At 40.2% G+C, this 72,089-nt stretch overlaps 1 protein-coding gene across 1 annotated transcript; it reads right to left on the bottom strand.

The window, feature by feature from the left end:
• Nucleotides 1–34,043: 34,043 nt before the first annotated feature.
• On the bottom strand, nt 34,044–47,008 carry Spf30 (survival of motor neuron-related-splicing factor 30). Its single transcript, XM_020945892.2, has 3 exons — nt 46,826–47,008; nt 34,433–34,851; nt 34,044–34,377 (listed from the first exon to the last, which is right to left on the bottom strand). The coding sequence occupies exons 1-3, from the start codon at nt 46,865–46,867 to the stop codon at nt 34,107–34,109; spliced, it is 732 nt and encodes a 243-aa protein (XP_020801551.1). The 5' UTR covers nt 46,868–47,008; the 3' UTR covers nt 34,044–34,106.
• Nucleotides 47,009–72,089: the final 25,081 nt, after the last annotated feature.

The following is a 72,089-nucleotide window of genomic DNA, read 5'->3' as shown; positions in this document are numbered from 1 at the left end:
TGATTACCACAGCGAAAGAATACCCAAATGCGTTAATTGGGTACATCAACAAAAAATGTGTGTTTTGCTTCAGCAACGTATGAACGTATAATGCTATCACTGAAGCTCCACGGTACGTCATTACATATCGAGGGTATTGTATGCAATCCAAAAAGGTAAAGAATTTGCCACCCTTGAGAAATAATTACTAATGCACGAATAGGTTGATTATATGCTGTATATATTTTCGTTTTCTGTTTTCTGGTCGGAGCTGCAACTCCCGATCGAACGCTTGGCTTCAATGTATATGATATGCTAAAAATGTAGCTTAGCTCAAAAAATAAGACGACAGAAGAAGAAGAGAGAGAGACTTAGGTAAGAAAAGAGAACAGTTAAGAGCGCAGCAGGAGCAGCCATACACCCATGCGCGCATAATTAGGTGCTAGCGGTCTGCTCCGAACAATAACTTTACTTAACAAGTAGAAGCCTTTGTGCTACCACACATGAAAGCTAATCAACCGGCTCATCAGTTGAATTTCTTAAGTCCCAAAAAACATTGCGTGCAGATCCTAACTTTGACAAGCCGGGAAAAATGTACATGCTTATCGGAGCAGAAAATTATTATTCATTGCTTCTACCAGATGCAACTACAGCCTGGAGACCCAAGTCTCCAAAATACAAACCTCGGATGGATTGTTGCCGGGAAATTTCGTCGGAGCTTAACAGAGGAAAACATTGATACGCTGTTAGAAAGACTTCGGACTCTAGAAAACCTACACAACAAAGACAAATTTCGATCACTGGCAGAAGCACATTGCGAAAATCATTTCTTAATTTCCAAGCTGCAATATATAGTAAGTAATTTAGTTCATTGTAAAACTTCCATTTTCTGAACAATCTTCAGCTCTAAGGGCATTTCAGACAATCCTGAGATTGGAGCAAAAGACCTCACCAGAAATCTGGAAAGGCTATGTAGACTTCATGGAGGAATATGAACATGAAACTTGTGGATCCTACAAACATACACCCTGATAACTATTTCATCCCACTCCACTGTGTGCTGAAACCTAAAAGCAGCACTACATAACTACGTGTAGTCTTTGACGCTTCCTGTAAAACAACAAGCAATAAATCATTAAATTATAAATTGTACGCTGGATCCACTGAGTAGAACGAATTGTTTGCAATCTTGATGCGCTTCCTTACTCACACTAAATAAAATACTGCTACCATCCGGATTTAAGCTTCGAAAGTGGTGCTCCAACAATGAGCAAGTGCTAACCCAAATTCCACAAGAAGACATTGTCACCAATGTCAACCTAGACGAAACGTTAAAACAATACACTGTTACAACGTTGGGTTTACTATGGATACCACTGAAGGATCAGTTATGTGGACGATCCCAAAAAAGCGAAGCCTCAACTATTACCAAAGGAGCGGTAATTCCAAATCTTTCCAAATATTCGATCCACTAGGAATATTTGCCCCCGTTGTGTTAATAGTAAAATATTTATGCAAGCCCTGTGCGAGTAAAAGATGGGGTGGGACGACGAGCTTGACTGAAAAAATTATAACGCTGATCTGCACGCATTAAATAATATGCATATTCCGAGGCACTTCTTTTATGGTAAGGTGCCAGTTTCTGAATAACTACATAGTTTTATCGACGCTTCAGAGCGAGCATACGGACAATCATTTTGAACACCAATTAAAAAATTGATTTCGGTGTTGAATATAAATAACTTATCACCCACAAAATGGTGGACAAAAGTAGTTCCATCGTTTCCTTGTCTCCTAAAATGGAAAAGGACGGACTGATCAGTTGGGTCAGCTGACCGAATGACACAGGCTCGGCTATTCTTCAACTCAAGTCGACTACGTGCCTGTTTGGATTCATCATAAAATCCGAGGGAAATGACCAAACAAGGCCTTTATTGCAGTGACCCACTGCGACAACGCAACAAACTTCACCGGTGCCAACAATCAGTTAAAGTCTTTAGAAAAAGCATTCTTCACGGAAAAGACCCAGGCCAAAATTATAAATCAATGCAACAAAAGGCAGGTGGAATTAAAGTTCATACCGATCCGAGCGCTATTTTTGGGAGTTCTATGGGAAGCTGCAGTAAAATCTGCAAGCGTCTATTGGTATCAGTTCACCATCATTGACATTTAAGAGATCCATAATTCATGGTCCCGTACACCGGTGTCATCTTTTCCGACGGATTCATCAGCCATCACCCCAGCACAAGAACTTCAAATGCGCACTACGTGGAAGACCATATTGCAGAATTTCAAAGGACTTCTTTTAATAGTAGAATAAGAAAATTTGGCTATGATGAGCCGTCCAATGGGAAGGATAGTGAAGGCATATTCCGGCAAGGACAAACATGTCTGAGTAGTAGTTGTCAAAACTGCTTCTGGGATCTTTAAACGGCCAGTTACTCGACTTGCGACGCTGTTAAAAGAAGAAGTATCTACAATGCATCCTCGCAACTCCATCGAAGATATCACGGCAGAAGAAATCCTTGAGCTGAAAAGAAAGTTGTCGATTCCAATGACACATTTCCCAGATAAACCCGAAAGATTATATTAATGACTTGGAAACTCAAGAAAGAATTTCAGAAAGCACCATCATCGTATATTACGACGTGAAGCTATATTGGAGTGATATAAGAATATCACGGCATGGATAACTGAAGTCAAGCACAAGTCTTCAAAGCTACGAAACATTAAAGCTTGTAGCTCAATATATGAACATTTTTGACATTTACACGGCGAGCTACAGTAAATACGCCAAAGACATTTCTAAACTTATGTCGTCCTAACGGAGACTTATTAACGAGGCTATTGAAGAATAAAAAATCGATTCTGGATTCCACTATAAACGTCGTGAGAAAGAGCTGTTCAGCCACCAAAGAAATCAACCAATGAAAGAGGCAAATATGTTATCAGGTAACTGCTTTCAGCAAACGTTTATGGTCCTAACAGCCCAGTTATTTTGCTATTGGCAACTGGGATGCAACGGATGCAAAATGATATAGCTTGTGTGGATACCGACATTCCCCATCGAACCATAAGTTCCATGCTAGTATTTCCCAAGCCATAAAGCGACCAACTTCATCAGTTTCGGGAACATATCCCACCAGGTCAACTACTGCCGGTATCATTGGATAATGATATCCAAATTTACAGGATCTTGCTTGCCTAAGGCATAACAACTACCTTCCACGTCATCTTCAAAATAGAATTGCCGTTGGTGTCCACCACCACCAGCATGAAGTCTTCAGCATCATCCCCATTCTAACATGGAAGACAAGGAGCTGGAAACAGTTTAGCCTTAAAACAGAAATCATAGCCGTTAATGCCCATAGAGTTCAGTTTATGGGATTCACCAATGATAAGAAACACTCACACCCACTCACAGTCCCATAGAGTTTCAAGCTGTGTGCAACGGAATTCCTTCCACAGTGCACCTTGAAAGAACTGGCTTATTATCACTTTTCCCAGGTTGGGACAGGCACTATGATCAGTGAAACGTTCGTTTTGGCAATATCACAAAAGATTGGCATAAATGAGATCTCCCAGCCAGTTAAAGAAAATACAGCCAATATATTCTACTAAGACGAATTACAATTACGGATGCTCGGCAAATGCAGCCCGCTGAACAATCAACACCAGAACAGGTTGAAGACCTAATCAACGGCAGAGATAATCTAAAGTAGCGGCAGTAGTTATAAGCAATAATATTCATACACAAAAATATTTTATGTAATAATAATTTAGTCGCAGCAATATGTATTTGTCATAAAAATAAAGTATTCAATTACCAGATCCTATCCCAACCCAAATCTAGGCCATTTGGCCAAATGTTCTGCCTGTCCCCGCAAACAAGAAATGTATCTCTGGAGGACCCTGGTCCGGCTTTGTATTAAACCTGGCCCGTGATTAGCATTCTTACAGATTGGCGCCAAAGCAGGGACTATTCATGATTTTTAGGACATCGATATTATGGCGAGGTCACAAAATAATATGTACATAGGTAAACGTAATAATAATATATAATAATAATAAGTAAAAACATGTAAATGGTGATTTTTTAAGAGATTTCGTACTTTAAAAAGAAAAAAAACATAAAATTCAGAAAAATTAATGAAATCTTTATTTGAATCTATAGTATGGTTAATATAATTTAATGTTTAAGGATAATTTCATTTAAATGTTGGCCGTGACTTCGCCTTAAATGCTCCATCCGCTTAGTCCAATTTTGGCATACTCTTTCCAACATTTCTGCCGGTATCTCGCTCATGAAAGCTTGGATCTTGGCTTCCAATGCTCCAATTTTTGCGGGCTTGCCCACATAGACGTGAGCCTTGACAAGGTCTCACAAAAAATAATCTAAGGGTAAATTTGATGCGAAATTTCATCATAACACCCCAAATTGCTGACAGAGAAGGTCGACAAAACTGAACTTTCCTAACCGAGCACTCATTTTGATAGTTAAATTAAATAATTTGGAACCTTTCTTTGTTTATTAAACGATTCATGGTTAAATTATAAGCCAAGCTGAAAATACGAACCAGGGTTGCAAAGCGAAATACAAGCGTTAATTGTAAAAACTAGGGCTGCCAAAAAGAAAGTTGCTAAAAAATCACCCAACACTAGCAGTGACAACACCGACAGAGGCAACACCAGCAGAGAAACAGCAAAGCCATACATCGGCAGAGCCAACATTGGCAGGGCCAACACACGGCAGAGCCATCGTCGTGGCAGAGCCAACATCCCAATCGAAACGACCCGGGCAGGGCCAACACGAAGCAGGCGAAACAGCCACTCGGGATCGGGCCAAAGTTTCCGTTTCTGGAGACGACTAGGAATAGGAACGGAAAGCCTTATGGTTTGGGGCAGCGCTGCCGTCGCTGCCAACGTCGACGCTGGCTGAAAAATTCCTTTAGCGGTCACGCTACCCTTACACACTCTGACGGCCTCTGCCAGCGATCACGTGGCCTGCTGGGTGTGGGTAAAAATAAAACTGGAAGTTGCCACCTATAAAAGGAGATGTTTACCAGAGAAGACGACTGTTAAATGATTCTGTACCTCAAAACGAGAATGAGCCCGAGCCAAAAATTTTACAATAGGTTTCTCAGAGTCAACCACGCAAACAGAAAAATACCGATTAATTTCAAATTCAAAACAATTAAAAATTAAATTATAAGACACTTCAACTCTTTTTACTGCATATGAACAATTTAACCCCCGTGGACCATCTAAGGGTTAAACTAAAAGCTCTTTTGTCATTTCACTTGCACTTACTACGCAGACTCCTCTCACTCGCACTTGTTGTGAGTAATGAATAGGGGAGTGATTTTGCCGAAGAGACTACTTTGTATAATTGTATCATAGGGAGGACTTTCAATATTCAAAGACACATCATCCTTTCGGAATAGTCTCGCGATGAATCCCTGACCACCAGTAAATATTCCACGGATCCAGCCTGATCCTAACCAAACAAAGAACCAAGGGATCCTGCGTGATCCAGAACTTGCTGTGAAATTAATAAAATCGAACAAAATAAAATTACAGCGAGGAACTAAATAAGACCAGCCGAGACTCGAAATAAATACGGGAAAATAAATAGGGATCCTGCAAGACACCATGACGTCGCGAACATCGTTATACTGCCGAAGTTTTAGGTGTCTTTAGGTATCTCATGTAGCATCGTCGCATAATCTCCGAACGTTCTGTTGCGTACAGAATTAATTATGGGTGTAACCTGGATTGGCTACCGAAAGAAGCTCGAGTTTGAAGCCCTCCTCAAAGAGTTTGGCCTCGGACGAGGCGGTACTGTGGACGAGCAGGGCACTCGACTTATAGCGTTGGAGCGCCAACCCGATAAAACCGAGGCCGTACTGTCGCGCCTCGAAGAGCTTGAGGAAGTACCCACCGGGCATACTTCCCAATTGCTATCCCCGGTGCAATTGGACCTTGATCTCAGCTCGCCAGGACTCGCCGAGGGTCCAAATATTATCATCTGTCGGAACTTCCTATTATGTGTAATTTGACCATCGCATAACAAAGGCGAAAACCCCTCGAGCTTTACTAATAATTAGACCAATGTGGTCATTAAAATTAAGGGTGTGGTTAAATAGGACTCCGAGATCTGTTACCGTATAGATGCGTTCAAGATCGCACACACCTATAGAGTAATTGGCGAGCAGGCAATTCTTCCGGTAAAATGACATAAATTTGCATTTGGAGTTGTTGAAAAAGAGGAGATTGTTAATGCAGCAGGATTGCATGTTATTGAGGTCAGTTTGCAAAACGTTGTGTGAATGAGAGTTCGTCAATGGCAAACATAGTTTGACATCATCTGCGTGCATCATCACACTTGAGTGTAGAACCACTTCAGGCAAGTCATTGATGAAGAGGCCGAACAGAAGTGGCCCAAGGTGGCTCCCTTGAGGAACGCCAAAAGTAACAAATACCCGGTTTGAGAGAGAACGCTTACAGGCAACACGTTGACTACGGTTGGATAAATATATTGCAACCCAGTTAGTCAATTAAGCAGGGAAACCCAAAAGCGTAAGTTTTCTTAGTAATAGTAGGTGATTTACCGAGTCAAAAGCTTTGCTGAAATCGGTGAAGATAACATCCGTTTGAAAATTTAATTTGAAACCGTTTCTAATGAGAGCACAAAATTCTAGAAGGTTTGTAGACGTTGATCTGTTTTTCATAAAGCCGTGCTGAGAGGGGGACATAATTGACCAACATTGGTGCTGCAGCTGCGCAGTAATCAGAAGTTCGAATAACTTCGGTATAGCACTAAGCTTTGCAATTCCTCTGTAGTTTTCTATATTTGATTTACTGCCATTTTTATGGAGGGGAATGATGAAAGATTCCTTTCAACTTTCTGGGAAATATGAAAGACGAAGCGACATCTGAAATAGAATTGACAGAGGTCGGCATAAAGCACCAGCACAGTGTCTCAAAACACAGCTAGGAAGGCGATCAGGACCGTAAGAAAAGGAAGGTTATAGTGTCTTGAGGTTCTGAAAAATATCGTCTTCGCAAATAGCGGGCTTGAAACGGAATTAGAAAGTGGAAGAGAATAAGGATACGAAGAGGTTGTATTGCAGCCAATGGATGATTACGTACACTGGAAAAATTTTGCGAATAGGTTCGCTATATCAGGCTCGTTAGAGGCGGACTCAGTATTGAGATGAAGACAAGAAGGAAAATTTTGGGATCTTCGTTTTGAATTAACAAACGCGTAAAATTGCTTAGGATTAGCCTGGAACTCATTTCTACACCGATTTAGGTGGTTTCTGTAGCATTCAGAATTGTGGGCTAAGAATTTTATGCGAGCTGTCAAATATTTAGAAAGGTCCACCTGTGACCCAGTCCTAGTGACTTTCTTGTGAAGCCTAGACTTCAAGTTTTTAAGGTAAGAAATCGGCGAGAAAACCATGGGGGCTTGTAAGACGTATCAGGTGAAGGAAAGGATGGGACATAAATGTCAAAGGCAGAATATAAAATATCGTAAAAGCGCATAACCATGTTATTGGGGTCGTCTAGAGAATCCAAAAAAGTCCAATCAGGAGTTAATGCCATTGAAATTAGCTCTGCGGAAGCACGAAAAGTTGTCTAGGAAGTAAAGGAAACGACGCATCAAGAATTATCTCCAGAGTGGGATGATAAGCATCTTCAGGATAGGAGATAGGGTCAATTCTTAAGACAAGGGCGTTGGCGAACTCGGACGCAAAGATAAGGTCCAAGATTTTATCACTACAGCTCTTGACGTAGTTCAATTGGCCCAAAGAAAGGTCAATAAGACCTTGGACTAAGTTATGAGCTGCAGTGGGAACCAGAAAATTGGTGTCTGATGATGGCATACAAGATATAGAAGGAAGGTTAAAATCGCCTATAGCTATTAAATGGTCATTAACACCCAGAGTTGAGTGAATTCCCTGGATTAAGGACAGGTGCTGTAGATAAATAGTAGCGTCAGACCGGGGTGGGATGTAAGAGCATGATACATTGAGAGAATAGTCGTGAACTTGAACACGAACCGCAACAAACTCCAAAATATTATCTGAGTAGGTTATGGGAACCAGTTCTGAAATAAGGTCAGATTTAACGGCAATAAGAACGCCGCCGCCAGTCACGCCTATTGACAATATAGTTGCCAGCGAATAATTCGCAATCAGAAACGGAGGAGTTAAGCCACGTTTCGGTGAAATAAATAACGTTGGCATCGAAAGGAGGCACTATTAGCGTGCAGCTTGCTAAGTTTCCCCAACAAACTACGAGCATTCTGATAGTGCAAAGAAAGCGAGTTAATTAGTTTTTTGGAGGCCTGGTTGAGGGAATCAGAGGCACTCCAGCTCGAGGGTTGCTCTTGTAAAAAAATTCGTGAACAATAGCATGTACGGGCCATACGGAAGCATCAAGAACCTTACTATATAACGTGTCGGAAAGTGCAATTTTAAATGAGGAAATATCTCGTTTCTGCTTAAAATTGAATTTTGAGACAGAGTATTCAGTTAAAGGAACATTCAATTTGTTGCTCAAGTGAATAGCGACAAAATTAGCCTTTTTGGGGCAACGCCAGCAAGAGGCGCCGGACTCCTTGGGGCGGCACCAGAGATAGTTGAATGGTGTAGTCTGGGACTAGAAGTCGGAGGATGCGGTGATGACCGCCGGGCCAATCGCAGAGTGAGCATCCTTCAGTTGGTTTGAGGCCGCCGGGCCGATCGCAGAGTGAGCATCCTTCACTTCGTTTGAGGCCAGCAGGGCTTTGCTTGCTGCAGCAGCATGCGACGTAGATGCCAGATCCATGTTGACTGGCTGCAATGTCGGAGATGGGACGATATCAACTAGTCCAGGGCAAGGGGAAGCATTCACTGCTTGACCCGACGCAGCGACATCGGCAGCTGAGTCATCAGCAACACCCGTGGTATGACCATTGGGTGGGTTGCGTTGGCTAAACAGCAAAAGGGGGCTCGAAGGGTCTGCAACTGGCAAAGCATTATTAGGAATAGGTCCCGTGTTGTTATTTGGCGTGACACTTATTAGTTTCATAGATTTATAAAAAGAGTCCGTTTTCTGGAAACGGCTTGCCAAATCCTTGAACCCAGCCGCCAAGGATTGAAACTCCAAATGAGTTTGTCTCATAAAAATCCGCATTTCGGATTTAATATGAAGGCAGCTCGGGCACGTCCATTCCAAGCCAGCGTGATCCCGTATGCTGTTGGCGATGCGCGGGCAAAACATGCCCAAGATCGGCGCAGCCAGGGTGTGCGACATTAGTGCACAGCCAACAATAAACAGTGGCCTGCCGCGAAGTAATTTTGCGGCCATGTGGCCAATCCGTGGCAAAGCAAGTTGACATTTATGATTGAAGAATAAATTTTTTTGTTTTGTTTTATATTTGAAAAGCCAGTATAACTTTTCCACTTGCGCAGCACAATCCCGCCGTTTCTCTTTTGAACTTTAAAGCATTGCAATATCGGCATATAGTCATTTGTCCAATGCCTGAATTTTTATTATCACTGTAGTTCTCCGTTGGATCATATTGGAATGCCAATCGATTGTATGATGCCAATGATCTTTGTGTCCTCACGCGTTGTCTCAATAGGGCATTTTCTCTTATTATATTATGTACTAGCTGTACCCTGCCAAGTTTCTCTGTGGCATATTGTGGCTAAGAGGGCACTTCTGAATACGTCAATGTTCCGGCAAAATCATCTTCCTGGCATAAGGTGGAGAAGGCAGTCAGAGTTGTCGCTGGCGGATTCAGGACTCTTTCTTGCACATTTAGTTCTGTGAAATAGACACGTTGACCATTCTCCAAATTGACTGCCAAGTGAACTATAGCTGGATAGCGGTCATGAATTGGGAACGAAAAAATTCGACATGCAGCCTCGTTGCTGCTTATGTATCTTCCAGCCTGGTATTGAGAGATTTCATCGACAACTCGTACTGCATTGCTGTCACCATTTTCTGCCTGAAGACCAAAAACTGCCGTATCGCTGCCTTTATTCACGTACTTGCAGATATATTGAATCGATTTCACGGAATTGCAATATTCTACGTTAATGTGCGCTTTGTATGATTTTGACAAAAGTGGTGAGTATGGAACCACCCAACGATTGTCTACCTCAATATCACCAATTCTCATGTTTAAAGTTGCCGAAGTCCCGCCATCTTCAATTGACCGTCTCCTATACAGAGGATATCCATCGTCCCCTGTTACGGTGTTGGCTGTAAATGCTCGAGGATATCGCTTGGAACACTTCCCGTCTACCATGCATGGTGAACTTCGGTTGAGGGCACCACATGGGCCATGGATCATGTTCTTGATGACAACTGCATGCAAATCCCTTTCAACCTCTGCCCGTGGAATCTCAGCGCATATCACATCGTCTATTTCGTCTGGAGTAATTTTATCATACAGCCAAATCAGTATGTGCGCATGCGCCAATCCTCTCTTCTGCCATTCTACTGAATACATCCAGCACCGCACAGATCCAAAAACTCCATGTTTCACAATGAAATCCATCAGTGACTTGAGCTTTTTTCTAAAAACACGGGCTGTGATGTCATGCCTATCCCTATATGATTGTCCAGGAAATAACAGCTGTACTATCTCGTCCCAAGCTGGATTGCATGTGAAGGTGATAAATAAGTCTGAACGGGCGTAGCAACGAACATATGCCATGACATCTTGAGCATATTCCTGAATGTGGCGTGGACTACCTATGTATGAGGATGGCAAAATCGTGAGCTTTCCAACGTTGGTTGTATTACGGTCATTCATCACAGCATCCCGCAAATGGATATATTCCTCGGACCAAAGTTTCTTCTGATTCAATCGGAGGAACAGCAAACGTTCTGTTTCAATTTTTGCATACATATCGACAATGTACTAATGAAACAACTGACGACATTTCAATATATGATTGCAATCGGTCCTCCTAACCATTAACCTGTATGAGTAAAAGTTCATCGCGCAGCCGCTCAGTCTCTCGGGTGGAGGCCCGTTCTTCGTCAGTCATATTCGTAATCTTACGTCTTTTTGCTTCTGTATTGCGAATACGACGACCCAATCTCGACTTCTTTGGTGGCATGACTTCGTTTCTTACTGAACCTGAACAAAAAACTAAAATTTGTATCTCCAATTTCTTCTTTCAATATGTTGTTAATGTTTGACAGGAAATGCTTTGATTCAGCTGGCTGCCTGTAGAGGGCGCAGCAGTAGGGGCACGGGGAAACGCGAAAAAAGTTATATATTCCCAAATGCAGATAAGCTATCAACATCAAAAGTAGACAATAACCGAGCTGGAACCTCAACGCATGTTCTCTAAAAATTTGGGCTTAAACGGTTCAGAACTTTTCAAGTTTCTTCTTTCAATATGTTTTGAATGTTTGACAGGAAATGCTTTGATTCAGCTGGCTGCCTGTAGAGGGCGCAGCAGTAGGGGCACGGGGAAACGCTAAAAAAATTGATATATTCGCAACCGCAGATAAGCTATCAACATCAAAAGTAGACAATAACCGAGCTGGAACCTCAACGCATGTTGTGTAAAAATTTGGGCTTAAACGGTTCTGAACTTTTCAAGTCTATGAAGGATGTAGACACGAACAGAGCATTTATATATATATAGATTTCTTCGTTTAAGTTCTGTGAATACACTTGTTGATGATGATGTTCGTTCTCACGTCGTCCTTTTCGACTATAACCTCAAATGCACGATCCACATAATTAACACATTTCAACTTACCACCGTAAAGACAAATTTCTATACTTTATTTATTTTATTGTTTCCAATTGAAATGCTAGGAAACGACTACTTGATATTAGTTTGCTAATGAAATTGTAATATTATGTAGTCGCCAAAAGTTACCAAAAATCGAAATGAAGTGAAACTAACTCATCGTAATTAACGAACACTTATTAGTAAACAAAAAACTTTTTAGTCTTTGAAATAAAGCGAATTTTATCAGAAACTTAATAAAATTAGTTAGCGCGGCGGATGTGTTGTCACAGATTACCACAGATTTTTTTGTTTTCGATATGATGTCACAAGTTACCTATTACAGATGACGTTGACATTCGTTACGCGCGTTTTTTTAAATATGCAAAATTAAATGTATATTTTTCAATCTTTCTGAGAGATTTTCAGAATATTTGTTTCCGTACAGAGTATTAGAAAACTACAAATAAAAATCATGCAAATCGGTCAAGCCGTTTTCATGTAATGTGGCGACGGGTTTAACTTTTACATATATAGATGAATGTTATGTGCTCCGTATTGACGGTGATATCTGTCCCAAATAATGGCCCCGTAACTACAAATGTATCCGCCCAGGGTGTTAATAGGGCAGATAACCAATATGCCTTGCCAAAAGGCCTAATAACTGTTCCAACTACGAGACATACTTATGCTGAGCTTCGAAGTTTTTCCAGATGTGTTCACAGTTTATCGTCTAGATCGCCCTATTAGCCGTGGAGTCTTTATACTGGTTGACTCCTCACTCACATCAGAATTATTAACTTTCGAAGAATGCAATTATGTCCAATTTCTCTGTGTGAACCTATCTATCAATGGTAGCTCCATTCTTATTATCTGGTCCAACATACCATTCCTCCATTGTCCGAACTTCTTATTTATTGGAACCACTTTTCCGCTATTCAGATGGTTTCCAATAGACTTTTGGATACGGACCATTGGTAATCCTAAATGATTTTGATATCCCTGGGGCTATATTTTCACCAGTACCATCCTTACTTCTACACAAAAGGACTTTATCGCTGACATGTTTGACATTTCGGAGTCTCAAGTTAACCATGTACGAAATTCCTCAGATTGCTTGCTTACCAGGGTGGCGCCTGACGCAACCCGAAGATTCCTTACAGTCAGATATATTGACCGTCCAGCCAAAAAAGTACTCTGATTCCGCAAGACGGACTTTGGACGGCTGAATAATTTAATATATGAATTCAATTGGTCCGATCTATACATGACCACTGACATGGCAGTTGCCGTGGATATTTTTTACAGTGCCACAAACTCATTTTTTTATGTGTTCCGTTATACTATCCGCCATTATCCGCCGACTTAAGAACAAAAAATCAAGACTGTATGCTAAATATAAATTCACCGGTTCTCGATCGGCCCTTTTCTCTTATTTATCAGTTCAAACTAATAGTTAAAGCAAAAGCTTCCTTCTTTTAGATCTCCATCGTATCAAGTCAGTTTATTCGCCAGGTCCCGACGGAATTCCTAACTATATGCTCGCCCTGTGCTATCCCCTTCTGAAATTGTTCGCCTTATCCTTAGAAACCTCCCACTTTACCCTACCACCAAAAAGGTAGCAAATTGGATGCTAATAATTATAGAGGAGTCTCTAAGTGGTCGGCTATCACTAAACTTTTAGAAAAACATAATATCAAGACGCAAAATGTGCTCTTTAAGAATAAATTATCTAATGTTCTATGGGTTACTTCTGACGTCCTGCAAGGAAGCCATTTGGGACCCTTATTGTTAACATTATTTATAAATGACCTGCCCAAAGTCTTGACTAACTCCAGAGTGCATATGTACTCTGATGACGTCAAGCTTTGCGTGTAATACAAGGACGTCGCCTGACAGTCGGATTTACGAACAGATCCTTATAATTTTTAAACATGTTGTCGCGTAAACTTATTAAACTTGAACGGCTCTAAATGCAAGCTAATGACATTCTCTCGTGTTGTTACCAAGCTTGAAACTTACACGCTGAACTGCTGCTGTTTGAAAGAATGAAAGAATTAATTAGGTGTCCGCTTGGACCCTAAACTTGACTTTATCGATTATATTTCGTCTATGATTAACAAAACCAGGGGTGTGCTTGGACTTATTAAACGGTGGTCAAAGGAACTCAATGACTCTAAATCGGTACATACTTCTTTAGTTTATCCTATCTTAGAATATGGATCATGCGTTTAGAGCCCACAGGATGGCGTTATAGTAAACGCATCGATTCGGTTTAAATCGGCAAACCAAAGATTACCTTCCTATTGTAATAGACTCCCCCTAATTAATTTATCTTTCTTAGCAAACCGTAGAATCAAAGACATTACAGTGTTGAAGATCTGTATCGTCATATAATATTTTCGACCATCACTTTTTCGTGCTGGCTTTTGAACTGGCTTCAGGTCCTCTCACATTTCGTTCAAAAGCCAGCTATAGAGCTCTCTAGAGCCAGCCGCTCTCTCTCACGCATACATCGATGTTTTCGATGTTTTCCGATTTCCCGATTGAACCTATTACATATTTTTATTTTTTTTGTAATGTATTATTTCTTTGTCAATTGAATTAAATAATTGTAAATAAATTTATAATAATGATCTTTATACCCTTGCAGGGTATTATAATTTCAGTCAGAAGTTTGCAAAGCAGTGAAGGAAGCACCTCCGACCATATAAAACCCGCCAGAAAGTCTATCTATGATGGTATGGATTTAAACCAATATTTATTATGGGCTCTACATTTTGTTATTATTTGTAATATTATTATTGTGACATAAATATATAGTTTAAATTAAATATTGGAATTAAACACTAAGTGTATATATTTTTATACCCTAGCAGGGTTATATAATTTTAGTCAGAAGTTAGCAACGCAGTGAAGGAGGCACTTCCGACCATATGAAGTATATATATTCTTGTTCAGTATCAACAGCCAAGTAGATCGATGCACTTTTGAAGGTATCTGAATGAAACTTTTTAGTAAATCTTCTATATACTCTCACTCATATATATGTCGGAACGGGATGGATCGGACGACTATATCATATAGCTCCCATAGAAATGATAGGAAAATTAAAAAAAAAATACATAACATATACATAACAATTTCAGTTTTCAACAGAACTTAATCAAATTTGAGAGATAGCCATTTTATATTACATTACAATTTTTGTGTTAAAATTTATAAAAAATCAGATTACTATATCATATAGCACCCATCGGAACGATCGAGAAAATTATACAATTCACAAGAAAAGAAGCAAACTTCGGCACGCCGAAGCTTATTTACCCTTGCAGATAGAGCTTCGATCATTAGGATTAATACAATATAAATTAAAAAACAATTAAGACATGCCTGCTTTCATTTCATTCACCTATGTATATATATGTTATACTGTTGAACTAGCAAACCCGGCGAACTCCGTTTTATGTAACATTTGGTTTGGTGATTAAAAGATAAAGGCAATTTTTATTTTTCTTTATATTTATCACACAAACAATAAGCATTGGCCTTGCGACTTGTTAATTATCTTTCCGAACGCAAGGCTAACTGGAAATTGCAATCTTTTGAAGTCAAACGGAAGATAAGTCGGTATCATTGCTATTCGAGGGATTCATACATTTTCACCGTTAATAATGGTTCCCTCAATCAAATTCGGCAAAAGTCTTTTTACCGAAAGTCAGGTACCGTTGCAAGGTCGTGGTGGATTCAAATTACGCAATATAAAAAAAAAGCTTTAAAAAATTTGAGTTTTAACTTATGTAGTGGAAACCCTGGTAACTCCAGAGAGTTCAAAAACTCCGTTGGATAATAAGCTACATCATAGGAATTTGTTATGGAATAAACCAACGGTTTGTATGTCCTCAAATCGCCAGTAACTTTTGATTTAATGGCGAAATTCACTGCGTGTACATCAGTATTCTTTGTGGAAGAATTGCTTGGTAAGAATAATTAATCCATCGCATCAACTGGGACTTTTCCTTTTCCAACAGCTAACAATTGTTTGGAAAATTGTGCAGGACTTTGATCATTTTGAAGTTTAACTCTCATATTAGTGGTCAGCGATAATGTTTTTACGTTATTCTATAAAGGTGATTCCTTCAAGCTTTAATTCATATGCAGGCATTCCACGGGGAATTACTGGGAACGTGTACTTGAAGTCGCCTGTCAACAATACCATCAAGCAGCCAAAGAGGTTTTTATTTTGCCGAAGATCCTTCAGTGTAAAGTTAAGTGTCATTGTGCACTCATCTTAAACAAGGAGCTTGCAGTGCATGAAAAAATTTTCCATTGCACTGGATCGGGAAGTATTCGATGTTTGGAGTGTTACGGAACTCCATCTTTTTCTTTGGCAACGCCGGGCTAGCTCATGAGGCCCAGGGCTGGGTTCGACCCAATGCCCGCAGTCCGCACAATTAAACAACGGACTAATCGGACGTCTCAGACAACCCTCATCTCTAACAACAACCACCATAACTAATTACAAAAAGAAGGTAAATAAAAAAACAAATATAGACAAATTGGGATAAATTGGTGGCATCGGTGTTTCCGGCACGACGCACCCACCCATCCTGTGATACCTCCTGGTCATCTATGGGCATCACCCATCTCCGGCGGGCCGGAGCCTATTCCAAGCGGTCTGGCGACCGGCTTATCTCCCCCAGGTAAACGATTCTTCTTTATGCTCATATTATTTTTTTTATTCGATTGCTATTTACAAAATTACAGCTCTTTTTACAACGCGGCATCACCTCACTCCCGGCGAGAGCGTGGCCTCAGCCAGGGATGCGCTCGCGCCAAAGCTGTCTCTTTGGGGACCCAAAATTCCCAGAGGAGAAGCGCCTCAATGATTTGGCCTCAATCAGCTACCAAAAACAAAATCCCCTCTTTGGTCCCTAATCCCTGCTGGAGCTCCAAAGAAATATAGGAGTACGGGTGTTTGCAAAAAGATTAAAGAGAACAACCGGGCTTGTGCTCCATTCCCCTTCGATCACAGCTCTTGTGTTGCACTAATCCCGGACCCAGAATACGGCCAAGCGGAGGACAAGGATAACGACACTCACATAACAATAAATAATTTATACCAAACTAATTCAATTTTTGTTTTTCCTTCAGAACAAATGGGGCCTGCGGCGCGTATGGCCGAGGCAATAAAATCAACATATATGGCCAACACCCCTTCTGATGGCCTTTTATCCGGAACGGACTCACCGGATTAGCCCCTGGCGGCTTCGGGCGTCGGAGCTGGCGGCGCTCTGGCTTCTGCGGCGGCTCTGGCTACGGCTTCGGCGACTGCAAGGCGGCGCTACGGCGGCTCTGGGCGGCGGTTCCAGCTACGGCTACTGCAAGGCGGCTCTGGGCGGCGGCTTCGGCTACGGCTCTACGGCGGCTCTCTGTTACGGCTCCGGGCGGCTCTGGTGATGGCTCTGGCGGCGCTGAGGCGCGGAAAGCGACGGCACTGGGCTATGCTAAGGTTGCGGAAAGCGGTGGCAAGGCGGCACTACGGCGGCTATGGGCTACGGCTCAGGTGGCGCTACGGAGAGGCGGCAATGAAGCAATAGTTGACATGCTTCTTGATATGTTTGGCATTGGTTTTACTTTTACCAACAGCAGTCGCAAATAGAAACATTCATTATTTCCAGCATGACCAGTATAAATAAATGCGACCTAGTGCATCATAAACTTCAACGTGCCAAAGTTAGCTTCATTTCATGTTTTGTATTACTTTTAAAATTAAGGGAAAAAACCAACAAAAATCAAAACAAACAAACACTTTGATATAGACATGTAAACAAAAACAGTGCTCAGCAACCCAGTGGGACTTATTAGCCAAATTCATGCTGACTTTCATGCGAACCCGTTCGGTGGGTAGGACCCACCGTTTATGTAAAGTTCTCATTCGCTTTGATTCATGCGTGCTCGGGATAATTCATGTTGCCGACGTCGCTGATCGACTCATGATCAAATTAATCATAAGTATGGGAAAATTCAGGAAAAAAATTCGATTCAAGCAAAAAAATTTTTATTAAGCTTCGACTTTTTTACAAGTTGATTTTCTTTACATTTGTTAAATCATTTTCAAGCACACTTCACAAACTTTTTTAGAATATTATACACATCGAGCCACGCAGACAACTAAAATTGCTTCGGCGATATACACACATGTGCATATCGCGTGTGAGAGGGACAAAAACATGCAACCCCTTTAGGACATTTAGTTTTTTGATCGCTTGATATTTGTTTTCTCCGTCGCAAGGCGATTGTGGCGCGTGGCTTAGGGGTAAGAGCAGTTAACTTCCAAACAGGCTAGCGTGAGTTCAAATCCCGCTCGAGGCAACTTTTTCTTACTTAATATTTTATACCCTTGCAGGGTATTATAATTTCAGTCAAAAGTTTGCAAGGCAGTGAAGGAGGCACCTTCGACCATATAAAGTATATATATTTTTAAGCAGCATCCACAGCCGAGTCGATCTAGCCATGTCCGACTTTCCGTTTCTACGCAAACTCGTCTCTCAGTTTTGAAGCTATCTGAATGAAACTTTGTAGTTAGTCTTCCAGATACTCACACTCATATACATCTCGAAACGGGCCGAATCAGATAACTATATCATATAGCTGCCATAGGAGTGATCGGAAAATTTTTCAACAAAAATTATAACACTTTCAGCTTTCAACAGAATTTGATCAAATTTGAGATAGACATTTTACAATATTTTAAAATTTTTTGTAAAATGGACTACTATATTATATAGCTCCCATAAGATCGATCGAGAAAGTAATACAATTAAAAATTAAAACATTTCCAGTTTTCAACAGATTTTCATCAAATTGGAGATGTAGCCATTTCATATTAGTCTTAAGTTTTGTGTCAAATTTTATGAAAATCAGACGACTATAGAATATAGATATAGAGGAAAAAATGCAAATCTGTGCAATTAAATATAAATATAAGATGTATAGGTGAATGGAATGAAAGCAGGTATTAGTTCATTGTTTTCCAGTCATTGAAGTTTTATCTTCAAGGGTATAAATTATTTAGTTGTCTGGGCCGGCTGGCTGTGCCTCCGTGGCAGGTGTAAAGCCGGCTGGTTGAATATCCGTGGCGGTAGGTTGCTGCCGCTGGTGGCCCTCGTCGCTATAGCTCCCAAAGGGTTGGGTAATGGTGACCACCAAGGTTGGCAGCCACTGGAGAGTCGAATGGTCGCTTCGACTACATTCCTTCTTCCGAAGTTTACGGTGGCAGATACTTATCTCCGTTGTTACGGCCCTTAAGGCACGATAACCAAATTCAATAGGTAGAATAAATGTAACGTCTAAAGCCAGAGTTTTATAATCGAGCTAGTGCTCTTTATTTCAAATCCAAATTAAAACTAAAACTTAAGAATTGATAAAAGCTAATGCCTGGTCGGATGCCCGTGGGAAGACCGCTGACCCTGCACTTTTTGCAGAAGACATACGATCGCTGTCAACCAATGAGACAAAGCCACAGCACATAATGGTACAATATGCTGGCTAAGCTCTCGGGCCCATTGGGCTGGAACCAATTTAAGGTGAACCATACAGGAGTGTGTTAATCTATATATATAAAAATGCTCTGTTCGTGTCTACTTCCTTCATAGACTTGAAAAGTTCTATACCGTTTAAGCCCAAATTTTTACACAACATGCGTTGAGGTTCCAGCTCGGTTATTGTCTACTTTTTATGTTGATAGCTTATCTGCGGTTGCGAATATATCAATTTTTTTTAGCGTTTCCCCGTGCCCCTACTGCTGCGCCCTCTACAGGCATCCAGCTGAATCGAAGCATTTCCTGTCAAACATTCAAAACATATTGAAAGAAGGAACTTGAAAAGTTCTGAACCGTTTAAGCCCAAATTTTTACACAACATGCGTTAGTTATTGTCGGTTATTGTCTATTTTTGATGTTGATAGCTTATCTGCATTTGCGAATATATCAGTTTTTTCGCGTTTCCCCGTGCCCCTACTGCTGCGCCCTCTACAGGCAGCCAGCTGAATCAAAGCATTTCCTGTCAAACATTAAAAACATATTGAAAGAAGAAATTGGAGATACAAATTTTATTTTGTTGTTCAGGTTCAGTAAAAAACGAAGTCATGCCACCCAAGAAGTCGAGTTTGAGTCGTCGTACTCGCAATACAGAAGCAAAAAGACGTAAGATTACGAATATGACTGACGAAGAACGGGCCTCCTTCCGAGAGACTGAGCGGCTAAAAGCAATGCAGATGCACAACGAGGAATCAGCAGAAAGACGAGCAGATAGGCTTGAGAGAAAACGATTGAGAGTTAGGCAGTCGCGTTGTGCAGCAATCGATTTGATTCACTCTCAAAATAATGAACGCGACAGGGCAAGGGTAGATGAAGCGCGTTTACAGCTTGCAGCAGATCAAAACCTGCAATACAATCGTCTTGCATTCAGATATAATCCAACTGTTGATTACTGTCAGGCTCTCAAATTCAAAAACGAACCAAAAGGATTGTGTTGCGCTTCCGGGAAAGTGGAATTGCCTCAACTTGAAGCACCACCAGAGCCTCTGCACTCTCTATTCGCTGGATCTACTGCTGAATCGAAGCACTTCCTGTCGAACATTATGAAATACAACTCTTGCTTTCAAATGACGTCATTTGGTGCGGAAATTATAACTGCGCAATTCATGCCAACTTTTAAAGTCAAAGGACAAATCTATCATAAAGCCGGTTCCCTGCTTCCGTTCCCAGACAGCGAACACAAATTTCTTCAAATGTACTTCATTGGTGATGATGGAGATGAAGTAGATGCACGTTATGGAATCAATAAATCGCTGAAGAGGCCCATTATTTCGCAGCTACATAAGCTTTTTCACGAACGGAACAATTTGGTGCGTTTATTCAAAACAGCAATCGATATGATGCCTTCGGATACCCATAAAATTGTCATTCATGCAGACAAAACGCCTGCTGGAGAACATATCAGGAGATATAATGCTCCCACTATAGACGAAGTGGCAATTGTCATAGTCGGGGATCAGTTTCAACCTCGAGATATTGTTCTCCATCGACGAAAAGATCGATTGGTAAACGTCGCAGAAACTCACCGTTGTTACGATGCTTTGCAGTATCCACTAATCTTCTGGGATGGTACCGATGGATACCATTTCAATGTGAAGATGGTAGATCCAGTCAATGGTGTAGAAACGAATAAAAAGTGCAGCGCGATTAACTTTTACTTATACAGGTTAATGGTTCGGAGGACCGAAGACAATCATATATTGAAATGTCGTCAGTTGTTTCATCAGTACATTGTCGATATGTATGCAAAAATTGAAACAGAACGTTTGCTGTTCCTCCGATTGAATCAGACGAAACTTCGATCCGAGGAATACATCCATTTGCGGGATGCTGTGATGAATGATCGTAATACAACCAACGTTGGAAAGCTCACGATTTTGCCATCCTAATACATAGGTAGTCCACGCCACCTTCACATGCAATCCAGCTTGGGCGAGATAGTACAGCTGTTATTTCCTGGACAATCGTCTAGAGATAGGCATGACATCACAGCCCTTGTTTTCAGACAAAAGCTCAAGTGATGGATTTCATTGTGAAACATGGAGTTTTTGGATCTGTGCGGTGCTGGATGTATTCAGTAGAATGGCAGAAGAGAGGATTCCCGCATGCGCAAAGTATATTTAATGGGGTAATTAGGACTTAAAGTAAATAATGCCCAAATTTGTACACAACATGCGTTGAGGTTCCAGCTCGGTTATTGTCTATTTTTGATGTTGATAGCTTATCTGTTTTTGCGAATATAACAGTTTTTTCGCGTTTCCCCGTGCCCCTAATGCTGCGCCTTCTACAGGCAGCCAGCTGAATCAAAGCATTTCCTGTCAAACATTCAAAACATATTGAAAGAAGAAATAGGAGATTACAATTTTATATTTTTGTTCAGGTTCAGTAAGAAACGAAGTCATGCCACCCAAGAAGTCGAGTTTGGGTCGTCGTACTCGCAATACAGAAGCAGTCTCCATACGAGAGACTGAGCGGCTAAGAGCAATGCAGATGCACAACGCGAAATCAGCAGAAAGACGAGCAGATAGGCTTGAGAGAAAACGATTGAGAGTTAGGCAGTCGCGTTCTGCAGCAATCGATTCGAATTACTCTCAAAATAATGAACGCGACAGGGCAAGGGTAGCTGAAGCTTGGATGCTCCAGGAGGAACGGGGAAAACATTCCTCATTTCATTGATTCTGGCTACGGTTCGAGCTAACAAGGACATAGCTTTAGCTCTTTCTTCATCTGGAATCGCTGCAACATTGTTACCTGGTGGGAGGACTGCTCATTCAGTGCTGAAGTTGCCGTTGAACATGTAAATCATCGAGACTCCTACGTACAACAATTCGCAGAGCATCTGGCTTGGGGAAAGTATTGCAAAGATGTAAACTCATTGTTTGGGATGAATGCACAATGGCACACAAAAAATCGCTGGAGGCTCTCGATCGATCATTGCGGGATTTGCATGGAGCTGTCCAACCATTTGGGAATGCCTTAATATTGCTCGCAGGGGATTTCAGGCAAACGTTGCCTGTGATTTCCAGATCGACACCAGCTGACGAGATAAATGCTTGCCTAAAATATTCTATACTAGCTGTACCCTTCCACGTTTCTCTGTGGCATATTGTGGTTAAAAGGGCACTTCTGAATACATCAAGGTTTTGGCAAAAGCATCTTCCTGGCATAAGGTGAAGAAGGCAGTCAGAGTTGTCGCTAGGCGGATTCAGGACTCTTTCTTGCACATTTAGTTCTGTGAAATAGACACGTTGACCATTCTCCAAATTGACTGCCAAGTGAACTATAGCTGGATAGCGGTCATGAATTGGGAACGAAAAAATTCGACATGCAGCCTCGTTGCTGCTTATGTATCTTCCAGCCTGGTATTGAGAGATTTCATCGACAACTCGTACTGCATTGCTGTCACCATTTTCTGCCTGAAGACCAAAAACTGCCGTATCGCTGCCTTTATTCACGTACTTGCAGATATATTGAATCGATTTCACGGAATTGCAATATTCTACGTTAATGTGCGCTTTGTATGATTTTGACAAAAGTGGTGAGTATGGAACCACCCAACGATTGTCTACCTCAATATCACCAATTCTCATGTTTAAAGTTGCCGAAGTCCCGCCATCTTCAATTGACCGTCTCCTATACAGAGGATATCCATCGTCCCCTGTTACGGTGTTGGCTGTAAATGCTCGAGGATATCGCTTGGAACACTTCCCGTCTACCATGCATGGTGAACTTCGGTTGAGGGCACCACATGGGCCATGGATCATGTTCTTGATGACAACTGCATGCAAATCCCTTTCAACCTCTGCCCGTGGAATCTCAGCGCATATCACATCGTCAATTTCGTCTGGAGTAATTTTATCATACAGCCAAATCAGTATGTGCGCATGCGCCAATCCTCTCTTCTGCCATTCTACTGAATACATCCAGCACCGCACAGATCCAAAAACTCCATGTTTCACAATGAAATCCATCAGTGACTTGAGCTTTTTTCTAAAAACACGGGCTGTGATGTCATGCCTATCCCTATATGATTGTCCAGGAAATAACAGCTGTACTATCTCGTCCCAAGCTGGATTGCATGTGAAGGTGATAAATAAATCTGAACGGGCGTAGCAACGAACATATGCCATGGCATCATGAGCATATTGCTGCATGTGGCGTGGACTACATATGTATGAGGATGGCAAAATCGTGAGCTTTCCAACGTTGGTTGTATTACGGTCATTCATCACAGCATCCCGCAAATGGATATATTCCTCGGACCGAAGTTTCGTCTGATTCAATCGAAGGAGCCTGACAGTATATGCAGACATCAGGTCAATAACGACATTGCGATTCGAGCTGTAATCAACAGTTGGATTATACCTGAATGCAAGACGATTGTATTGCAGGTTTTGATCTGCTGCAAGCTGTAAACGCTCTTCAGCTACCCTTGCCCTGTCGCGTTCATTATTTTGAGAGTGAATCAAATCTATTGCTGCAGAACGCGACTGCCTAACTCTCAATCGTTTTCTCTCAAGCCTATCTACTCGTCTTTCTGCTGATTCCGCGTTGTGCACCTGCATTGTTCTCAGTCGCTCAGAGTCTCGGCTGGAGGCCCACTCTGCGTCAGTCATATTCGTAATCTTACGTCTTTTTGCTTCTGTATTGCGAGTACGACGACCCAAACTCGACTTCTTGAGTGGCATGACTTCGTTTCTTACTGAAACTGAACAAAAAAATAAAATTATAATCTCCTATTTCTTCTTTCAATATTTTTGGGATGTTTGACAGGAAATGCTTCGATTGAGCTGGCTGCCTGTAGAGGGCGCAGCAGTAGGGGCACGGGGAAACGCTAAAAAAAAGTGATATATTCGCAAATGCAGATAAGCTATCAACATCAAAAGTAGACAATAACCGAGCTGGAACCTCAACGCATGTTCTCTAAAAATTTGGGCTTAAACGGTTCAGAACTTTTCAAGTTTCTTCTTTCAATATGTTTTGAATGTTTGACAGGAAATGCTTTGATTCAGCTGGCTGCCTGTAGAGGACGCAGCAGTAGGGGCACGGGGAAACGCTAAAAAAATTGATATATTCGCAACGGCAGATAAGCTATCAACATCAAAAGTAGACAATAACCGAGCTGGAACCTCAACGCATGTTGTGTAAAAATTTGGGCTTAAACGGTTCAGAACTTTTCAAGTCTATGAAGGATGTAGACACGAACAGAGCATTTATATATATATAGATTGTGGCAACATGTACGTACATTACAGTTGAAGACGAATATGCGTGTCCAGTTACAAACCGATGACTCAGCCGTATTCTCACGACAGCTACTGGACACGGGAACCGGAAAGCTGCCAGTCAATGAGACGTCGAGAAAAATAGTATTGCCCGAGAATTTCTGTAATTTAGTTACATCGAAGGAAGGGCTTATCCAAAAAGTGTTCCCCGATATCCGAATAAATTATAGGAATCACGATTGGCTCAGTGGACCAGCGATTCTCGCTGCTAGGAACAAAGATGTCTACCAGCTCAATCATGTGATCCAATCCAGCATAGAAACTGACGAAATTACATATAAGTCGATAGATACCGTTGTGGAGGCAGAGAAAGCTGTTAATTACCCTACCGAATTTCTAAACTCACTTGATCTGCCTGGAATGCCACCACACATATTGAAATTAAAAATAGGTGTACCGATTATCATGCTCCAAAATATAAATCAGCCGAAACTCTGCAACGGTACGCGACTCGAAGTCAAGAAATTGATGAACAACGTAATAGAAGCAACGATCATAACAGGTCCTTTTAAAGGTGAAGATGTCCTCATTCCTAGGATTCCTTGAGATTACAGTTTCCCATTCATTTGGCGTTTGCAATGACCATTAATAAAGCTCAAGGTTAATCTCTGGAGTTGTGTGGTCTAGATTTGGATGCAGATTGTTTTTCACACGGACAATTATATGTTGCGTGTTCCCGTGTCGGAAAATCAGATAGTCTTTATATACCAACAAGTATTACAGAATTAAATTAATTTGAAAATTATCCTTTTTTGTTTTACTTATTTCTTATGCGTGCAACCACAATATGCCACAGAGAAACGTGGCAGGGTACAGCTAGTAATAGTAATAATAAAAAATGATTAATAAAAAAAAATTATTAACATTAATAATGATTAATATTAATGAAGGGGATAAGAATTGGCCTGCTCAGCCTACGCTGGGAGTTGGTTGTTAACTACTCCCCCCTTAAATTTGACGCCGTCCTCGGTGACAGCCAATTCGTCGATGGACATTTGTAACTGGCATGCCTCTCGTTCGCGCCTGCAGTGTTGTTGGAGCAGGATCAAGCCGATTAGCGTGAGGCTAACGGCGACTCCCGCGGCGAACCAAATCTTCGGGGAGCCTCCGCCCGACACGTCATCCCTGAGCTTCTGCATCAAACGCAGGTTATGCTCGTTCATCCGCTGTAGTAGTGGCAGACTTAGTATGTGATCGTGTCCCGTGATGTTAATTAGAGGGGAGGCCGCAATACCCGGGCTCTTATTCACAGAGTAGTTGAGGTTCAGATACACGGAGTCGTTGATTACCGCCTTCCATTCGAAAGTGGGTCCCTACTATAGTTGTTGTGGGACCGTCATCGACAGTAATCCTCGTTAATTTTTCGTTGACAATTATTACTCCGTCGTCCACAATTGTAAGGGGTTCCAGATTGCTGGGCCGCGTCCGGCATGTAGCCGCCCCGCCTGCATGCAATTGCGTGGCGCAAGTGTCGTGAGACGCCTTTTTGCAAAATGTGGCCAAGTTGGTAGAAGCGCAATCGGAGACACATTCACATTCCGCCACGATGTTGTCTTCTAATTGCAGCATAGTATGGTAGTATACGACAGGGAAGAGCAGGACTTTTTTACAAATAAGCTTAACTCTAGGATACTGAACTATGACATGGATAATGACATTAGATTGGAAAATTTTAATCTTAGATACATCCATAAGGCTAACTATGGGGACCTCTGTGAGCTGCTAGTCAAAAATAGCCTTTAGGTCATTATGGTTGAAGATAGTAGGGTTAATGATATTGTTTTAAGCGAGTGTAATAGTGAGCATACAATTTTGGATTTCGGATATTAGCATTCTATTTCTGGCGAGGAGTGTTTCGAACAAATGACCTGAGTCAACAAGCCCGTCCCTTTTCTCCTTGAGGTTCCTGTGTCTGTGAGCAAATTAATGTGTTTCTGTGTCTCTGTGTTAATAACAATCTGTCTATTGTTGGCCTCGATAAGCGATGCTGGATTGGTGTTAATTCTACTAAGATCATCCGCATCGGGTGTACCCGCCACGACCTTAAGGACTGATCCTAAAAAATCGAGGCGCCTGGCCATTCTATGGTGTATCTTAAGCTCATCCAAAATGTTCTGGGCATGTTCTATGTCGACTTCCAGCAGCTTCCTCATGTGGGATTGTGGGAACAGTTCCAGCATTCCAACCGTGGAGTCAATTATGCTGGCAAACTCGGAAAGATTTGTCGAATGGACCACCCTCCCCTTAATGACAACAGATATTCCCAGATCTGCTTCTACACGCTTTTCTGAATAAAGCGGTGTCAATTTGTTCCCTAGTCTCTTGTTGTTGCGCAGGAGTACTCTTTCACCGACTTCGAAAACTCGGTTCTGCCTTGAAGGATTAACCCTGTCTAAGTTAGACTGTTGTGCCTTGTCAATTTTGGCTTTAATTGCGAGCTTCATCTCATCGCTGCTGGCGTGGATGACCTCCACCGCCCTAAACTCTGTGACCGAATGTAGCGACCTATTGTATTTTATCGTAGCCCGTAATATTAGTTCCACAGTATCCTCGATTTTTATTATCAACTAGCTGACCCGGCAGACTTCGTACTGCCTCATCCTGAAATACTGGCTATTTATAAGGTTTAAATTTGATATTCACAGACACACACTGTTAAAATACAGTCTGTTAATTAATTTAAAGCTTTCTCATAAACTATATTTTTTGTTTTGTTTTGTGGTGCGTAAGTAAACAAAGAAGACGGTTTTCCGACGCGCGAACACGCGACGTATAATTGTCCATGCGCGAAACAGGGAAACTCCAAGTTGATTCCACAAACTTCTAACGACTGTCCTTGCGATTTATTTATGGTCATCGCAAAGGCCAGACGCACTGGAAATTGTAACCGTTTAAAATCGAATGGTAAGTCCGTTGGAATCATCGGTATCCGCGGGATCAAGACATCCTCTCCTTTGTATTTTCCTTTTATGATTGTCGCCTCAATGACGTTATTCATCAGTCTTTTCACAGCCAGTCTTGTTCCATTGCATAGTCGAGGTTGATTAATGTTACGCAGCATGATGACAACTGATCCCACTTTTAACTGCAAATTGTGAGGTGGTAATCCAGGCAATTCCAGTGAATTTAAAAACTCAGTGGGATAGTTGACTACGTCATCCTGGTTCATTACGGTGTCGACTGATTTGAAGGAAACCAACTGTCCTGGAAGAAAATTCTGAATGGTCGCATTAAGATCCTCGACATCTTTATTTTTCGCTGCTAATATTGCTCGTTCACCCAGCCAATTATGGTTATTGAACTTTTGCGCTATATCTGGGAAAACTCGCTGAATAAGTTCCACTTTTGAGTCTGTGATGTGACAGAAATCTGTAGGTAATGTGATGAATCCGGTCGAGGTGTCCACTGCAACTTTATTATTTCCAATGTCTAACAACTGCTTCGCAAACACATATGCAGTTTCATCTTGTTGCAAAAATACTCGCATGTTAGTTGTTAAGTGGAGTGTCTTTACGTACTGCCACAAATTTGATGATTTTAGGCATGCATTTAGTTCAACAGCAACAGTTGATCGGGGAATAACTGGAAGAGTCTGACGAAAATCACCTGACAACAGAATCATGGCCCCACCAAAAATATTTTGGTTGTCACGAAGATCTTTCAACGTTCGGTCCAGTGCCTCCAGTGACCTCTTTATTTTTTCAATTATTGAGGTCATAACCCTAAAAGAAAATACATTTATTTTGTTAGAGCTTCTCTGTAAACAATATTTGATGTTGTTTTATTTTGTGGCAGCAAAATAAATAGATTTTCAGGGGCTCCGACTCGCGATAGACCAACATACAGTTGACCATGAGTAAAACATTTATTTCGCAGATCGATCCCTACTAATTCGAAGGTTTGGCCTTGGGACTTGTTAATTATTAATGCGAAAGATGTTTTTACCGGAAATTGAAGCCGTTTAAATGGGATTGACAGATGAGTTGGGATCATCGGTATCCTCGGTATATGAGCTAGTTGACCACTTGCTGGGCCAGTGATAATAGTTGCTACAATTAAATTGTCCTTTAACTCCTTAATAAGCAGCCTCCTCCCATTACACATGCTTGGAGGGTTTAAATTTCTTAAAAGCATGATTGGGATTCCGATTTTTAACGTCAATTCATGGGGTGGCAGTCCAGAAGGGTTCAACGAATTTAAAAATTCCTGTGGATAATGGACTGCATCTTCAATATTCGTTACAGTGTCGATCGATTTGTATGTTTTTGTTTGGCCGGGGACTTTTTGAACAATCAGATTATTTATTTCATTGACAGTATCATTCTTAGGTGTTACTATAGCCCGAGAACACAGCCAATGGACGTCTCTTTCGTGCAAATTCTCGATATCAGGGTATACAGAATCTATTAAATTTCTTCTTTCAATATGTTTTGAATGTTTGACAGGAAATGCTTTGATTTAGCTGTCTGCCTGTACATTTTATTTAGAAAACGTTTGTATGGGAAATAGAAAAATACTGTTTTGAGGATTTTCCCGGCAATTAATCGAATTTTTCTCACCTTTTAAACCTTCCCTAGACCTCCACGAATAATTCAAGACCAAGATAAGATAAATCCGTTCAGCCATTCTCGAGTTTTAGCGAGACTAACGAACAGCTGTATATTTTTATATATATAGAAGATTTTGAGGCATCTGGCAGTTTCCGCCAGGGTACTGTGAAATCTCTCTTCTTGGCCATTGGAGCTGTGACAACATCGATGCTGTATTGGTTTTTCAGCAATGACGTGATTGTTTCGGAGTTAAAGGAGGCCTCATTATCGCAATATATGGTCTTGGTGTTAGGGTAGAAATTTACCAATTGGAGGATAGGTGCTCGTACATCAATTATTGCCCTAGAAAACAAGGGCTGTACGATAGCGAATTTGGAAAATTTGTCAATGCTGGTTAAGAAGATTTTTTTGTCGGTCAAAAAAATGTCGATATGCAACATTTCCCCAACATATGACGAGATAGGTGTAGTTCCTAATTCCAGCATCTTAGGATGGCGGTCGTATTTAGCTTTATTGCAGACCTTGCAATTTGCGACCACTTCGCTAGCTAATTTAGACATGTTCGAGAAGTAGTAACCCCGGAGAATTCGCTTTGCGTTCTGCTGTGCAGCCCTATGAGCGCGATTGTGCTAAAACTTTGTCACAGGAAATTCCTGCCTCAAGGCATGTTGGATACGAGCCAGTGTAGAGAAATCACAGTGAATCGCGTTCACAACGTTGGCGTTGATGATTTCCTTAACAGATTCAACAGCGACTCCTTTTTATTAAAATTAATGATATGGCGGGTTTTATTTCCGAAGATTATGAAGTCCCGCCGAAGCGGTTGGCTTGCTTCTTCCAAAATGATTTAGTTTCTACAGCAGTTAAGAGGTTTGTCTGTGGTTCCTATGGTGTATGACTATACGCTCACTATGTACCGTGGCCGCATCGGACTGGGCCTCAGCCTCTAGGTTATTCAGGGGTTGCCTCGATAGCGCGTCAGCTATCAGGTTTTGCTTCCCGGGTGTGTAAAACACTTTCCCGTTGTTCTCATCAATAAACGCTTTCCATCGCTTAATCTTAGCGTTGGTGTTTTTTTCGGATACCGGAAATGTGAGAGGCTGGTGGTCTGTAAAGATCCGTACCTCCTTGTTACCGTATAGGTAGTTTTGGAGTTTGCCTATTGCCCAGACTATCGCCAATAATTCTCTTTCGTTGGTGGCGTAGTTCATTTCGCAGTCTTTTAGCGTGCGTGAAATCATGGTAGGTCTTTTATTCTGGAACAGTACCGCGCCTATTCCACTCGCTGAGGCGTTGGTGGTTAAGTCAAACGGTAATTTGAAATCAGGGTATGTCAATATGATATCTACCGATGCCAAAATGTTACGAAGGTGATCGAATGCATTTCGCTGGGTTTCATCAAACCTGACACCTACTTTTTTCGACATATTCTTGCTGACCGTCCCGTTTTCCCCTTTGAGGATTGCGGTAAGGGGTCTAGCAATAGAGGAAAAATTCTTTACAAAGCTCCTGTAATAGCTCGCCAGGCCGAGGAAAGACTTGAGGCTAAACAGATTTCTTGGCTCTGGGAACTCTTTTATTGCCCTGCCTTTTTCTGGGTCTGTTTTTGTCCCTCCTCTGGTGACAATAAATCCTAAAAATTCCACGCTCTCTTTAAAGAACTTTGTTTTTTCCCGTGTCACCCTCATGTTGGCATCGAGTAGGCGCTTAAGCACTGTGTCAATGTGCTTGACATGATCCGTTTCATTTTCGGAAAAGACAATAACGTCGCCAACGTAGACGTAGCCGATTTTGCCGATTTCTTCCCGCAGCACATCGTCAAACGCTCTTTGGAAAATACTCCCTGCGTTCTTTAGACCGAAGGGTAGTCGGCAAAATTCGTATTTCCCACCATTAACTGAGAACGAGGTCTTCTCTAGGTGCTTTTCAGCCAGGTATGTTTGATGGTACCCTGACCTTAAGTCTAGGGTGATAAAGAATTTAGCTTTTCCCAAGTTCGCTAGAATCTTGGGTATGCTTGGCATGGGGTAGCGATCGGCGATTGTTCGCTCGTTCAGCTTCCTGAAGTCGATTACTAATCGCTTCTTCTTGATGCCATTATCGTCAGTCCCTTTTTTGTCAACCACCCAGGTAGGGCTGTTGTATGGGGATCTGGACGGCCTAATTATGCCATTTTGCAGCAGCTCTTTGATTTCCTTGTTTACAAAGTCCACTGCCCCCATAGGATAGGGGTATAACTTGGAGTAGTTAGGTTCGTCACTCGTCGTTCGAATGGAAGCGATGACCGAAGTGTTAAAGATGAGTGCCTCGTTAGAGGTCGAAAACACCTTAACTCTTTTCAGAATAATTTTTTTGAATTCGGCTTTAGCCGAACTTGGCACAACTATATCATCGATTTTTGTGAAATTGACATTCTGACAGTCAAAAAATTTGAGATTTTCAGTGACGTTTGCGTATTTTATTACGCTGTTGCCTAGTCCAATGCCACTCCTGCTCGCGTTAGCGAATCGAAGCCTATTATAGCATCGAACGTGCTCAGTGTATCCAAGAGGATAAACGGGACGTCTTGTGCAAAGATGTGCATTATGCACATGTTTTTGACGTCACTGGAGTCGTGAATAGAGCTCACAGTGAAAGGGGTCTCGACCGGTATCACGTTTCTTAGCTCCTTTACGGGGTTCACGTAATTTTTTGCCGCCCCCGTGTCGATGAGAATTTTTATTGTTTTGGCAGCCAGCTGTCGCTCGACGAACGGCATTTGGGAGCGCTCCCTAAAAAATAGAGGAGGTCGTTAAGCTCGGCTGTCGGTGTCGCTATCTTCCTCAATGGTGGAAACCTCAGCGTGAGCTGTGGCGGCATAATCTGTTTCCTCTTGTTGAGGCTGGGCTATATTATTGACGCGTTGGCGTCTTTGGCCCGATAGCCTCTGGGACAAGTTCTGCCTTTTGTAATTATTATTACTTTGTGGCTTTCTCCAGCTTGTTTCTTGTCTGAATTTAGCCGGGTCTACCTCCATGGTCTGAACTTTATTCTGGTCCGAGGTTTCAGCATCCCTGCGCTTTGGCCAGGGATTGTCCTCATGAGGCTTGCCTTGGTTCTGCTTAGGAATGAAGTGCCCCAGAGTGCCTTCGGCTTTTTCGAGTTCGAAGCAGTCGTTCGAAACCGAGCACAACAAGAATTCACTTTTCAGTGGCAGATCGACCGTGGAAGGATGAGCAGGGGTGCGTTTCTTTGCGCTGTGCTCTCGTTTCTGTGTATATGTGTATAAGCGCTCACACGTTTGTATGCGTATTCAAATTTCAGCATGCAGAGTCTTTTTCAAAGATTTTGGACGACCACAGCCAGTGGGCCGAAGCGGCGGCTCACTTGCTTATGACGTCACAGCAATACTTAGCCTCTAGCGCTTGCATTGGGGGACAAATTATTTAAGTTATTTCACTATAATTACTACTTATTTTAATTTAGGTTTCTTTTCTGACTATATTTCCCAAAAGGCATTTTGTTGATGAATCATCGACAAAAAAATGCGACTGTTGATGAATGACAGTTACTGCAGAGAACAAACAAGTGCGTATGTGTACGTGAATTTGTATGTGCTTCTGTTCGCAAGCGCAACGCCAAAAAGTTTTTATATTTTGGGCAGACTGTAGAGTCTAGAGCCAGCACGAGAGAGCGGTTTCTTGTATGATGGTTATGACTATAGGAAGGTATTTTAGAAAAGTGGGCGTGTCAACGGCCCTCTCCGCCCACAGAAATCGAAAAAATTAAATATTTTCAAGCTATTTCCAATTTCGGAACAAAGGATGAATTTCTTATTTTAAATGTGTCCGGCAAATTTGGTTCAGATCGGATAATAAATATAGAAGTTATTTAAGAATAACTTTTTTTTGTTTTATTATTCTATGTATTCATTTTCAACTTCATCTTTGTCATCAATTTCATTATTATTATAAAAAAATATGTATTGTCGTCTTCCCTTACGTCGATATCAGTTTTTACGGTTAACAAAACCTTATATTCTGCGGAGTTTTATTATTCCACAATATATTTCCGGAGGATTTGAACCTCCCTTGCTTACGCCACAGCAGTTCTGCATTTCTGATCAAGATGTTGCTTCCTAATAATTCAAATTACGCAATAAACGCACAATGAGATATTTTGAATTCAGAATTTGCCAACCTACAACATGTATATGGACACTCACTGATACAATTTGAACCTTTTTTGTGACAAGGGGACACCATTTTGCTAAATGTACAAATTTGTAGAAAAATACGAACGCAACACGCAACATATTAGTATTAACACATAGTAATAACCTGAAGAATTAATATTAATTTTGAATTTGGTTATTTAATGATTTTTTGTTAGAGATATGCCAATTTGAAACTGCACCGCAAAGTCAACCTTTAAGACAGCCCGTGGTGTTCGCTTGCAACAGATGACTTTAACAGCTGTTATTTTAACACTGAACTGTTAAGTTAACATTTTAGGTATGTAACATAGCAGTTTGATCATTTCTTAACATGGTATCATTGAAAATACGGAAATTTGAATACTCAGAAAGTTAAATACCCCTACAAATGTAAGCAAATAATCTGGCAGCATGGTGGTAGTTAATTTCCTCCCATTCTTTTCTATATTTTCTATCGCGCCTACTAATATCTAACCAAAGAGGCACGTGCTTGGTGTCACACGGGTCAGTTGAGTGTACTGACCTTAGTGCATCAACGTCTATATTAAGTTGTAATACTCTTGTTTCTAGTTGGCAAACTAAGGAAACCCAAATCAACCTTGCATTAAAAATTTCCTGTTTAAAAAAGCCGTCTTATCCTAAATTTATTGTATTTTAATTTAATTGGAAGTAATAGAGCCTTTATTTGATATTATTTATTTATTTATTTATTTTTATATTTTTTTGTAGTTTCTTCTATACATTTAAAGACCCTTTCTATATTTTTCGCCTATTGTAAAATCAGTCATTCCCTTTCCTGCTGTTCCACAAGTGCCAACTCCAACTCTGCCACTTACATTATCCGGAGAGGCAAATATACTTTTTACCTTTATTCCACTTTTTTTTTGATTTTTATTTGTAAAATTCAGCCATTTATTTTTGTCTGATTCACGTTCCTCCTCCAGGTCTTTGAAGCGTTGTTGTTTCTTTTGTTTCCTTTTTTTTAAATATTCTTTTTGGTTTGGCCTGTGTCGTCTAAAAAAAAAAGTTTTAAACGACTAATAGTGATTACCATAGTTATTATATATACTTATTCGAAGGAAAAACTTCGTTGCGGGTACTGCATTCTCGAAGCTCGTTGACATTTGTTGTCGAACGATTTTGATATGCATCAAACACTACATTTACTTCTCCTTCGCTTGATATTCCTTCTATAGTTGCATCGTAGTACTGTCGATCCTCTTTCCATTTAGCTTGACATTTGTCGCCAATCTTCCAAATTTTGGCTGCTGAAACTAGTTTTTCTGCTTCTAAAAGAGCAGCTTCAATTTCGTCAAAGTAATTTGCCGAAGCGGTTTTACTTGAAGATGGCTCTACATATGAAGATTTATGTTGCTCTTCTAGTTGCGTGTGTATTAAATCACGAGTTAGTGTAATGACTTCACCCAGATCACTTTTAAGTTTTAAAAGCTCTTCATTTTCTGGATCAGTTTGGAGAGCTGCTTCCACCTAAAAAAGTATAATATACAATTATTTTATAAATACAGTGGTGAACATTTTATTATCGCCTAAATTGATCAATGCAAAATCAAACAGGAAACGAAAGAAAACAATAACGGTTCATAGGACAATCCTGAAAGTAAAAAAAATATGTCGTTTTTTTTTTTATATAGCTTAATAAACTTACTTCTATCCAATTAAAAGCCTTCATCGATAGGAAAACCAAATTTTCCAACTATTAATTAAGTAACTTAAGACTGTAGATGCATATTTTCTATTACTACGCGACAAAAAAATTCAAGCAAATCGGTGAAGAACAACATGAATAACAACTTTAAAAAAGTTTGGCTATGAAAATGTTCGATGTTTAAATACTTTTGCCTACATATGTACATATATAAAAACAATATATGTATATTATTTTGAAATCGATTATTTAAAGAATTTGCTAATTTCACAGTGTTAAGGATGCAGGGAGTTTAGGGAGTTTAGCAGTAATTATAAAGCTTTTAGATTGTGTACATTTGTACCACGTCGAAAATTTTCTGCGAAAGTATCCTATGTAATAGGTACAATGTGTAAGATTTAGTGATATGGCAGCAGAGTTCGCCAGGTTGATTCACAACAGGGAGATTTCAGTTTGGCTCCTTTTCAGTTTCTCTTGAAATGTGGGAAAGTTTCTGTGAAATGTCAGAAGCACTGCGTGAGTTGGAATAATTTTTAAAGTTGGTCAGCAGTTACGATGCAGAGTTTTAGCATTTACTTTTAAAAATTTTTTTGTGAAAGACATTTGCTTAATTTATTTTTTGTGTATTTTTCAGAGCTCGCAAATAACTGTCGACCGATTTTTTTCTTGCGCTCTCGTTGCGAGCACAACCGAAAAAGTTCATACTCTCTCGCTCTTGCTCTGAGCAAGAGACTCTTGCTGTATTCTTTTATGTTTTCTGTTGAACGTTTTTCGTTGAGCTCTTTGTGTGTCGCTCTTTCAATGAGCATTGCCTAAAGAGCGAAACGAGAAACGCTCGCACAATGAGAGTCAGCAAAAGACCGATTGACCGAAAAACTCAACGCAAACGGTCTTTGCATTTACTCACACACACTCAATTCACGATCGCAATACAGACGCTTAAAGACTTGCTTGCCTATGCGTGTGAGTGTATACCAATACATATGCAAAAGACTTTTTGCTTCACTGAACACGACAAAACGGTCTTGGAACAACCAGAACAAAACAGAATTAAAAAAAACGGTTTCGCTCTGAGCGCGAGCGAGCTCATTTAAGCACTCTTATTTCGGTTGCTCTCTGAGTTTTTTCGTAAAGTGTCAGGAAAAGACACTTATTTGCAGACAACGAGAAACGGTCGACAGTTATTTGCGAGCTCTGGTATTTTTGATTGATTACACTTTTTTTAGTATTATGTGATGGTAATTTTGCTGGTTTAAACTGTATTTTAGATACATAACCCCCCCCCCCCCCCCCCCCCCCCCCCCCCGATTCCTCCATTATAGGTAATATCAGTGTATTCGTCTATGTTTTAAAGGGTTTGCCTCATTGAAATGTTCAAAAAATTTATTTTGTTAAATTATTTTAAACAAGACAAGACAAGACAACCAAGATAATATCTTGATAATTGTGAAATTTATGTTCGTTCAAAGTCGGCGAGGCAGGAGGGCACCGAAAGCATTTTTGTTTTTTTTCATTTATGTTTTTCTCGAACCAAATTTTTCCAAGACGCAAGGCATTGATAACTCAAAAACTATTAAATTGATTGATTTAAAAAGTGAAACACATCTTTCATAGATTTTCAACAGAATGACGTATCCAATTTTGAATGCGAAAAACATAAAATTCATTTTTGAACTCCTCTCATTTGCCCCAATTTCTTAATGGCTACGTCACGCTGTTCAAAATATAGTTCTTTATTAAACAAAAAAAAACAGTTGACTTTTTTCCTATAAAAATGGACACGAGAATAATGCCCACTATCACTATAGGGTTAAATAAATCGAAAAACCGACGATTCTCATATCTCAGCATTGTACACTAAAAAAAAATGTCAGCACTTATAAAACCGATTAGATGTATTATGCATGAATGAATGAGGAAAAATCCTTTTTTCAATAGTTAATTTTTTCTATAGGACGTTGATGCACTACGGTCAGTACATGGCACATGCCTGTTTGGGTTAGGTGTTAGTAGGAGTGATGGAAAATATAGGACAGAATACGAGAAACGACTATCGACGTGATGCCAGGTTGTTAGCTTGCATGTTTACTAAGTGTGTTAGTATTAAAGATTTTAATTTGGGAAGGGTATCTACGTTAGAGATTAGTGTGTACAAATCATTATAATTTGCACATAGCACTCTAAAAGGTTCATGCAGTTCAAAGGAGGTTCTACAGTGGCGCAACACTAATGGGATATAGGATCTAGTAGTTCTACATGGTACGTGGAAAATAAGCTGATTCATCAAGTTAGCACTTTCCACATCACCATGCATAGGGTTAAAAATAAAGGTTATCCCTAGCATCGTTCTACGATTGGCTAAGGACGGCAAGTTTATTAATAGGAGTCTACTAGAGTAGGAAGGTAATCTTTGGTTTGCATCCCAATTTAAAGTAAAAAGTTCTTTGAACCGACTCGATGCGTTTACTATGGATTTAGTAACATAGGGGTCATTGCATTCCTTCAACTTAATAAATCCAAGCACATTCCTGGCTCTATTCACCATAGACGAAATATGATCAATAAAGTCAAGTTTTGGGTCCAAGCGGACGCCCACATCATCAACAGAAATAATTCTTTCCAAAGAGCAGCAGTTCAGCGTGTAAGTAGCAAGCTTACGAGACACGACACGACACGAGAGAATGTCATTAGCTTGAATTTCGAGCCATTTAAGTTTTATAAGTTTAAACGGCACCAAGTTTGAAAATTATTAAGATCTGTTTGTAAATCCGACTGGCAGGCAACGTCATTGTATTGCACGCAAAGCTTGACGTCATCCGCGTACATAAGCACTCTGGAGTTGGTCAAGACTTTGGAGAGGTCATTTATAAATAATGTAAACAATAAGAGTCCCAAATGGCTTCCTTGCGGAACGCCAGATGTAACCCTTAAAACATTAGATAAATTATTCTTAAAGAGGACCTTTTGCGTCCTGCCATTCAGATAACTTGAGATCCAATTAAGAAGATCACTTGGAAAACCCATTAAATCGAGTTTTCTAACGAGGAGAGAATGGTTAACAGAGTCAAATGCTTTACTGAAATCAGTATAGATTAGATCTGTCTGAAAATTATTATGGAAGCCCTTTTAATATAGGAAGAGAGCTCCGAAAGATTTGTTGTTGTTGATCTTCGCTTAATAAAACCATGTTAACATGGAGAAATAACTGATTAACTTTTATATTGAAGAATTTTCTCAGAAAAGTTCGTGTTTGATCAAGTCCAAAATTTAAATCATGCCCGGCAAACGAATTGACGATAATACCATACAATTGGTTTACTTTAATTATTACAAAGGGTAATCGGCGTCGCAACTTTCAGAAATGTTTCATATTAATTTAAGAAGAATTTATAATATAATTAAACGGGCTAAAAAGAAAAATAGACTCCACCTGTACAATTCTACAGACAGACCACCAAAGCTCTCCAGACACGACCATTCTAAAAATTTGAAACAAATTGATCAAAACCCGCCCACAACCCTCAGACGGTTGGCTTTGGACCTAAAAAATGATTGGCAACCTGCTTGCCTTGAGAGTGTGACGAAAGTCCAGAATCTACACAACAGATGCTACAAACCGATGCTTTCAGCTATAAATATTGAAAGGCGGCTTAACTTCTCTATCGCCCACGTTAACCAGCCTTTTGAGTGATGGAATGAACTTAATTTTTATTAAAGTTTGGAGGAAACCAAAAACAGCTTTCCAGCCGAAAAATATCATACCCACATTCAAATTTGGCAAGCTGTCTGTAATGATAAGGGTGTGCATATCATCCAAAGGCGTTGGTGAGCTGCGGACTTTTAATGATATAATGACGAAGGAGTTTTATTTGGACATCCTTAAAAAGGAATTGATCAGAAGCGCGGAGAAATTGTGTCTGCATGACGCAACTTGTCCAAAAAGCATCGCAGCTGTGCAGGACCTGGGTCCAGTTTATTTGCAAAAAAGTCATTGACACTCCTGCGGAAAGCCCAGATATAAATCCGATAGAAAATTTTTGGTATTTATTGAAAAAGAAAGTGACTAAACGGGCTACAACAAATAAGAAGGCTTTATTTAAAGTAATACAGGACATGGGAGAAAATCCCAGAATATTATGACTTGGGCCGTCAGCCAATAGGGTGCATAGGGGGATCAACGGATGACTATGTCATCTGTCGTAACTGTGCACACCATCGGTAGTGCGACTATACTCTCCAAGCGAGGGCGGCTGGAAGCAGGTCCCCAGGCTCGACCACGGATGCTGACCAATTGTAGTCGGGCGGACTTAGGCAAGTCTTTAATCAGCCTCCCCTCAAGTCAGGTGTGTGATGCGACCCGTGCACAGTGACTTCCAGGTTCGCAGTTGAGGGGTTAATCCCGCCGTGTCTGAACGGAGCCTTCCCAGGGCCAGGCAACCCTGGGTCGTTAGTGGCCTTGCCGCAGTTTTGGGGCGAAGCTGCGGTCGAACTGTCTTCAAAGGCCTAAACCCCCTCTGGCCCGCTGCGCTTGCCAGGTCGAGCAAAGCGGGCGTTCATAAATCGAGATGAATAAAACAACCGAGCTTCGGAACTCCTGGGAGAGGATAAACCCCAAAAACTGTCAACGAAGGACGAGAAGGAGATGCAGAGGCCGAGACTGGTCGCTGCATCTCACATTGTATCGGAGACCGACGAAGAAGAGTCGCAATCCGAGGGGAGGGCGAGTAGCACTCCCCAATCGAAACACACAGGTGGGGCTCAGCTGGGCACCACCTTAGATATGGTGAAAATGTCTCACCATCAGAGACGAGCGAGGGTCAACAGACCCCGCTTCGTTCTAGACAAGATAGCCAAGAACGAGGCTGAGGGCAAGACGGACCCTCAGGATGCCGAGGACAAGGCCAAATTCCTTGCGGAGATCGCGGAATTCGAGCAATATAAAGCGGCAAACCCAACGGCGTTCCAGTCCTCGAAGGCGAAGCGAATTCGCTCACAGGAAGTGAGCGAAAGCGCGCCTAAGAGAGCGAAGGACCCACAGGGTAAGCCGCAAGCGACTAACTTAATCAGCAAGGCAAAGAAATTTAGCGAGGTGGCCAGAGACAGTCTGGCTATGGCACTGGTGGACGAGCTCCATGACGACGGTCGCCTGCTGTCGGAGAAGTGGGAGGTGATCGAGGCCAAGTTGGCCGACATGGTAACGACAGGTTGGTAGGCATGCCAACCGGCCCCATCCCCTCCTTCGACTCCTCAGACGTGGTCAGAGGGCACCGGGTCATCAGGTGCGACGACGGGTTCACCCGAAGCTTCCTGGCGGAGTGTGCGGCTAAGATTAGCGACACATGGGCCTTAAGATTAGGCTAGTCCACGCCAGGGAGATCCCAAGGAGACCCAGAGCTCGCAAAGGGCCAAACTGACCATGCAAGGGTGATTGCCTGTCTGAAGGCCCAGAAACCAGACATCCATACAGAGGACTGGACCATCCTCAGAGCAGAGCAGGAAATGAAGGCGAGCCAGCCTTTCATCCTGCTGATTAACCAGCGCTGTCTGCCCCAGCTGGAGGCAAATGACTACAAGGTCCGGTACGGCATCAGGAAGGCCAAGATTAAGGTCTTCTTGGCCGAGCCGGACGAGATATTGGAAGAGGTCGATGACACCAACGAATTGTTGGACGATATGGCGACAAATCTCCTGACGCCACCCCCACCAACATCGATGTCGAGAATCGTGCAGATTAACCTAAAGCGCAGCTCGCACGCTTCAGCAAATCTCACGATCCTTCTAAGGGAGAGGGATATCGACATCGGTCTGATACAGGAGCCTTGGACCAGGGACGGGCAAGTCGCTGGACTGAGAATCCAAGGATACACACTACTGTGCACAAACTCGAATGGTAGGAGTCACCTTATCAACCCCACTAAGACAGAGCTTATGCTCTTCACACAAAGAACAAAGATTCCACCCTTCAACATGCCCAGTATAAACGGCATGGAGCTAAAACTAGCGGAGCGAGCGAAGTACCTAGGAGTAATTCTGGACAAAAAGCTCTCATGGAAAGAAAACATTGCAGAATAAGTAAGGAAAGCAAGCATTGCCTTCTACTCCTGCAGAAAAATGTTTGGGAACAATTGGGGACTGCACCCAAAAATAATTTTATGGCTCTACTCAGCAGTGGTACGGCCGATACTAACTTACGGAGCCCTAGCAGTGGTACGGCCAATACTAACTTAGGGAGCCCTAGTATGGTGGCCGGCACTAACAAGGGCTTACAACAGAACGAAGCTGACACGGATACTACGGGCAGCGAGTGCGGGGGCCGTGGGTGCAATGCGCTCATACCCGCGGCTGCTCTCAACGCTATCCTGGATATAATGCCGATAGAACTGTTCGTGAAGGACATTGCAGCACAGAGCGCAGTAAGATTGAAGGCAAGCAATTGCTGGAGGGAATACGGCGCCGGGCACGGCAAGATCCTTGGGAGCAGCGGCATTAACACAGACGTTAAGACCTACATGATCGCGGAAATGAAATTCGGGAACGCATTCTCGACATCATACCCATCAAGGGATGACTGGAGTAGGGGCAAAGTAGTAGTGGAGAACGAGGTGTCCCTCTACACCGATGGCTCAAAAATAAGCTGCGGCGTAGAGGCTGGGATCTACGCTGAAAATTGAGGAATTGAACTCAGCGACGGTCTTTCAGGCTGAGTTACTAGCCATAAGGGCAGTAGTCGAACTTTCCTTAAGGCAGGACCTCAGGGGCAACAGACTTCGAATCTAATCGGATAGCCAAGCGGCTATAAAGTTCCTAGCTGCCGTGAAAACAAACTCACGACTAGTGGCAGAATGCAAGAAGGACCTTGACTTGCTGACAAAAATAAGATACAATTAACATGGGTACCGGGATACAACGAGATCCCAGGTAATGAGAAGGCAGACGAACTAGCCCGTGCAGGCTCGGCGGGGCTAAGTTCTGACTTCGAATTACCAATCTCCCTAAACGCGATCCAGACAAGGATCCATGACCACTTTAGACAGATAGCCAGTAAAGAATGGCAAAGGAAGAGCGATCACAGGAGGTCAAGGGAATGTTGGCCGAGGTACGACGAAAAACGAACCAGGGAACTGCTATCCAACAGCAAACGGGATATCAGCAGGTTCAGGGCACTCACCACGGGACATTGGGCGATCGGTTCGCACGCAATGAAGTTGGGACTGCCATACAACGCAATCTGTAGAAGCTGTAAGCAACCTACAGAGCAAGAGACACCGGAACATCTGCTCTGCTTCTGCCCAGCGCTAAACCACATCAGATTTCGCCACTTCGGTGCCTACCAGATGGAGTCATTGGAAAGCTGAAAGTTTCAGCAATCCTAGGTTTCCTTACTGACTCTGGGTGGTACTGATAGTGAACAACAACAACAAACAAAGGGAGCGGACCAAAAAGGAGCTTAGCTCAGGCCCAGTAAGGGGCCTCACCACTGTAACCTACCTACCATTACGACTTGAAAGGGCTAATAATGCCAATGTCACGACGACTGCATGCTGTAATAGATGCAAAGGGACTCCACACAAAATGTTTGGTTTGGTCGCTTGTCCCATGGTGCGGGAGAGCGGCGTTCGGCTGGTCGCTCGCTCGGTGTTGGATAGTGCATACGAGAGAGATGGAATGAGAGGAGAAGAATAGTCTGCATTTGCGAACGACGAGGAACGCACGCCGTCGATCTAACGCTGTACTATTACCACACACACGCCTGTATATAGAATGTTAAATTAAATATTGAATTTATTCGTTTTGTGTTTGATCTTGCCTGGGAACCCCTCTTACAATCACCTCTTGCTAATAATACAAGGGGACACAACTATTCACAAAATATTAACGCCGCAGCTATTGTAGTTTTTAAGTTAACATTATTAAACTACAATGTCTTTGCAAATTGCAAAGAATTAATTGACAGCATACGAATTGCAATTTTTTTGTTTTTGTTATTTTTTACTATGTTTTAAGTTAAAAAATGTAAGTTTTGTTTTTTATATTTATAGATTAAAGTTATCCTAATAATAAATATTATTTTCGGTTTGCAATGAATTACTTGACAAACTATAATAACATAAATTAAAATACAAATTAAATAAAAATTGCAAAAAGCTGTATGTCACATCGGATCTTTATTTATTCACACTCTCTGGAGTGAGTAGCTTTGAGGATATGTCTTTTTGGCGGCTTGATTTAACATTCCGTAAATCATCTGTTTATTTGATTTCTGCAACTAAAATAGTTGACCAACTGCACATAATCTCTTTATGGTACAATAATTCCGTCATCCAACAAATAATGAAACGACATCTAGAACATACTCACCGATGCCTTCAAGATGGTAACTGCAGGATTATTATATTTCCCGCAGCTACCTTTGTCCGAGGCAATCTAAGCCTTGGAGAACCTCATTTGTAAGTGCCAAGCCCTAACACAGGCGATATTAAGGGGGTAGACCACCCTGACATTTTTTAAAAATCTAATTTTTTTTACTTCATCTTTATGTCGATATTCTTAAGGTCATTTTAAGACATGGGGCTTAAAAATATCTCATTACTAGTAAATTCTACAGCCATTAGAAGTGAGCGCTGCCGGTATACATTATAGTACTTTTTTTTATCTTCTTTTGAGTTTGATTTTTTGTTTTAAAGTTATAAATTTTTAAAACAAAATTTTCGTCAAAAAAAATTGTTTTTTTTCAAAGTGCTCCCTTTTGCTAAAAAAAAATTGTTTTCAAAAACGGCTATGTCATGCTATAGCCATACTTATATAGCTTATAAAAAATTTTTGTTTTTGAAATTCGGATAACAAATGTGGTGTGCAGCATGTACACCATCCGACCATTCCCTAAAAAAAATGTTGACTGGCTATATATCCGCCGTTCGTAAATATTTTTTTCTTTCAATAAGTATTTTTGGGTTTTGCATATGTTCTTTGATGTACTAATAAATAAAAAGTTGTATTCCTAATAACTTAGTCAAAATGAATTTTTGAAAAACCCTCCAATTTTCATGCGTTCAGGGTGGTCTACCCCCTTACGAGACCTAGAGGCCCCAGTACTGGCATTAGTAGATGCCTCCGAAAGGACGCTAGAACTACTTGCCTTCGCAAAAAACCCATTGATCCTCACTTCAATCCCGAGTAACATCTCCATGTAACATTTCGTTTTAACCAGCACTGGTTTTTAAAAACTTTTTTTTATTAATTTGTTTAGATATAATCAATATAAAGGCAGCAATTGCTTATTTTATTTTAATAAAGTCTGACAGTGTTGGCAGCCAAAGCGAAATTTCTTTTGGGTGGTCAGAAATTATTTATTAAATAACTACGTGCTGGTGATGGTGTTAAATAATAATAATTATAACAATTAAAAAAATAATGAGTAGACAATTTTTCCTTTGCAAATAAGATCTGATTTAATGTACAATAAGGCATTTACTTTTCATTTCAGCAAAACAAAGATACCCGTTTTGCAATTCGCAAGAGTCATGTGAAAATGAAAGCGGGAGCACCGATTTTCCTTTTCAAACCAGAAAACGGTAGATTTTTGCGAAAATGAAAACCGGTGCAGGCCTAATACATAGAAATATGGAAGCTGTGGGGACCCCTTCACAAAATCCAAATTATTTTAAAGTATTTTTAAATCATTATATTTATTTTTTTGAAGGATACTTTGTGTTGGAAACCTTTCAGAACCTAGACCTGCACTTAGCCTAGCCCGAGAATCCCAATCACAGCATAAGTGATTCCGGGGGCTGAAACTGAAAAGCACAGACATATGTATGTACAGTTTGTCAAGTAATTCTTTGCAAAACGAAAAATCCCTCACAATTTTGGGTTTAAACTGAAAATTTATTGACAAATACAAGAATTTTAAAAAATTTTTTTTTATAATATTATTAGGATAACTTTAATCTATAAATATAAAAAACAAAACTTAAATATTTTAACTTAAAACATAGTAAAAAATAACAAAAACAAAAACATTGCAATTCGTCTGCTGTCAATTAATTCTTTGCAATTTGCAAAGACGTTATAGTTTACCAAGGATAACTTAAAAACTATAATAGCTGCGGCGTTAATATTTTATGTGGAGTACATTTGCATCTATTACAGCATGGAGGCGTCGCGACATTGGCATTATTAGCCCCTTCAAGTCGTAATATTCTGGAATTTTCTCCCATTTCTCCTGTATTACTTTAATTAAACCCTTTTTATTTGTTGGAGTCCGTTTAGTCACTTTCTTTTCCAAAAAATCCCAAAAATTTTCTATATGTATATATTTATATCTGGGCTTTCCGTAGGAGTGTCAATGACTTTTTTTGCAATTAACAGGAGCCAGGTCCTGCACAGCTGCGATTTGAGCTGGAGTTCATTTTCCTGGTGCAGTTAATATTTATTTCTTTTTGGACAAGTTACGTCATGCAGACCAAATTTCTCCGCGCTTCTGGTCAATTCCTTTTTAAGGATGTCCAAATAAAACTCCTTCGTCATTATATCATCAAAAATCCGCAGCTCACCAACTCCTTTGGATGATATGCACCCCCTTATCATCACAGAAAACTTGCCAAATTTCAATGTTGGTATGATATTCTTCGGCTGGACACCTGTGTTTGGTTTCCTCCAAACTTTATTGGGTCAGCCATGAGTGTATAGCATTATTTTAGTCTCGTCACAAAAAAAAACTTCATCCCCATACTCAGGAGGCTGGTTAACGTGGCCGATAGAGAAATTAAACCGCCTTTTAATATTTATAGCTGAAAGCATTGGTTTCTTCCTGGCAATGTGTGAGGAGTATTTGTGGAGATTCAGGACTTTCCTCACAGTCTCATGGCAACCTGTTTTTCTGCAATAATTTTATAAGTCCAAAGCCAACTTTCTGAGGGTTGTTGGCGGGTTTTTATCAATTTGTTTCGAAATTTTATAATGGTCGCGTTTGGAGAGCTTTTGGTAATCTGCCTGTAGAATTGTACAGGTCAAGTCTATTTTTCTTTTTGGACCGTTTAATTATTTTATACATTGTTCCTAACTAAATATCAAAAATTTCTGAATGTTCCGACGCCGATTACCCTTTATAATGGTTAAAGTAAACCAATTCTATGTTATTATCGTCAATTCGTTTGCCGGGCATGATTAAAATTCTGGACTCGATCAAACACGAACTTTTTCCAACGAAATTTTTCAAGAATATAAAAGTAAAGACCACTAAGTGGCAAGCGTTAATTTTCCTCAGAATTTGCTTTACGTTGCTTAATTCTAGGAACCTCTTCACCTCCTGTTTGCATTTTGCAAAGAAATAATTGACAGCATACGAATTGCAATGTTTTTGTTTTTGCTATTTTTTACTATGTTTTAAGTTAAAATATTTAAGTTTTGTTTTTTATATTTATAGATTAAACTTATCCTAATAATATTATAAAAGAAAATTTTTAAAAATTCTTGTATTTGTTAATAAATTTTCAGTTTAAACCCAAAATTGTGAGGGATTTTTCGTTTTGCAAAGAATTACTTGACAAACTGTATGTACATATGTACGTTTGTATGCACATGCAGTTGTGGAAATCATTAGAAACAACAAACTATATTGTATTTGGAGACCAATTATTATTTACTTTTCATGAAACTAATTCATTCGAATATTACCTAAGGTAAGGTTTGATAGGTGAACAATTGAATAATTTCTGTAAAACATACAAACATAATATATCCAAACTCATCAGAATACCTAAAGAAAATTAAACAAAAAAATATAATTAAACTTACCTGTTGTAACTGTAACTTGTAGTTCAGCAAATCGTCTGACATTCTAATAACGTAGAGTCAGCCAATATAAACAATTTATAAACAAATGCTAAGAGGGCGCTATTAAAGAACAAATAAAAAACACGATTGTAAAATGAATACAGAAAACGCTTATATCTTGTTCACATTGATTTTGGAGGAATAAACGATTGAATATCACCGTTTACTGTCTACCGTCCGCTTTTTATTGTCAACTACAATAAGAAAGAAAGCTAACTTCGGCAGGCCGAAGTTTACTTACCCTTGCTGATAGAACTTCGATGACTAGAAATCCATACAATATAAATTATATATATTTATGTTAAAAAACAGTGAAACCTGCTTCCATTTCATTCACCTATACATCTTATATTTGTAGTTTTACATTCACAGATTTTCATTTTTCCTCCACATCTAACGATCGTTTGTATGGCATCAATATGATATAGTCTTCCGATTTTCATAAAATTTGACACAAAATATACGACGGATATACAATGGCTATACCTCAAATTTGATGAAAATCAGCTGAAAACTAAAAAAGTTATAAATTTAATTGTATTAATTTCTCGATCGTTCCTATGGGAGCTATATGATATATTAGTCCAATTTTCATAAAATTTTACACAAAATTGTAGAATAATATGAAATGGCTATATTTCAAATTTGATTAAATTCTGTTGAAAACTAAAAATGTTATCGCCACCGCGATTGTCAGTCTTCCGACAACAGCCAACGCCATTCTCATTCCTCTCAAATTTCTCGATCGTTCCTATGGGAGCTATATGATATATTAGTCCGATTTTCATAAAATTTTACACAAAATTGTAGAATAATATGAAACGGCTATATTTCAAATTTGATTAAATTCTGTTGAAAACTGAAAATGTTATACTTAATAATTGAATTAATTTCTCGATCGTTCCTATGGGAGCTATATGATATAGTCGTCCGATTTTCATAAAATTTTACACAAAATTGTAGAATAATATGAAATGGCTATATCTTTTTGTAAAACTTTTTCGATCATTTCTATGACAGCTATATGATATAGTCGTCCGATCCGCCCCGTTCCGACATATATACGAGTGAGAGTATACGGAAGACTAACTGCAAAGTTTCATTCAGATAGCTTCAAAACTGAGAGACTAGTTTGCGTAGAAACAGACAGACGGACAGACGGACAGACGGACATGGCTAGATCGACTCGGCTGTTGATCCTGATCAAGAATATATATACTTTATATAGTCGGAGGTGCCTTCTTCACTGCGTTGCAAACTTCTGACTGAAATTATAATACCCTGCAAGGGTATAAAAAGTAGTCTAAATGTAGTTCCTGACAAGATTCCGCGATTACCAACAAATGAAATCAGTGAACTAAATTTTGTATTGCCAGAAATTGATTTAGATTCAACACAATGGTCGAATGGTTTCGATAAACTGAAAAATTCTATATTGGAGAATAAAAATCGTGTACATTTGTTAATTAGTATATACACTGCGCGTCATCAGATTAGCGCCCCCTGAACATTCTCGGGAAATGTCCAATATTATCCAAACTATCAAGGCTAAAGCCATACAACTTTTTTTGACGATACTTTTAATAATATTCTTCAAAATAAGATACGGTACATAATGATAAGTATAACAATAATATTTTATTTATTTGAAAAGAAAATGTATACCAAAAATATGAATTTATTTTTGAGTCATCAGATTAGCGCCCCCTGCTTAAATTTAATGAATATTCACTTAATGCTTAACAACTAGTAGTGTTTTATGTTTTATCTTATTATTTAGTTATTTTATAATGGGGACCACCGCCCCCATTTTCCAGGACCTCACAGATCCTGCTGGGAAGTGACTCGTACAATTTCTCAATGTATTGTAATAATATTGAAGACCAAGCTTCTTGCTACTTGCTAGCTTCCACACCGCTTTTTTCTTTAATTTTGTTAGAAGAGTCATGTGAATTAGACGCATGTCTACCTATAGACCGAATGTCTGCTTCGGAAAGAACTCTGTTGTTACCGCCTTTCATATTATACCATAGCCTTGCTTATTTTTAAGAAAACTGGCTATAGTTTTTCGATGCCTTCCCATTTTTTCAGCAATTTTATGTAAAGATAAGCCATTTTCACTAAAGGCTTCGATCTTAGATTTTTCTTTTAAAGATAGGACAGTTCCTTTACCCATTTTGATTCTCAGTTTATAAACAATTATTCAATTGATCAGCACAAAAAATTTCACAACTGCACGCCAAAAATTACACGAGATAACTAAATTTGAATTTACAGGCGCTAATCTGATGACGCAAAATTAAATTCATATTTTTGGTATACATTTTCTTTTCAAATGAATAAAATATTATTGTTATACTTATCATTATGTACCTAATCTTATTTTAATCTGAATCTGATGACGCGCAGTGTATATCACAGAAATATGTTATATGCAGGAGAAGTGTCCGAGTTAGACTGCTAGAAGATATGGGTTCCATCTGAACTGACAAACTCAGTTGTAGAAAACGCTCACTAATCACCACATAAGGCACATGGAGGGATAGGAAAAACGTAAGAAATACTTCACTGTCTATTGGCAAAGCATGACAAAACAAGTGAAACAGTCCAACGCACCAAACATTACATTTAAACTACCTATGGGAAACCTTGCAATAAGTGGAAGGCCATTTCAACGTCTTTATATGGATTTTATTAGACCTCATCCTACATCAAAGAAAGGAAATATTGGAGTTTTCATTGTTTTAGAACATCTTAATAAGTTTAATTTCCAAATTAGGAATTCGATCATATCTAGGGACAGATCAACGATTATATGATGACAAAATAAGTAATATTTCAACAGCACTACGCTCTGCTTATTATTCAGCAATTGGATGCTTCCTGTGCATTCGTTGGTAACAATATGATTTCGCATGCAAAAGACTATGATTTCTTGAAAAAGTTAGAAAGTTAAAAAATTGGAGAGAGAAGTTTTGATGTTTGTAAGGAAAACCATAACCATGCACGATTCGAGATAAGGGCAATTCTCTAGAAAGGTCTACCGCGGACAAAAACTTAAAATTGCTTAAAAACGAGTATTTTTAACCTAGTTAGATAACAAGAAAGGAAGCTAACTTCGGCACGCCGAAGTTTATATACCCTTGCAGATAGAACTTCTATGAATAGGAATACATACAATATAAATTATATATATTTGTGTTAAAAAACAATGAAGTAATACCTGCTTTCATTTCATTCACCTATACATATTATATTTGCAGTTTTACATTCACAGATTTGCATTTTTCCTCTACATCAAACGATCGTTTGTATGGCACCTATATGATATAGTCGTCCGATTTTTATGAAATTTGCCACAAAATTTAAGACTTATATAAAATGGCTATACCTCAAATTTGATCAAAATCTGTTGAAAACTATACAAAGTTATAATTTTTAATTGTATTAATTTCTCGATCGTTCCTATTGGAGCTATATGATATAGTTTTCATAAAATTTTACACAAAATTATAAAGTAATACGAAATGGCTATATCTCTAATTTGATAAAAATCTGTTGAAAGCTGGAAAAGTTGTAATTTTTAATTGTATTAATTTCTCTATGTGAGCTATATGATATAGTAGTCCAAATTTCACAAAATTTTACACAAAATTTTAAAGTAATATGAAATGGCTATATCGCTAATTTGATGAAAATCTGTTAAAAAGTGGAAAAGTTATCATTTTTAATTGTATCAAATTCTCGATCGTTCCTATGTGAGCTTTATGATATAGTAGTCCGATTTTCATAAAATTTGCACAAAATAGATCAAATTCTGTTGGAAACTAAAAATTGTATAATTATTTTTGTAAAAATTTTCCGATCATTCACATTGCAGCTATATGATATATCCGGACCGATATACATATATACGAGTGATATTATATAGAAGACTTACCACTAAGTTTCATTCAGATAGCTTTAAAACTGAGAGACTAGTTTGCGTAGAAACGGACAGATGGGACATGGCTAGGTCGACTCGGCTGTTAATAATGATCAAGAATATATATACTTCATATGGTCGGAGTTGCCTCCTTTAGTGAGTTGCAAACTTCTGACTGAAATTATAATACCCTTCGAGGGTATAAAAAGCGAAATACTGTGAACTAAATATGTGATAACACTGAAATTACACTGCCGCATTAATTTAAGAATACATAACAGAATTGACAGCTCCATGTACTACTACGACAGTTCCACATTAATTAGAGGTTTCACAGCAGTTACTGTATTATAATTCATTGGCTAATGAAATGGCAATGCATATAAAAGCAACAATTTTAAATGGAGGATTGCAAAATCGCATCGAAGTCACTATGGAGTACCTTGCGGTATCACTAGGGGATTGCCAATTCAAAATAAACAGCTTATTGGAATACAGCTTATATGAGCAATAGAAACTGAAGCTGAAGACGGAATTACCGTTTATAAAAAGGAGAGCTCCAGGTCTGATTCCTATGTGACTAGGGAATTCGCTCATATAAAAATATAATCTATATATATAAAAATGCTCTGTTCGTGTCTACTTCCTTCATAGACTTGAAAAGTTCTGAACCATTTAAGCCCAAATTTTTACACATCATGCGTTGAGGTTCCAGCTCGGTTATTGTCTACTTTTGATGTTGATAGCTTATCTGCGGTTCCGAATATATAAATTTTTTTTTAGCGTTTCCCCGCGCCTTCTACAGGCAGCCAGCTGAATCGAAGCATTTCCTGTCAAACATTCAAAACATATTGAAAGAAGAAATCTGAAAAGTTCTGAACTGTTTAAGCCCAAATTTTTACACAACATGCGTTGAGGTTCCAGCTCGGTTATTGTCTACTTTTTATGTTGATAGCTTATCTGCATTTGCGAATATATCAGTTTTTTTTCGCGTTTCCCCGTGCCCCTACTGCTGCGCCCTCTACAGGCAGCCAGCTGAATCAAAGCATTTCCTGTCAAACATTAAAAACATATTGAAAGAAGAAATTGGAGATAAAATTTTTATTTTGTTGTTCAGGTTCAGTAAGAAACGAAGTCATGCCACCCAAGAAGTCGAGTTTGAGTCGTCGTACTCGCAATACAGAAGCAAAAAGACGTAAGATTACGAATATGACTGACGAAAAATGGGCCTCCATCCGAGAGACTGAGCGGCTGAAATCAATGCAGATGCACAACGAGGAATCAGCAGAAAGACGAGCAGATAGGCTTGAGAGAAGACGATTGAGAGTTAGGCAGTCGCGTTGTGCAGCAATCGATGTGATTCACTCTCAAAATAATGAACGCGACAGGGCAAGGGTAGCTGAAGCGCGTTTACAGCTTGCAGCAGATCAAAACCTGCAATACAATCGTCTTGCATTCAGATATAATCCAACTGTTGATTACTGTCAGGCTCTCAAATTCAAAAACGAACCAAAAGGATTGTGTTGCGCTTCCGGGAAAGTGGAATTGCCTCAACTTGAAGCACCACCAGAGCCTCTGCACTCTCTATTCGCTGGATCTACTGCTGAATCGAAGCACTTCCTGTCGAACATTAGGAAATACAACTCTTGCTTTCAAATGACGTCATTTGGTGCGGAAATTATAACTGCACAATTCATGCCAACTTTTAAAATTAAAGGACAAATCTATCATAAAGCCGGTTCCCTGCTTCCGTTCCCAGACAGCGAACACAAATTTCTTCAAATGTACTTCATTGGTGATGATGAAGATGAAGTAGATGCACGTTATGGAATCAATAAATCGCTGAAGAGGCCCATTATTTCGCAGCTACAGAAGCTTTTTCACGAACGGAACAATTTGGTGCGTTTATTCAAAACAGCAATCGATATGATGCCTTCGGATACCCATAAAATTGTCATTCATGCAGACAAAACGCCTGCTGGAGAACATATCAGGAGATATAATGCTCCAACTATAGACAAATGGCAATTGTCATAGTCGGGGATCAGTTTCAACCTCGAGATATTGTTCTCCATCGACGAAACGATCGATTGGTAAACGTCGCAGAAACTCACTGTTGTTACGATGCTTTGCAGTATCCACTCATTTTCATTTCAATGTGAAGATGGTAGATCCAGTCAATGGTGTAGAAACGAATAAAAAGTGCAGCGCGATGAACTTTTGCTCATACAGGTTAATGGTTCGGAGGACCGATTGCAATCATATATTGAAATGTCGTCAGTTAATTCATCAGAACATTGTCGATATGTATGCAAAAATTGAAACAGAACGTTTGCTGTTCCTCCGATTGAATCAGACGAAACTTCGGTCAGAGGAATATACCCATTTGCGGGATGCTGTGATGAATGACCGTAATACAACCAACGTTGGAAAGCTCACGATTTTGCCATCCTAATACATAGGTAGTCCACGCCACCTTCACATGCAATCCAGCTTGGGCGAGATAGTACAGCTGTTATTTCCTGGACAATTATATAGAGATAGTCATGACATCTCAGCCCATGTTTTCAGACAAAAGCTCAAGTGATGGATTTCATGGTAAAACATGGAGTTTTTGGATCTGTGCGGTGCTGGATGTATTCAGTAGAATGGCAGAAGAGAGGATTCCCGCATGCGCAAAGTATATTTAATGGGGGAATTAGAACTTAAAGTAAATAATGCCCAAATTTTTACACAACATGCGTTGAGGTTCCAGCTCGGTTATTGTCTACTTTTGATGTTGATAGCTTATCTGCATTTGCGAATATATATATATATATATATTGAAAGAAGAAATTGGAGATACAAATTTTATTTTTTTGTTCAGGTTCAGTAAGAAACGAAGTCATGCCACCCAAGAAGTCGAGTTTGGGTCGTCGTACTCGCAAAGCAGAAGTTTAGAAGTTTAGTTTAGTTTGACGAAGAGCGGGGCTCCATCCGAGACTCTGAGCGGCTGAGAACAATGCAGATGCACAACGCGATATCAGCAGAAAGACGAGCAGATAGGCTTGAGAGAAAACGATTGAGAGTTAGGCAGTCGCGTTGTGCAGCAATCGATTTGATTCACTCTCAAAATAATGAACGCGACAGGGCAAGGGTAGCTGAAGCGCGTTTACAGCTTGCAGCAGATCAAAACCTGCAATACAATTGTCCTGCTTTCCGATATAATCCAACTGTTGATTATAGCTCGAATCGCAATGTCGTTATTGGCCGGATGCATCAGGTCTGCACATACTGCCAGGCTCTCAAATTCAAAAACGAACCAAAAGGATTGTGTTGCGCTTCCTGGAAAGTGAAATTGAGGAGAATGGAGAAACGAAGAATATTGTATAATAATATAATATAATATAATATAATATATTATTATATACCCTGCCACGTTTCTCTGTGGCATATTGTGGTTGCACGCATAAGAAATAAGTCAAACAAAAAAGAATAATTTTCAAATTCATTTAATTCTGTAATACTTGTGGGTATACAATATTCTTCGTTTCTCCATTCTCCGCGTAAATATAAAGACTATCTGGTTTTCCGACACGGGAACACGCAACGTATAGTTGTCCGTGTGACAAACAATCTGCTTCCAAATCTAGACCACACAACTCCAGAGATTGACCTTGAGCTTTATTAATGGTCATTGCAAACGCCAAACGAATGGGAAACTGCAATCTCTTGAACAGGAACGGTGTATCAGTCGGGATCGGAGGAATCCTAGGAATGGTCCTTTGAAAGGACCAGTTATGTTCGTTGCTTCTACTACGTTGTTCATCCATTTTTTGACTGCGAGTCGCATACCGTTGCAGAGTTTCAGCTGATTTTTATTCCGGACCATGATAATCGGTACACCTATTTTTAATTTCAATATGTGTGGTGGCATTCCAGGCAGATCAAGTGAGTTTAGAAATTCCGTAGGGTAATTAACTGCTTCCTCTGCCTCAACGGTGTCTATCGACTTATATGTAATTTCGTCAGTTTCTATGCTGGATTGGATTACATGATTGAGCTGGTATACATCTTTGTTTTTGGCAGCGAGAATCGCTCGTCCACTGAGCCAATCGTGATTCCTATAATTTATTCGGATGTCGGGGAATACTTTTTGTATAAGTCCTTCCTTCGATGTAACTAAATTACAGAAATTCTCGGGCAATACTATTTTTCTCGACATCTCATTGACTGGCAGCTTTCCGTTCCCTATGTCCAGTAGCTGTCATGAGAATACGTCGGCTGAGTCATCGTTCTGTAACTGGACACGCATATTCGTCTTCAACTGTAATATACGTACATTTTCCCAAAATATAGAATCTTTCAGGCAAGCATTGATCTCGTCAGCTGGTGTCGATGGGGAAATCACAGGCAACGTTTGCCTGAAATCCCCAGCGAGCAATTAACGCATTCCCAAATGGTTGGACAGCTCCACGCAAATCCCGCAATAATCGATCGAGAGTCTCCAGCGATTTTTTGTGTGCCTTCGTGCATTCATCCCAAACAATGAGTTTACATCTTTGCAATACTTTCCCCAAGCCAGATGCTCTGCAAATGTTGCACGTAGGAGTCTCGATGATTTGCATGTTCAACGGCAACTTCAGCGCTGAATGAGCAGTCCTCCCACCAGGTAACACTGTCGCAGCGATTCCAGATGAAGCAAGAGCTAAAGCTATGTCCTTGTTAGCTCAAACCGTTGCCAGAATCAATGTAATGAGGAATGTTTTCCCCGTTCCTCCTGGAGCATCCAAGCTTCAGCTACCCTTGCCCTGTCGCATTCATTATTTTGAGAGTGAATCAAATCGATTGCTGCACAACGCGACTGCCTAACTCTCAATCGTTTTCTCTCAAGCCTATCTGCTCGTCTTTCTGCTGATTCCGCGTTGTGCATCTGCACTGCTCTTAGCCGCGCAGTCTCTCGGATGGAGGCCCGCTCTCGACTTCTTGGGTGGCATGACTTCGTTTCTTACTGAACCTGAACAAAAAAATAAAATTTTTATCTTCAATTTCTTCTTTCAATATGTTTTGAATGTTTGACAGGAAATGCTTTGATTCAGCTTGCTGCCTGTAGAAGGTGCAGCTTTAGGGGCACGGGAAAACTCGAAAAAAAACTGATATATTCGCAAATGCAGATAAGCTATCAACATCAAAAGTAGACAATAACCGAGCTGAAACCTCAACGCATGTTGTGTAAAAATTTAGGCTTAAACGGTTCAGAACTTTTCAGATTTCTTCTTTCAATATGTTTTGAATGTTTGACAGGAAATGCTTCGATTCAGCTGGCTGCCTGTAGAATGCGCAGCTTTAGGGGCACGGGAAAACTCGAAAAAAACTGATATATTCGCAAATGCAGATAAGCTATCAACATCAAAATTAGACAATAACCGAGCTGGAACCTCAACGCATGTTGTGTAAAAATTTGGGCATTATTTACTTTAAGTTCTAATTCCCCCATTAAATATACTTTGCGCATGCGGGAATCCTCTCTTCTGCCATTCTACTGAATACATCCAGCACCGCACAGATCCAAAAACTCCATGTTTTACCATGAAATCCATCACTTGAGCTTTTGTCTGAAAACATGGGCTGTGATGTCATGCCTATCCCTATATAATTGTCCATGAAATAACAGCTGTACTATCTCGCCCAAGCTGGATTGCATGTGAAGGTGGCGTGGACTACCTATGTATTAGGATGGCAAAATCGTGAGCTTTCCAACGTTGGTTGTATTACGGTCATTCATCACAGCATCCTGCAAATGGGTATATTCCTCTGACCGAAGTTTCGTCTGATTCAATCGGAGGAACAGCAAACGTTCTGTTTCAATTTTTGCATACATATCGACAATGTTCTGATGAATTAACTGACGACATTTCAATATATGATTGCAATCGGTCCTCCGAACCATTAACCTGTATGAGCAAAAGTTCATCGCGCTGCACTTTTTATTCGTTTCTACACCATTGACTGGATCTACCATCTTCACATTGAAATGGTATCCATCGGCACCATCCCAGAAAATGAGTGGATACTGCAAAGCATCGTAACAACAGTGAGTTTCTGCGACGTTTACCAATCGATCGTTTCGTCGATGGAGAACAATATCTCGAGGTTGAAACTGATCCCCGACTATGACAATTGCCATTTGTCTATAGTTGGAGCATTATATCTCCTGATATGTTCTCCAGCAGGCGTTTTGTCTGCATGAATGACAATTTTATGGGTATCCGAAGGCATCATATCGATTGCTGTTTTGTATAAACGCACCAAATTGTTCCGTTCGTGAAAAAGCTTCTGTAGCTGCGAAATAATGGGCCTCTTCAGCGATTTATTGATTCCATAACGTGCATCTACTTCATCTTCATCATCACCAATGAAGTACATTTGAAGAAATTTGTGTTCGCTGTCTGGGAACGGAAGCAGGGAACCGGCTTTATGATAGATTTGTCCTTTAATTTTAAAAGTTGGCATGAATTGTGCAGTTATAATTTCCGCACCAAATGACGTCATTTGAAAGCAAGAGTTGTATTTCCTAATGTTCGACAGGAAGTGCTTCGATTCAGCAGTAGATCCAGCGAATAGAGAGTGCAGAGGCTCTGGTGGTGCTTCAAGTTGAGGCAATTCCACTTTCCCGGAAGCGCAACACAATCCTTTTGGTTCGTTTTTGAATTTGAGAGCCTGACAGTAATCAACAGTTGGATTATATCTGAATGCAAGACGATTGTATTGCAGGTTTTGATCTGCTGCAAGCTGTAAACGCGCTTCAGCTACCCTTGCCCTGTCGCGTTCATTATTTTGAGAGTGAATCAAATCGATTGCTGCACAACGCGACTGCCTAACTCTCAATCGTTTTCTCTCAAGCCTATCTGCTCGTCTTTCTGCTGATTCCTCGTTGTGCATCTGCATTGATTTCAGCCGCTCAGTCTATCGGATGGAGGCCCGTTCTTCGTCAGTCATATTCGTAATCTTACGTCTTTTTGCTTCTGTATTGCGAGTACGATGACTCAAACTTGACTTCTTGGGTGGCATGACTTCGTTTCTTACTGAACCTGAACAACAAAATAAAATGTTTATCTCCAATTTCATTTTTCAATATGTTTTGAGTGTTTGACGGGAAATGCTTTGATTCAGCTGGCTGCCTGTAGAGGGCGCAGCAGTAGGGGCACGGGGAATCGCGAAAAAAACTGATATATTCGCAAATGCAGATAAGCTATCAACATCAAATGTAGACAATAACCGAGCTGAAACCTCAACGCATGTTGTGTAAAAGTTTGGGCTTAAACGGTTCAGAACTTTTCAGATTTCTTCTTTCAAGATGTTTTGAATGTTTGACAGGAAATGCTTCGATTCAGCTGGCTGCCTTTAGAAGGCGCAGCAGTAGGGGCACGGGAAACGCTAAGAAAAATGATATATTCGCAACCGCAGATAAGCTATCAACATCAAAAGTAGACAATAACCGAGCTGGAACCTCAACGCATGTTGTGTAAAAATTTGGGCTTAAACGGTTCAGAACTTTTCAAGTCTATGAAGGAAGTAGACACGAACAGAGAATTTTTATGTATATAGATTGCAGCAATTCAAGACAATTTAGGGCTGAATATAATGAAACTACGGAAGAGTTTCTCTGACATACATTCAACTTTGGCGCATTCAATATTTCATTCGATCCTTGCCATTTTTATTAACTTTTTCGTAGCGAATGGATAAATAAAAAATAAGAAAAATTCTTGTTCTCACAAAAAATAATGGAAAAGAGGGGTTCCATAAGGATTTGATGTTCCAAAATTCTTTTTTTTTTTAACCATATACGTAGTTGCAACTTATTCTTGTCAGTGGAAATTGGCCTTTCGGTAAGCAAATGTAAACTGAGATTTAATATACAATTAAAATATGGCAGGCTTTATTTCTTAATATGTCAGTGAAACATGTCGGTGTTTTCGTAACATTCTCGTCCCAAATTGTTTTTAATTTAATGTCCGTCAAATTAGCGTACGACTAAATGCAATTATCGGCTTAATTTCGCGAAACCGTGCCGAAATTTTCAGCTAGATTTGGAACGTCCAAAAAATCAGCGTCTGAATACTGGTGATTTAATGGTTTAAATGGCCAAATTCTATTTGCATGTCTGAGATGTCTTATTGAATACGCGTTTTAAATAAAATCATTAAATGATCTTATTTAAATATATGCTTTGCAGGAGCGGTCCGGTATGGCTTTCCAAATCTTCCAAATTCTTTCACAATACTGAATTCCCACACAGACCATCACTGAAGCTCCGATTCCAACATCCTTCATTCGATAACACCGGACCGAACAGCCGTGGCTTATCTGAAATATAAACAAAGCTTATTCAAATGGCTACTGCGGAAAAAGTTAAAATCTATTTTGGGCTGTTCTAAAACAGAACACATGCAGATTGATTTTATTTTATATTGTCGCGGCATTAATTAGGTTATACAAGAATGTACCAGTACAAGAAAGACACTGCCGCATTAAGGGTTTTTTGGTTTTTTTTTTTTTTGCTTTCACATAATTTTGATGCCGATATCCTTACGGTCATTTTAAGAGATCGTGCTTAATAATATATAATTATTTGTGTATATTACAGTCATTAGCAGTGAGCGCTGCAGGTATACCTTAGAGTAATTTTTCTTAAAACGGTGTGTTCACGTCAGGAGGCCATTCGCGGCGCCGCCTCTGTCCACCGAATTTCCAGAGCTTTGCCGCTCTTGCACTCCCGCAAGCGCTCCCGCGCCCACTCTTCGATGTTCGCGAACGCCCGCTCCCGAGTTCTCGAGCTTCGCTCGCTACTAGGCGAGCTAAGGGACGGCTAGTTCGCGCTCCACTTCTCGGGCCCGCTCTCGCACCGTTAAGCTTAGCTTATCGGTCAGGAGAGCAGCCCTTATGCTTAAGCTAGTTAGTTCTATGTATGATGCGTAATAAAGCGGAAGCACTCATTCGAGCTCCACGACGCCCCCGACTTATGATTTTAACCACTACGGGTTATATACTTTCAGACTGCGTCGCGAGAGCTATTTTCCAGTACAGGATCTCTAGCGGCAGGATCGCCCCCCTACAAACATTGGTCCTTCGAGCCGGATACGGATATCCTTCTGTCCTTTCACCAGCAGTTCCCGGTGATTTTTCCGCTAGGGATAAGTATATGCTTGCTTCCGTCTTGTTCTCGCAGCCGGTCTTCAACAGTGGGCCGAACATTTAATTTCGGTCGCACCGCTGCAAAATTTGTTTTGTTCGTGTCAACTCCTCGTCCGAGTTTTCCTGACACCACGGCAGTGAGAAATTCCACTTTCTATTCGCCTCCGAACTTCGAAATTTTCCATCCGTGTCCGTTTTGTGTGCGCCGCCATCTTCCTCGCCGTCTCTTCAATTCCCCGTTGTTCATCCACTTGCCAACGGTCGAGGCCTATGTGCAGCCACATACACACACACGCAGTCTAAACTTGTGCTAATATTTCCGTACAAAAAAAAGTTCTCCGTGAACAGTGAAATTGTGTTACAAAAAGAAAGCCATAATTAATATCGGCCAGCCGGTGTGCGCTTGTTGCGGGAATTCACAATGCTCGCCGAACAGTCCGCCGCTGTCACGATATTTTCGCTAATTTTTTTGCTGTATCCATACACATTTTTTCTGTTCGCACAATTCAATACAGTCGACATCTCGACGCTACACTGTGCCAATACAAACCCTACATATTTACATACCAACAAATATATTGGGCAACCATACATATATATTAGGCAAGCTTCGCGCTATTCTGCGCTGAGCATCGATCTCCTAGCTATTACATACATATATACACACGGCCGCATAAGAGCATATCAAGCGATTATTTGTCTTTTTTTTCGTCTCCTCTTTGTGTCTAGAGCGTGTACAAGCACCTGCACTCATACATTCCACAGCCGAATTAATGAATTCTAATCTGTTCTCTATCTACATCATTGTCTTCTTTGTTTATTGACAATAAACCAAAAGGCCTAGCTTCTTTTCTTATTAATAGCTCTAAAGCGCTAAACTTGGTGACTCGATTTGCAGTACAATTCATGGCCAGTTGTACTTCAGCCAATGCCTCCTGCCATGATCTCTGATTCGTTTCAACTGCTGTCAGCATTGTCTTGAGTGTGCTCATCACGCGTTCAACCTGTCCATTTGCCCTACTAGCTCCCGTAGCGATCAAATGCAGCTGAATCTTTTGAGCGGAACAATAATTGCGAAAGCCTGAGCTAGCAAAACAACGACCTTGATCCGCTATTATTCTAGTTGGCAGTCCAAATAGCGCCACAACCGATTTCACAGCTTTAATACAGCTTTCGGTGTCTATATTCAGTGTGTGGTAAAAATAAACGAACTTGGTGAATCCATCTATTAAAAAAATGACGTATTCTTTTAAGTCGTTTTTGCCACTCATTACCCGTTATGTCGATGTGAACTGTGTGCCATGGTATCTCTATCTTAGGAATTGGATGCAATTCTGCCTGGACCTTTCCATTTGTGGGTTTTGCTAGTTTGCACGTGATACAATTTTCCACAAATCTACGTACATACTTGGTCATATTCTCGAACCAGTAATATCCGTATACCTTATCTAATGTTTTTTCCCATCCCAAATGCATAACAGATTCGTCTACGTGGTTGATCACTGCCCACCTAAACGCCCTTGGAATTACCGGCAAGCACCTTGTTTTACCATTCCTCTGTATTTTCCTATGCAATATACCCTTTCTTAATTCAAATGTTTTCTTTAAATTTTCCGGTAACTCGTTATTGCGTAACTTGGATGAAATATTGATTATTTCAGGATCGCGCTGCTGTTCGGACCCCAACCAATTGTCGGTCACTTCAGTAAGATTAATACGCTTCTCAATTATTTTATCCACACACTTATTTCCTTCTGACAGTGGATTTCGGGAAAGGAAATCGACATGCGCCATTCGCTCCCCTTTTCTATATTCAAGATCGAAATGAAATGACTGTATAAACCCCCACCATCTATGAACTCTTGGTGTTAATTCCATTTTGGTGCGACTGGCCTTTAAAGAGTTACAATCAGTATAAACGACAAATTTACGACGTTGTAAATAATGCCTAAAATGCTTCATAGCATTGACAACTGTTAAAGTCTCGAGTTCGTACGAGTGGTATTTTGCTTCTGCCGGAGAAGTACATTTGTTATAATACTCCAGTACATAGGATTTATTTTCGATTTTATGTAACAATATCGCCCCGTAACCAATTGAGCTGGCATCTGTGCGCAATTCTATTGGATATTGTGGATCAAATATAGTTAATACTGGAGCCTGTGTCAATACATCTATTATTTTCAAACGTATTTGTTCATGTTCTGACAACCAAACAAAATTAGCATTATTTTTTTAAGTAAGCGTAAGCAATGGTTTTAATATTTCGGAAAATTTTGAAATGAATTGTCGAAAGTAAGAAGCTAAACCAATAAACTGTCGTAATTGAGTAACAGTTTCCGGAGGTGGCAACCCCATCAATGCCTGGATCGTTTGTGCATTTGGCCGAATTTCTCCATTCGTTATTTCAAACCCAAGGTACTCGATTTTAGTTTTAAGAAACGAACATTTCGTTATATTAAATGAAAATCCGGCTTTACTTAAGGTGTCCAACACTATCTCTAGTCGTTCTAACGCTTCATCTTTCGTTTTAGCTACTACCATAACATCGTCAATGTAAACAATTGCGAATGTGTGTGCCAACGGACCCAGGGCTTTTATTATTGCACGCTGAAACATAGAAGGTGCGTTCTTCAGACCAAAGGGCATGGTTAAGAATTCGTACGCTCCATCAGGTGTACAGGGATTTGCTAAAATCCACTTGCCATATCTATACACGAAAAGTACCTTGCACCACGAAGACGAGCTATTTGATCCGAAATAAGAGGCAAAGGATATTTATCGGCAATTGTGTTGTCGTTTAAAACGCGGTAATCTACACAAATACGATCTGTGCCATTTTTCTTCTTAACCAGCATCATGGGACTAGCGAATGGTGAGCAGCTGGGACGAATAATTTTTGATGTGAGCAATTCATCAATTTTGCACCGAACGTGCTTCCTCTCATCTTCGCTAAGCCTATAAGGTCGGCGTTGCACAGTCTTTTGTGGATCTATTAGCTCAGAACATTTACTCTTTTTGTCTTATAAAAGGAAAATTTATCTGCATCAATTGATACACCAAAGCCCAGGCTTAAAACTTCACGGCCAATCAACACGTCATGCTTCAAATATTTGTCCATAACTACATGTAATAAAACTTCTAAACAATATTGTTCAATATTAATATTACTCAGAACTTGCAATGTGCTACAAATTGAATCGTTAATTATGCCATTTAAAGTTACAATATTGTTAAATCGTTTTCCGGTGAATTAATCCGCAACACTCTCCTTGCCCAGTGAACATTCGGCTCCAGAATCAAAACAATATGGAATAGACTCACCGGATAAGGTAATTGTTCCACTTGGTGGAGCTACTGTACAAACGTCAACTCGCCTCTCGCAGCTCTTGCTGTTTCCACCAGTACGATTTATGTGGCATACAGAAGCCACATGTCAGTTTTCACCGCACTTAAAACATTTAATTTTTGATCGATCCTTTACTCCGGTCGTGCTGCTCACGCTATAACTCCTCTCTGTTGGGGCTGATGCTTTCTCCATTCGAGAGCGGCATTCTGCATATTTGTGGCCAGCCTTTCCACAAAAATGACACTTCACCTGCAACTGCATTCTTGTTTTCTTCTTATCCGGATCCGTCGAATATCCATCCTCCTCGTTGTTACGCTTCTTGAAAGCGTAAGCCTGTAGCTGCTGCTGCTGCTCATTACGAGTCGTCACATTCGATGTAAACAGCCAACGGAACAAATTATTGTCAATTTGAGCCATGTGAGCTAACGCTACTGATACCGCAATCTCCTCCAAATTCTTTGCCTTCCACTTAGAGAGCAACAGGGTGACAATGCGACTGCCGTACTCAGCGAAACTCTCTCCAGTTTTGGGGCGTCCGTTCAAAATGTTCATCAGTATGGCAGAAGTTGTCTCAATGCCCACGAAACGTTGGATGAAGAGTTCCTTAAACTGCGGCCATGTGATGCCAGCGAAGCATATTTGGGACAGCCATTGCAATGCACTGCCTTCTAATGCTTTGCTTAACGCAATCACAAGCGCACTGCCTTCGAGAGCATTATCCGCAAAAATTAAGTCCACTGTAGTACACCAAGCTGATGCATCTGCTCCAGCTGTGTCAGGGCAAAACTTGGGTAGAGTGACGTGGAGTGCTCTCCCGTCTATTGCCGGTGCTCTTGGTGCCTGCATGGATTTTATTATTTCCATTAAATTGCGATATTGCTCTTCTAAGGCTGCCCTATATAGGTTAGAGCTGTCCTCTTTTGGCGGAGACAATCCCACTTCTGATGTCGGCGGCAAGGGTATGTCGGTCGGCGGCAAGGGTATGTTATCCATGTTAACACTTTTGATAATTGACGCAGCTGCACAGCGAGTTCCGATCGGTTCGAATACCCATGTTCAACTTAAGTGACCATTTCAGCATACGCGCTCACGTCATAAACTCACTCAAGTCGAGCGTATGCAGCCATCTCTGTCTTACTCAAGACTCTTGGTATCTTACCATCGAACCTCACTCAGCAGCAGAGCTTCTCTGCCTCTGCTGCCGTGCTTTCGCTCAATATCAGTTAGTATAGCAGAATTCCCAATTTACCAGAATGCTACATTTACTAGGAATCACACTGCGACATATACATAATGTCCGTCAAATTAGCGTCGAAATGGAACAGTGGGAAAATGGAACACGGAGGGGATCTTTAATTTTTTATTTATTTCGTAATCAAGGCACTAATTGGAATAAAATAATGTTTCTTAATGCTAAAAGCTGAATTTACTATTGTTTTATACTGGGTTTAAAAGTATTTGACATTTGGATCTAATAAAAAAAACGTGAAAAATCGTGTTTTCACGGATTTCTTAATATCTCGGCTAATCAAACGCGTGCAGCAATACCCGATACGCCAAAATAAAGGACATTTATTGTAGTTTTACCGAACGAAGTTTCAATTTTTTCAAACCGTCAGTTTATCTAACCTCGGGATCGGCTCCATACAAAATAGGGCGTCAAAAATATTATGGCATATAACTTCGATTTACGAACTCGTGCACATATGCACGGTATATAGGATTACTAGGGGAAAATTAAGGAATATTTGGAGAAAGTTTCAATGGTTTTTAACCATCAGATTTCGAGAAAATTGAATAACAGTTGGTGGTGTATTTGGGCTGATATCAAACGCACGAACTATGAAAATGGAAGCAGATGGGAACCAGCAGAGAACCACTCGCTGAACCAGACCATGGAACCATGTTAGGAAAAATACTAAATTAAATGAAAATTGCAATTTGTTGAATAAAATATTAAGAAAAGTGACTGCCCAATAAATAGAAGAGCCATTCAAAACAATTTAGTGTGATTTTCATCTAAATCAATTAAAATTTGTCTATTTTAATATATACCACTGCGGCATGTTATGCCGCTCCCCGACAAGCAAAATCGACGCTAACTTTTGAAAAATTCTAACTCCCTTAAATAAACGCGTGCAAACTTGCACGGTATCTCAAAAGAAAGGGAAAATTTTTCTCTAATTTCGATCTAACCGAAAGATTTTGAGAAATTCAAGTGTTTTTCTTTCCCGACCTCATTCACAAACACTGGCTACATATCGATCGGAGCGCTTCCCACACCCTATCGATGAATAGCCCGCCAGAAAATATTCCTATTGGCCATTTAAACAATTGAATGAAGTAATCATGCCATATGAATGGAATTGACATTCAAAGTATTTTTGTAGTTTTATCAAAATCCGTTTAGTCGTTCATGAGTAAACCACACTTTTGCATTTATTTCCATAGATGTTTCAACAAAGAATAAATATATCTGGCAGCACTGCCTACCGTAAATTAAGTCAATTTGATTTAAAACTTTATTATAAAACTTATGCAAACTGAAGATCGTTCCATTAACGGGATCGAAATTCTGAACATTTTGATGTACGTTTCGTCAAAATCCGCTCAGTCGTTCATAAGAAATACCGATTTTCGTATTTATTTCCATTTATGTACCGGTAAAATATAAATATATCCGGCAGCCCTGCCTGCTTAAAATTAAGTCAATTTGATTTAAATTTACTATAAAACCTATGCAAAATGGAGATCGTACCATTAACGGGATCGCAATTCCGAACATTTTGATAATCTATATAATATAAGTTATTGGCAGACGTTTGCAACGAAGTTAAGCATCTTTTTCCGACTTTATAAGATGTATGCATACATACAGTATGTCAAGAAACTGTTTACACACTGAAAATTAAAAATATTTTTTGACTTTGCATGCAAATATAACGCTTTTAATAAGGTTTTTTAATTTTTTTTCAATGGATATCTATTTATTGGATAATTCTTAATGATAATATTTAAAAACATAAACAAAACAATTCAATACTTAACAAAAAATTAACAAAAAATAACTTTTCACATATTTGACACTGTCAATAAACTCTTTACACAATATTCAAAACTTACAGCTAAAAGGATATATTTAACAACTTAAACAATAATTTATTATATTTAGTACTTTGTGTGCCCCCCCTTGGCATTTACTACATGCTGGATGCGTTTTTTCATGGAATTGATTAGCTTTTCCATGTCATATTCCAATGGAATATATATGTATATTCTTTAACTACCTACCGATCTAGCCGTGTCCATTTGTCCGTCCGTTTCATCGTTGCTGTGCCCATCCGTTTGTCCGTTTCAGTTTAAAGCTATCTGAATGATATCTGGATATGATGTATAAGTTAACAACCAACTCCCAGCGTAGGCTCAGCAGGCCAATTCTTATCCCCTTCATTAATATTAATCATTATTAATGTTAATCATTTTTTATTATTAATCATTCTTTATTATTACTATTATTAACACACTCTTGTATGGTCCGCATTAAATTGGCTCCAGCCTAATGGGCCCGAGAGCTTAGCCAGCATATTGTACCATTATGTGCTGTGGCTTTGTCTCATTGGCTGACAGCGATCGTACGACTTCTGCAAAATGTGCATGGTCAGCGGTCTTCCCTCGGGCATCCGGTCAGGCATTAGCTTTTGTCAATTCTTAAGTTTTAGTTTTAATTTGGATTTGAAATAAAGAGCACTAGCTCGATTATAAAACTCCGGCTTTAGACGTTACATTTATTCTACTTATTGAATTTGGTTATCGTGCGTTAAGGGCCGTAACAACGGAGATAAGTATCTCACACCGTAAACTTCGGAAGAAGGAAGGTAGTCGAAGCGACCACCCAACCTTGGGCAACCACCTTGGCTCTCAACCTTGGTGGTCACCATTACCCAATCCTTTGGGGGCTATAGCGACGAGGGCCACCAGCGGCAGCAACCTACCGCCGACCCCCGCCACGGATATTCAACCAGCCTGCTTTACTCCTGCCACGGAGGCACAGCCAGCCGGCCCAGACAACTAAATAATTGACGCCCAACGGATTAATATTACTATTAATATTCGAACTCCACCCCTGAACTTATACAATATGTAAGTAGCTGAGCGCCAACTATAACCTTGGCTATATTACGCACATACACATATAACAGTGCATATAAATTCCTATGCCTGGCGATAGGAATTTTCTACGAATAAATAAAAGGGACTCGATTTTCGCTTTCTGGTTCAGATTTTTTGGAGTGCGTTACAAAAATAAAAAACATTCAACTCAAGTTACATACACTCGTACTGGCGATTTTTACGTGAATAAAAAATTCAAATATTAAATTGCAAAATATTTCCATATTCTTGGTGGTGATTTAATTAATTTTGTTCGATGTGGATTTCTTCGAGTGCATTGGAAATAAAGGAAATCAAATAACTCAAATAACGCACACTGGTGCCAAGGCAATCAATATTTACATGAATTACTTACGCAAAGAAATATTTTATTTCTTTATTAGTTTGGGTCTCTATACACATTTAGAGGTTGCCAATTGTTTTTCTCCTTGTATTTCGCTACAATTTAGTCCACTGTGAATATATTGAATTTTGTACTGAAGTTATCCAGTGTGTCTGTGCTAATAATACACCCAGTCGAATTGACCAATACCTATTGTTTCGCTCTCTTAACGTTCTGTATTTTAATAGAGTTTTTGTGTTTGTTTTGGGACAAATTAATAAAACATTTTGTGCGTTTAGATAACGATCCACTATTTTTCGCTAATTTTTTTTTGCAAAAAAGTGGCCCATCGAAACCTTTGGCCTTGTGTCCCAATCGTTAAACACCTCGTATGTGCCCAGTATAAGCACCGCTAACCTACCCAGCTCCCCTTAACAGCCAATGAGTTGGGAGTATAGGGAAGTGAAACAGGAAACTGATAGTGACGATAGCGAAGAAGTGGGATTCCGCCCCGAAGTTAGGAACATACATCAACAAGAAATGAACGCGGACATGATACAAGCGCTTGTCGCAAATGCGGTCAGCACCGCTCTTGCCGCTCAGGAAGAGCGTTTGAGAAGCCAATTCGCCCCACAATTAGAAGCGGTTAGAAAACAGGTTAGCGTGCTCACAGTGCAAGCGCCGCAGATAGAAGTCTATAAAAGAGCAGTGCCGAACCCCGAGATAAAATGCGATGTCAAGTCAGACATAGTAAAATCTCTGCCGACGTTCAATGGAAGCCACGATGAGTACGTTTCGTGGAGGCTGCATCAGATGCATGCGAGGTATTCAAAAAAAAAAATACGATGGCAGCGAAGCCCACTACGAGGCCGTTGTTATCATTAAAAACAAAATTTGCGGTCCCGCTCGGTCACTCCTCACGTCCCACAACACCTTGCTGAATTTCGATGCAATTCTAGCCAGACTATATTGCACATACGCGGACAAAACGTCCCCAAGTGCTACGACAAAATTTGGAAATGGTTCGGCAAGGAGATGCCGACCTTATACCATACTATGACGAAGTCGAGAGAAACTCACGCTCGTCACCAACAAAATAGTCATGTCACACAACTCAGACACAGCAAACATCCTAAATAAGGAGGTTAGGGATGACGCCCTTTATGCATTCATTGCTGGGCTTAAAAGCACTCAAGGTACTCGTGCTACCAGCACAACCCAAAGACCTTCGGTCTGCACTAGCGTAAGCGCGGAAAGCCGAGAACAGCATCGATAGAAGTGCGTTCGCGGCGTCTTACGCGAAAGCTATGGAAGACAAGGCCCCTTTCAATGAGGGTAATAGACGCAATAACAAAAGTCGGGGAAAGCAATGGAAAGGTGAGGATAAAAATCCGCACTTCATTCCTAAGCAGAACCAAGGCAAGCTTCATGAGGACAATCCCTGGCCAAAGCGCAGGGATGCTGAAACCTCGGACCAGAATAAAGTTCAGACCATGGAGGTAGACCCGGCTAAATTCAGACAAGAAACAAGCTGGAGAAAGCCACAAAGTAATAACAATTACAAAAGGCAGAACTTGTCCCAGAGGCTATCGGGCCAAAGACGCCAACGCGTCAATAATATAGCCAAGCCTCAACAAGAGGAAACAGATTATGCCGCCACAGCTCAGGCTGAGGTTTCCACCATTGAGAAAGATAGCGACACCGACAGCCGAGCTTAACGACCTCCTCCATTTTTTAAGGAGCGCTCCCGACTTAATTAAAATTATTCTGAAAAGAATTAAGGTGTTTTCGACCTCTAACGAGGCACTCACCTTTAACACTTCGGTCATCGCTACCATTCGAACGACGAGTGACGAACCTGTCTACTCCAAGTTATACCCCTATCCTATGGGGGCAGTGGACTTTGTAAACAAGGAATTCAAAGAGCTGCTGCAAAAATTGCATTATTAGGCCGTCCAGATCTCCATACAACAGCCCTACCTGGGTGGTTGACAAAAAAGGGACTGACGATAATGGCATCAAGAAGAAGCGATTAGTAATCGAATTCAGGAAGCTGAACGAGCGAGCAATCGCCGATCGCTACACCATGCCAAGCATACCCATGATTCTAGCGAACTTGGGAAAAGCTAAATTCTTTACCACCCTAGACTTTCTTGGACGTTGATGCACTAAGGACAGTTCATTCAAGTGGCCCGTATGACACCAGGCACGTGCCTGTTTGGGGTAGGTGTTAGTAGGCGCGATGGAAAATATAGGACAGAATACGAGGAAATTGACTACCGGCGTGCTGCCAGATTGTTAGCTTGCATGCTTACTAAGTGTGTTAGTATTAAAGATTTTAATTTGGGAAGGGTATCTACGTTAGAGATTAGTGTGTACAAATCATCATAATTTGCACATAGCACTCTAAAAGGTTCATGCAGTTCAAAGGAGGTTCTACAGTGGCGCAACACTAATGGGATATAGGATCTAGTAGTTCTACATGGTACATGGAAATTAAGCTGACTCAACAAGTCAGCACTTTCCACATCACCATGTATAAGGTTAAAAATAAAGTTTATCCCTAGCATCGTTCTACGATTGGCTAAGGACGGCAAGTTTATTAATAGGAGTCTACTAGAGTAGGAAGGTAATCTTTGGTTTGCATCCCAATTTAAACCGCGTAGAGCGAAAAGTAAAAAGTTCTTTTGAACCGACTCAATGCGTTTACTATGGACGCCGTACTGAGGGCTCCAATATCCATATTCTAAGATAGGACGAACTAAGGAAGTATATAAGGATTTAGAAACATAGGGGTCATTGAATTCCTTCGACCACCGTTTAATAAATCCAACCACACCCCTGGCTCTATTCACCATAGACGAAATATGATCAGTAAAGTCAAGTTTTGGGTCCAAGCGGACGCCCAAATCATCAACAGAATTAATTCTTTCCAAAGAGCAGCAGTTCAGCGTGTAAGTAGCAAGATTAGGAACGATACGAGAGAATGTCATTAGCTTGTATTTCGAGCCATTTAGGTTTAATAAGTTTAGACGGCACCAAGTTTGAAAATTATTAACATCTGTTTGTAAATCCGACTGGCAGGCAACGTCATTGTATTGCACGCAAAGCTTGACGTCATCTGCGTACATAAGCACTCTGGAGTCAGTCAAGACTTTGGGCAGGTCATTTATAAATAATGTAAACAATAAGGGTCCCAAATGGCTTCCTTGCGGGACGGCAGATGTAACCCTTAGAACATTGGATAAATTATTCTTAAAGAGGACCTTTTGCGTCCTTCCATTCAAATAACTTGAGACCCAATAAGAAGATCACTTGGAAAACCCATTAAATCGAGTTTTCTAACGAGGAGAGAATGGTTAACAGAGTCAAATGCTTTACTGAAATCAGTATAGATTACATCTGTCTGAAAATTATTATGGAAGCCCTTTATAATATAGGAAGAGAGCTCCGAAAGATTTGTTGCTGTTGATCTTCGCTTAATAAAACCACGTTGACATGGAGAAATATCCAATCTACAAAGGTGCTGTAAGTGAGGGGTGATAATGTTTTCAAATAATTTAGGGATGGCCGACAACTTAGAGATTCCTCTATAATTGCTGGCATCCAATTTGCTACCTTTTTTGTGGAGAGGAATAATAAACGATTCCTTCCAAATAATGGGAAAGTGGGAGGTTTCTAAGGACAAGTTTAACAATTTCAGAAGGGGATAGCACAGGGCGTCGGCACAATATCTGAGCACACAGCCAGGAATTCCGTCGGGACCTGGCGAATAAACTGGCTTGACACGATGAAGATCTAAAAGAAGAGAGCTTTCGTTTAGGCTAGGACAGAAAATTAAGTTTGATGTGGGTATGTCGTAGGAATAGGTCTGGTGTAGATACGAAGAGCTTGAATAGGTTGATTGGAAAAACTGCGAAAATAGATCGGCTATTGCTTGATCATTATTTGCGGTAGTATTTTTAAATGAAAGAGAGGAAGGATTTGTTTAAAACTTACTTTTAGTGTTAACGAAATTATAAAACTGTTTTGGGTCCTGTGAGAACTGGGCCCTACAACGAGATAAATAGTTTTTATAACACTGCGCGTTCAGCACGGTAAAGTTTGACCGAGCTGATAAATAAGATGAAAGGGCAGATTGAGAACCGGTGATTTTAAATTTAGCATACAGTCTAGATTTTTTATTTTTAAGTCGGCTCAACTCTTTAGTAAACCACGGCGGTTTATTCGAGCTTGGGGGATAATATAACGGAACACATTCAGTAAAAAATGAATTCATGGC

This window comes from Drosophila serrata, unplaced genomic scaffold, assembly GCF_035046125.1.
Source record: "Drosophila serrata isolate PLE 108 unplaced genomic scaffold, ASM3504612v1 contig_248, whole genome shotgun sequence".
NCBI classification, from domain to species: Eukaryota; Metazoa; Arthropoda; class Insecta; order Diptera; family Drosophilidae; genus Drosophila; species Drosophila serrata.
This window is presented reverse-complemented; position numbering and strand designations above follow the sequence as displayed.

Coding starts and splice junctions, on each gene's coding strand:
- Spf30 (XM_020945892.2), bottom strand. CDS start 46,867: ATGTCAGACGATTTGCTGAACTACAAGTTACAGTTACAACAG. Junction 34,852..46,825: donor ACAAGTTACAGTTACAACAG/GTAAGTTTAATT, acceptor ATACTTTTTTAG/GTGGAAGCAGCTCTCCAAAC. Junction 34,378..34,432: donor GAAGTTTTTCCTTCGAATAA/GTATATATAATA, acceptor TTTTTTTTTTAG/ACGACACAGGCCAAACCAAA.